This window comes from Microtus oregoni, unplaced genomic scaffold, assembly GCF_018167655.1.
Source record: "Microtus oregoni isolate MIOR12 unplaced genomic scaffold, Mior012 000131F_ref0000151, whole genome shotgun sequence".
NCBI lineage: Eukaryota > Metazoa > Chordata > Mammalia > Rodentia > Cricetidae > Microtus > Microtus oregoni.
In genome coordinates this window covers 120719-192807 of record NW_024544774.1, presented here as the reverse complement: position 1 = coordinate 192807, position 72089 = coordinate 120719, and the positions used below count along the sequence as shown (strand labels likewise).

The 72089-nt window shown below is 38.5% G+C and overlaps 1 protein-coding gene across 1 annotated transcript; it reads right to left on the bottom strand.

The window, feature by feature from the left end:
* Positions 1-28162: 28162 nt before the first annotated feature.
* Positions 28163-68935, bottom strand: LOC121444545 (properdin-like). The gene is made up of 6 exons (XM_041646370.1): positions 68786-68935; positions 68112-68262; positions 65452-65646; positions 59826-59899; positions 56337-56418; positions 28163-28546 (listed from the first exon to the last, which is right to left on the bottom strand). The coding sequence occupies exons 1-4, from the start codon at positions 68832-68834 to the stop codon at positions 59863-59865; spliced, it is 432 nt and encodes a 143-aa protein (XP_041502304.1). The 5' UTR covers positions 68835-68935; the 3' UTR covers positions 28163-28546; positions 56337-56418; positions 59826-59862.
* Between the last annotated feature and the right edge of the window lie 3154 nt (positions 68936-72089).

Here is a 72089-nt window from a genome sequence, read left to right as displayed (position 1 = left end):
TAGGCGCTTTGTCTGCGGGCTGCCCAACCAGCACGGAGGCCTGATCTTTCGGCGCCAGGAGACCCAGCATTGGGGTGAGTTTCTGGCCCACGGCGCCAGCCTGGGACGGGGAGCTCGGGGGTTTCTTGGCCCCCTGTCCTGCTTGGGCTCTCTGCTGCCTCTTTCTTCCTGGCCCACCCAGCTTCCGTCCAGACCCCTCCCCACTTCGCCCCCACTGCCCTCTTTTGGCGCGTAGCATCGCCCAGCGCAGCCTATCTGGGCGCTGGGTCCGAGTACCCGGGGCTCCCGGGCGGGCAGCAGTTCCTTTGTTTCTGTGGCCTGCCTGCACCAAGCGGGGTAGGCGCTTTGTCTGCGGGCTGCCCAACCAGCACGGAGGCCTGATCTTTCGGCGCCAGGAGACCCAGCATTGGGGTGAGTTTCTGGCCCACGGCGCCAGCCTGGGACGGGGAGCTCGGGGGTTTCTTGGCCCCCTGTCCTGCTTGGGCTCTCTGCTGCCTCTTTCTTCCTGGCCCACCCAGCTTCCGTCCAGACCCCTCCCCACTTCGCCCCCACTGCCCTCTTTTGGCGCGTAGCATCGCCCAGCGCAGCCTATCTGGGCGCTGGGTCCGAGTACCCGGGGCTCCCGGGCGGGCAGCAGTTCCTTTGTTTCTGTGGCCTGCCTGCACCAAGCGGGGTAGGCGCTTTGTCTGCGGGCTGCCCAACCAGCACGGAGGCCTGATCTTTCGGCGCCAGGAGACCCAGCATTGGGGTGAGTTTCTGGCCCACGGCGCCAGCCTGGGACGGGGAGCTCGGGGGTTTCTTGGCCCCCTGTCCTGCTTGGGCTCTCTGCTGCCTCTTTCTTCCTGGCCCACCCAGCTTCCGTCCAGACCCCTCCCCACTTCGCCCCCACTGCCCTCTTTTGGCGCGTAGCATCGCCCAGCGCAGCCTATCTGGGCGCTGGGTCCGAGTACCCGGGGCTCCCGGGCGGGCAGCAGTTCCTTTGTTTCTGTGGCCTGCCTGCACCAAGCGGGGTAGGCGCTTTGTCTGCGGGCTGCCCAACCAGCACGGAGGCCTGATCTTTCGGCGCCAGGAGACCCAGCATTGGGGTGAGTTTCTGGCCCACGGCGCCAGCCTGGGACGGGGAGCTCGGGGGTTTCTTGGCCCCCTGTCCTGCTTGGGCTCTCTGCTGCCTCTTTCTTCCTGGCCCACCCAGCTTCCGTCCAGACCCCTCCCCACTTCGCCCCCACTGCCCTCTTTTGGCGCGTAGCATCGCCCAGCGCAGCCTATCTGGGCGCTGGGTCCGAGTACCCGGGGCTCCCGGGCGGGCAGCAGTTCCTTTGTTTCTGTGGCCTGCCTGCACCAAGCGGGGTAGGCGCTTTGTCTGCGGGCTGCCCAACCAGCACGGAGGCCTGATCTTTCGGCGCCAGGAGACCCAGCATTGGGGTGAGTTTCTGGCCCACGGCGCCAGCCTGGGACGGGGAGCTCGGGGGTTTCTTGGCCCCCTGTCCTGCTTGGGCTCTCTGCTGCCTCTTTCTTCCTGGCCCACCCAGCTTCCGTCCAGACCCCTCCCCACTTCGCCCCCACTGCCCTCTTTTGGCGCGTAGCATCGCCCAGCGCAGCCTATCTGGGCGCTGGGTCCGAGTACCCGGGGCTCCCGGGCGGGCAGCAGTTCCTTTGTTTCTGTGGCCTGCCTGCACCAAGCGGGGTAGGCGCTTTGTCTGCGGGCTGCCCAACCAGCACGGAGGCCTGATCTTTCGGCGCCAGGAGACCCAGCATTGGGGTGAGTTTCTGGCCCACGGCGCCAGCCTGGGACGGGGAGCTCGGGGGTTTCTTGGCCCCCTGTCCTGCTTGGGCTCTCTGCTGCCTCTTTCTTCCTGGCCCACCCAGCTTCCGTCCAGACCCCTCCCCACTTCGCCCCCACTGCCCTCTTTTGGCGCGTAGCATCGCCCAGCGCAGCCTATCTGGGCGCTGGGTCCGAGTACCCGGGGCTCCCGGGGGGCAGCAGTTCCTTTGTTTCTGTGGCCTGCCTGCACCAAGCAGGGTAGGCGCTTTGTCTGCAAGCTGCCCAACCAGCACGGAGGCCTGATCTTTCGGCGCCAGGAGACCCAGCATTGGGGAGACCCAGCATTGGGAGAGCCAACATTGGGGAGAGACAGCGTTTGGTAGGCAAGGAGACCTAATCCGGTAAAAGAAGATCCATAGGGAGCATTTGGAAGAAGAGATGGGCCGACGTCAAGGCAAGAATTCGCCCAACAAGCTGAAAAGCAACATGAAGCTACCAGAAACAAGCGACCTCACAACGGGAGGACAAGAACCCCTTAATCAAGAGGAAGGAGAAAAGATTGACTTCATGAAAATGATTGACACCCTTAAACAGCATGTAAAAAACGCCCTTATAGAAATGGATGAGAAATATAACAGAAAGTTTGAAGAATTGAATAAATCAGTGAATGATACCCTAGAAAACCAAGGAAAAACAATCAAACAGATAATGGAAACAGTTCAAGACCTGAAAACTGAAATGGAGGCAAAGAAGAAAACACAAACAGAGGGCCGTCTGGACATGGAAAATCTAGGTAAACGAATAGAGACTACAGAAACAAGCATAACCAGCAGAATACAAGAGATAGAAGAAAGACTCTCGGATTCTGAAGATACCATAGAGAAAATAAACACACTGATCAAAGAAAACAGCAAGTCCAACAAACTCTCATCACAAAACATTCAGGAAATATGGGACACAATAAAAAGACCAAACCTAAGAATAATAGGAGTAGAAGAAGGAGAAGAAGGGCAGCTCAATGGTCCAGAAAATCTATTTAATAAAATTATAGAAGAAAACTTTCCCAACCTAAGGAAAGATTTTCCTATGAAGGTGCAAGAAGCATACAGAACACCGAATAGGCTGGATCAAAAAAAAACATCCCCTCGCCATATAATTATCAAAACACAAAGCATACAAAATAAGGAAAGAATATTAAGAGCTGCAAAGGAAAAAGGCCAAATTACTTATAAAGGTAAACCTATCAGACTTACACCTGACTTCTCCATGGAAACCATGAAAGCCAGAAGGTCCTGGTTAGATGTACTGCAGAAACTGAGAGACCATGGGTGCAAGCCCAGATTACTATACCCAGCCAAGCTTTCATTCACTATAAATGGAGAAAATAAAATTTTCCAGGATAAAAACAAATTTAAACAATACGCAGCCACAAATCCAGCCTTACAGAAAGTAATTGAAGGAAAATCACTAACCAAGGAGTCCAACAATGACCACAATACCTCAGACATCTAGAGACCCTTCACCAACACAAAACAAAGAAGGGAAACTCACAAACTCTACGACTAAAAAAAAAAAATGACCGGAGTTAACAACCACTGGTCAATAATATCACTTAATGTCAATGGACTCAACTCACCTATAAAAAGGCACAGGCTAAGAGATTGGATAAGAAAACAGGATCCAACATTCTGCTGTTTACAAGAAACACACCTCAACCACAAAGACAGGCACCTACTCAGAGTAAAGGGCTGGGAAAAGGCCTATCAAGCAAATGGTCCTAAGAAACAGGCAGGTGTGGCCATACTAATCTCTAACAAAGTTGACTTTAAACTTAAATCAATCAGAAGAGATGGAGAGGGGCATTTTATACTCATATCAGGAACAGTTCATCAGGATGAAGTCTCAATCCTGAACATCTATGCCCCTAATATAAAAGCACCCACGTACATAAAAGAAACATTGCTAAAATTCAAGGCAGCCATCAAACCGCACACACTAATAGTAGGAGACTTCAACACTCCTCTCTCACCAATGGACAGGTCAATCAGACAGGAACCTAACAGAGAAATAAGAGAACTAGTGGAGGTAATGAATCAAATGGACTTAACAGACATCTATAGAACATTCCATCCAAATAGGAAAGAATATACCTTCTTCTCTGCAGCTCATGGAACCTTCTCGAAAATCGACCACATAGTCGGTAACAAAGCAAACATCCACAGTTACAAAAAAATATTAGTAACCACCTGTGTCTTATCAGATCACCATGGATTAAAGTTAGAATTCAACAATAATCCTACCCCCAGAAAGCATACAAAGTCATGGAAACTGAACAGTCAACTATTGAACCATAGCTGGATTAAGGAAGAAATAAAGAAAGAAATTAAAGTCTTCCTGGAATTCAATGAAAATAAAGAAACAACATACTCAAACTTATGGGACACTATGAAAGCAGTCCTAAGAGGAAAGTTCATAGCACTAAGTGCCCACTTAAAGAAAACAGAGAAAGCTCACATTGGAGACTTAACATCCCACCTGAAAGCTCTAGAAAAAAAAGAAGCAGACTCACCTAGGAGGAGTAGAAGACTGGAAATAATCAAAATGAGGGCTGAAATCAACAAAATAGAAACACAGAAAACAATACAAAAAATCAATGAAACAAAAAGCTGGTTCCTGGAGAAAATCAACAAGATTGACAAACCACTATCCAAGCTAATCAAACGGCAGAGAGAGAATTTGCAAATTAATAAGATCAGAAATGAAAAGGGGGACATAACCACAGACACAGAGGAAATTCAGAGAATCATTAGATCTTACTACAAAAGCCTATATGCCACAAAATTGGAAAATGTAAAGGAAATGGATACTTTTTTAGATAAATATCATATACCAAAGTTAAATCAGGACCTGGTGAACAATCTAAATAGACCTGTTAGTCGCGAAGAATTAGAAGAGGTTATCAAAAACCTCCCTACCAAAAAAAGCCCAGGACCAGATGGTTTCAATGCGGAATTCTACCAGATCTTCCAAGAAGATCTAATACCTATACTCCTTAATGTATTCCACAAGATAGAAACAGAAGGGTCATTACCAAACTCCTTTTATGAAGCCACAATTACTCTGATACCAAAACCACTCAAAGACTCAACCAGGAAAGAGAACTACAGGCCAATCTCACTCATGAATATCGACGCAAAAATCCTCAACAAAATACTGGCAAATCGAATCCAAGAACACATCCGAAAAATTATCCATTATGATCAAGTAGGCTTCATTCCTGAGATGCAGGGCTGGTTCAACATACGAAAATCTATCAATGTAATCCAGCATATAAATAAACTGAAAGAAAAAAACCATATGATCATTTCATTAGATGCTGAAAAAGCATTTGACAAAATTCAACATCCATTTATGTTAAAAGTCTTGGAGAGATTAGGGATACAAGGGTCATACCTAAATATAATAAAAGCTATATACAGCAAGCCGACAGCTAACATCAAATTAAACGGAGAGAAACTCAAAGCCATCCCACTTAACTCAGGAACACGACAAGGCTGTCCACTCTCCCCATACCTCTTCAATATAGTGCTTGAAGTTCTAGCAATAGCAATAAGACAACATAATGGAATCAAGGGGATTCGAATTGGAAAGGAAGAAGTTAAACTTTCGTTATTTGCAGATGATATGATAGTGTACATAAGCGACCCCAAAAACTCCACCAAAGAACTCCTACAGCTGATAAACAGCTTTAGTAATGTGGCAGGATACAAGATCAACTCCAAAAAATCAGTCGCCCTCTTATACACAAAGGATATGGAAGCAGAGAGGGAAATCAGAGAAGCTTCACCATTCACAATAGCCAAAAACAGCATAAAATATCTTGGGGTACATCTAACCAAGGAAGTGAAAGATCTATTTGACAAGAACTTTAAGGCATTGAAGAAAGAAATTGAAGAGGATACCAAAAAATGGATGGACCTCCCTTGCTCTTGGATTGGGAGGATCAACATAGTAAAAATGGCAATTCTACCAAAGGCTATTTATAGATTCAATGCAATCCCCATCAAGATCCCATCAAAATTCTTCACAGATCTGGAGAGGACAATAATCAACTTTATATGGAAAAACAAAAAACCCAGGATAGCCAAAACAATCCTATACAATAAAGGATCTTCTGGAGGCATTACCATCCCTGACTTCAAACTCTATTACAGAGCCACAGTAATGAAAACAGTGTGGTACTGGCATAAAAACAGAGAAGTCGACCAATGGAATCGTATAGAAGACCCGAATTTTATCCCACAAACCTATGAACACCTGATTTTCGATAAAGGAGCTAAAAGTATAAAATGGAAGAAAGAAAGCATCTTCAACAAATGGTGCTGGCACAACTGGATGTCATCTTGTAGAAGAATGAAAATAGACCCTTATCTATCACCGTGCACAAAACTCAAGTCCAAATGGATTAAAGACCTCAATATCAGCCCGAACACACTGAACCTGATAGAAGAGAAAGTGGGAAGTACCCTACAGGAGCTGGGCACAGGAGATCGCTTCCTATGTATAACCCCAGAAGCACAGACATTAAGGGCAACATTGAATAAATGGGACCTACTTAAACTGAGAAGCTTCTGTAAAGCAAAGGACATAGTCAATAAGACACAAAGGCAACCTACTGATTGGGAGAAGATCTTCACCAACCCCACAACAGACAAAGGTCTGATCTCCAAAATATATAGAGAACTCAAGAAACTAGACTTTAAAATGCTAATTAACCCAATTAAAAAATGGGGCACTGAACTGAACAGAGAATTCTCAGCAGAGGAAGTTCAAATGGCCAAAAGACACTTAAAGTCGTGCTCAACTTCCTTAGCAATCAGGGAAATGCAAATCAAAACAACTTTGAGATATCATCTTACACCTGTCAGAATGGCTAAAGTCAAAAACACCAAGGATAACCTTTGCTGGAGAGGCTGTGGAGGAACGGGTACCCTCATCCATTGCTGGTGGGAATGCCATCTTGTGCAACCACTGTGGAAGTCAGTGTTTCGGTTTCTCAGGAAATTCGGGATCAACTTACCCCTGGACCCAGCAATACCACTCCTGGGAATATACCCAAGAGATGCTCTATCATATGACAAAAGCATTTGTTCAACTATGTTCATAGCAGTATTATTTGTAATAGCCAGAACCTGGAAACAACCTAGATGCCCTTCAATGGAAGAATGGATGAAGAAAGTATGGAATATATACACGCTAGAGTACTACGCTGCGGTAAAAAACAATGACTTCTCGAATTTTGCAGGCAAATGGATGGAAATAGAAAACACTATCCTGAGTGAGGTGTCCCAGACCCAAAAAGATGAACATGGGATGTACTCGCTCATAATTGGTTTCTAGCCATAAATTAGGGCCACGGAGACTACAATAGGTGAACCTAAAGAAGCTAAGTAAGAAGGTGAACCCAAGGAAAAACATATAGTTATCCTCTTGGCTAAGGGAAGTAGACCCAATTGCCGGGGAGAAAATTAGGATCTTGGGGGTGGGGTGGGATGGGGGAAGGGGAGATGGGGAGAGAAAAGGTAGAAGGGAAGGAGGGGGGACTTGGGGAATCAGGAGAATTGGGATAAAGGAAAGGTGGATAGGGGAGCACGGAACCACAATTCTTAGTTAAGGGAACCACTTTAGGGTGAGCAAGAGATTTGACCCTAGAGGGGCTCCCAAGTGCCCAACATGAGGTTCCCAGTTAGTTCCTTGGGTAGCTGAGGATTGGGAACCTGAAATGACCCTATCCGAGAGCAATACTGACGAATATCTTGCATATCATCATAGAACCTTCATCTGGTGATGGATGGAGACAGAGACAGAGACCCACACTGGAGCACTGGACTGAGCTCCCAAGGTCCCAATGAGGAGCAGAAGGAGGGAGAACATGAGCAAAGAAGTCGGGACCACGAGGCGTGCACCCACCCACTGAGACAGTGGAGCTGATCTACTGGGAGCTCACCAAGGCCAGCTGGACTGTGACTGAAAAAGCATGGGATAAAGCCAGACTCTCTGAACATGGCGAACAATGAGGGCTGATGAGACGCCAAGGACAATGGCACGGGGTTTTGATCCTACTTAATGTGCTGGCTTTGTGGAAGCCTAGCCAGTTTGAATGTTCACCTTCCTAGATATGGACGGAGGGGGGAGGACCTAGGACTTGCCACAGGGCAGGGAACCTGGACTGCTCTGTGGACTGGAGAGGGAGGGGGAGAGGAGTGGGGGGAGGGGTAGAAGGGTGGGAGGAGGGGGAGAAGGGTGGGAGGAGGGGGAGGGAGATGGGAGGCTGGGAGGAGGTGGAAACTTGTTTTTTGTTTATGTTTTTTTTCTTCTTTTCTTAATAAAAAAATTATTAAAAAAAAAAAAAAAAAAAGAAAAAAAAAAAAAAAAAAAAAAAAAAGAAAAAAAAAAAAGAGATACAGTTTCCCTAAGCCTGGAAGAGCAGTGAGGCCAGACAGTGTGTCTGTGCTGTAAGTATCTCCTGGCTTGCTGGCAAAATGCTCCTCTTCTTAAATTACAAGCCTCCTACACTCTCTAAATCATAGCAAATTATGTTAGGCTAAAGATTTGAATTCTAATCATGTTTTTCTATTACTAAGTGGCTTCAAAGAACAAAAGTATATTTTTCTCATCAGTCACATACAATTTTTTTTTTGTGGATGGGAACCAGAATTTCTGTGGCTCTTCCTTTGGTTGTCTGTTTTTTACCTCATACTTCATACTCGTACTCATACTGGAGATTGCTTTCATGAGACTTACATACTATCTAAAAATATTAAGATAAAAAGTGCCCCTGAAATTGGGGCAATGTCAATCATTACACCAAAAAGTATGAATATGGAAATATATAATTTAATGAAGCATCTATCAATGTATGCATTTTAAACATTATTTGGCACAGGTACTTAAAAAATAATTAACAAAAGATGCTATTTATATGAAATAAACCTGGAGGTATCCCCTAATTTTTTAGTCCATTTGATTAGCTTTTTCAAATTTCAGCTTGGTCATGAAATTTCTAAATTCACTACTTTTAAATGAATTGAAGACTGAGAAGTTTTATTTGGCCTATAAATTTCCAGATGTAGTACTAAATTTGATACTAATAAGTCTGTATCATTTGCATAGAATTTCAAGTCAAATAAATTCAAAAAGCAAAGAAATGAGATTCATATATTCAAGACTTTATGAGATTTACATACTTGCTTCAATACAAGATAACTGTTAGATCCACAGCACATAATTTAATGGGAAAAATAAGCTCCAAGATAACAATTTCCAAGTACCATAGGATATGGACTGATCCGTTTTGTGATTGATAAAACACATTGGCTCTCTTTCTAGAAAAAAAGAACACACATACACAAATATATGCACACACTCACATCATATATACACTTAAGTTCAGGAGGATCCTTGTCATCCACAGACCTATGTTTTAAGTTTTTGAGCTTATACCAATTGTCAAACAGGACTTCATGAAATGAAATAAGCTTTTACCTGACAAAGCAAGAAAGACAAGGGATATACTGTAAGTCTGCCTTATCTCTGACCAAACTAGAAAATCAGAACAATGTACATCTGGGTCAGCCACGTGAAGATTAGTGTTGTGCCCAAAGATGTAAAGGGTTCCTAAGCAAGTATCCCCATCATAATTCCATCTTAATCCTGGTACCCAGATGGATCTGAAAAACACCTCAAAGAAGAATTGAAAAGTAATGAGTTAGAACAATTACACACAACAGCTCCAAAAATGGCATTCAAGAAAAATAAAAGAGCTAAATTTACATACTGAGAGGGATATGTGGCAGGGAAAATTGATCCAGGTGAGCAACACGACATTTCCTTGTGAAATTAGAAGAAAATGTAACACGAAAGAAACAGTCAAAGTTCCAAGGAGAAATATCAAATATCTTGTATGAATAAATGTCAACTTGGCTTCACATTTCTTTCCACAACATTTAACATCTTCAAACAGTGAAATGACATAGATACAGAAAAAAAGGAGGAAAAAGTGGGTTGTGCAGAGTATAGATGGGGTGCTGATCCTATTACAAAGGTCACAGTCAAGTAACTTTACACATGCAGTTTTTAGGGGCTTTTTATACTTGAACTATTCTTGAAACTTTCTTAAAGCATACATGCAAGACTATTAAAAATGCTGGGGAAACTATCGCTAAAGGATCTAACATGAGCATTTCGATATGAAAACAGAATTATAAATTGAGATGGTAGATTAAAAAGGTGAAACAGAAAGTGAATGTTATAAATTTTGACAAAACTGATCGGTCAATATTTGATAGGGAGAAATGTTGAGAACTAGGTTTTCAGAATTCATTATTTCTAATAGAAGACTGTTAAACAGAGCAGTGTTGGTTTTCTATGTCAAGCACAGAAGTAATCAGGGGGTTGTTACCACTGCACATGTATTCAACTAGGAAAAAATCTTACTGACAAATATGCACCAATGGAAAAAAAATTGAAGAAAGAGACTGTGGTTGATTCTATCTTTGCAGTATTGAAGAAAAATATGTCCTGTAAATGGAACAATCTTGGAAACACACACTATAAACTTAAACACACTAAAATTCACTAAGACTTTATAAATACAAGAACTAAAATCAGGAACAATGAAACACACTGAAATGAAAAGGATTCATTAAAATACTTCATAATTGAGGGGAGAAAGTGCATTGAGCACCAGATATTCATCTATGCAAAACATATGGGCTCATCTTGGAGAAATTATTTTAATTTTTAAAAGTTGAATTATACTCTTTGTGTTTTTTACATGTGTGTGTGTGTGCATGCCTCTGTGTGTGTGTGTGTGTGTGTGTGTGTGTGTGTGTGTGTGTGTGTGTGTAGGTTAGAAAGTAAGAAGACAGATTCTCTTCTTCCATCATAGGCTCCAGAAATGAACTCAGTTGTGTAGCAAGCACTTTTAGACCTAGTGCCATCACACAGGTACTTAGAGAGGTATCTTGCAGCTGCCTCTGACCTGGGACAATGTCAGCTATCTTTATAGTTCTGTCTTAACTTAGGGGTTACAACTACGGTAATAGCAAGGATTAGTTTTCCATATGATGTTGCTTGTTGTATGTTTTCAAGGCTGGCCACTGGTCCTGAAAACTAAGTAGCATGCTTTCTTGCTGAAGAATATGTCCCCCTCTCAGCACTCCATAGTTGCCGGCAGTTTTGTCTAGGGTGGAGGCCTCCTGAACTTTCTTGTGTCCTCCTTTCAGGTCGTCTTTTGGCTGCCAAGCTGTTGAGAAATAACAGATTCAACGTCTCTGACATTCCTAGAAGAAACAATCTCACAGCAAACTGAGCAGGTTATATTTATATAAGCAGATTATACTTACATATGTATATATTTATTTATGGTTTATTTATATATCAATATATGTGTATGTAGACTATATGCACACACACATGCAAACACGCATGATGCATGTATACATGCACATATAAAATTTAGTAAACTTTAGACACCGTGAATTTGAATGAGAGCAAGGGTCGGGATACAGTTGAGAAGTTGAAAGGAGTAAATTGTAACCTAATCTAAAGAAATAAAACATTACAAAAAGAATTAGTTTTTCTAAGGTGCATTGATATTTTTATAAATAACTTTCCTGGGGTGACTCACAAGCTCTGTATTAACTGAAATAATGATTGCTAACTCATTACAAACCTGTAGGAATTTTAGCCATTCTATCTCATGTAGTGGTTCCATAGATAGAAAAATCTAAGCATTCTAAATGTTCTATCCTCCAGAGTAGAAAGTCCATTTGTACTTTTTAAAATATAAAATAGCTGTACAGTGGTTGGACACGCCTTTAATTCCAGCACTCAGGAAGCAGAGGCAGGTGGATCACTAATACTTCAAGGCCTGCCTGGTCTACAGAGTGAGTTCCGGGACAGCCAGGGCTATTATACAGAGAATCCCTCTCTGGAAAAAACATATAGGTATGTATATATATACATACATATATAATGATTATATATATTTATAAATATATAATTATAAAATAATTATATGTGGTAATGCACCAGAAATTATGATTGACTACTGTATTTTTTCTTTCCCATTTTTCAATCTTTCTTTATTGTATCTTAAGTAAAATGGATCATATCATCCAATAATAAGGCAATATGACACAAATATGTATATATGCATATATTTATGTTATATGTTTTTGTATATATTTATATGTGGTATATTTGTTCATAATTTGTACACATTTATAGATATTTATGTGTGTGTATATATATGATCTGACTTATTGCTTTTGAGACTATGGCAAAGAAACTGATAAATGCAAGAAAAAATTCTACATTTAAGATGCCTGATACATGTCAGAAGTATATGGTTAGTCCTGGAATGACATGGTTTGATGTTTTTCAATAAATACACTTTCAGAAGTAGGAAGAATTTACTCAGATACAATAGGGCCACAGAAAGTTCATAAACTCGTGACGTACTTCTTTATTACCAAGTCGCCATAGTCACATGCTCATTCCATCACAGACGGCAAGGTTGCTATAGGTTACACTCCCACCTGAATCTTCAACTTTCTCTGTCTCCAAAGATTTTCTTTCATTGAAAAAAAATCAATGAGGCATTTCTAACAGAACTGTCTTATATATTTCTTCATTTATCTCCGTGGGGACTCCCAAGTGTCTGAGGGAAAGGTTACAAATGCTAATTCACTCTATTTGCCTATTGCAAAAATCAATGGATCAGTTCTGTAGTCATAGCAACATGTTTTGTGACCTGTTCATGCCCTCCTTCATTAAAAATATAGTTTTACTTTTTATAGACTAAAATGGTTTGAAGCCCCCAGACTAGAGAAAGTTCTTTTATCTCATTGTACTCAGTGCTGTGGTCATAAGACCTTTAATTGTTAACTAGTCATTGCATTATCAGGTAAAGACAGTCATCTTGATGGGGCACTTTGTCAAGGAATATTAAACAGAATATTTAAGGGCCTGCTTTGTTGGGGTTTTTGTTCTTCCCATTTCCCACAGCTGGTAAGTCCCAAAGAAAATCACACAGACGTCTCCATAGGTTATAAACTGATTGGCTCATTAGCTCAGGCTTCATACTAGCTCTTATAACTTATATTAGCCCATTATTCTAGTATATGTTAGCCATATGGCTCAGTACCTTTTTCAGTGGGGCAGGTCACGTCCTGTTTCTTTAGTATCTGGACAGGACTGCTGGAAGAGCTTCCTTCTTACCAGAATACTCCTGTTCTCATTGCCCTGCCTCTGCTTCCTATCTGGTTGTCCTACCTATACTCCCTGTCTGGCTACTGGCCAATTAGTGCTCATTTAAAACATAATTGACAGAATACAGAATTGTCCCACTCCAATACATGACTTTTAAACTTGTATTTCTGTGTTCGGTTTTGTGTAATATACTTTATTTTTATCTATGATGATGTGGGATTTTCCTCTGTATGCTAGTAATGTGTTTTATTACCATTGGTTAATAAACAAGCTGCTTTGGGCCTATGGCAGTGCAGAATAGAGCAAGGTGGGAATTCCTAGTAGCGATAGAGGAGAAAAGGAGATAAAGTCAGGAGATGCAGTATAGCCTCTGCAGGAGACAGATGCCAAGCAGAACCTTACTGGTAGGCCACAACCATGTGGCAATACACAGATTAATAGAAATGGGTTAAGATAAAAGAGTTAGCCAGGAGTATGCCTAAGTTCTTGGATAAACAGTGTTGTAATTAATACAGTTTCTGTTTGATTATTTCAGGTCTGGGCAGCCAGGAATGAACAAGTAGTCTCCACCTACAAAAATGGCATGCCAACTTTGACTGACTACATCCACATAAAACCTGAGAGAGCTTGGGAAGGAATTCAAGACACAAAAACACTAGAGTGAAGCAGAGCTTCATTTTCTCTGGTGGGCTCTGGTTTGCTAGAAGCAAGGAGGGCCATGATTCCTTGAAGAGAAGGCTTCCTGACTCAGCCATAGCAGTGAAAACTGCATGGTTCTTTTAAGAAGGCTTCTTGGTTCATGCTAGCTCCATGAACAGCTCTGGTGTTTTGGGGAGGTTAAATACTTGAATGGAGTTGTTGTGCAACATGAAAGTTTCTTGGTGGTAGCATAGGTCAAATTATTCCTAGGGTTGAGGTGGTGAGGATGACTCCCAAACAGTGGTCCAAGAGCTGGCAGTAAAGATACTTCTGCCATATTGAAAGACTGAGAGAGGCAGAGCCAGTGTCCAGGACCACTGAGATCAAGTTGTTTACCATTTTAAAAGTTCTCTTGGTCAGAAAATGATTACAGATATGCAATAAAGACAGATGATGATAGAAATAAACTTCTGGGTGGGTCACAGGGTATTTAAAAATGTAAATAGGCTTGAGAAAGAGGAAATAAGTGTATAGACAGTTATAGAAAGGAAGAAATAGCTTTAAAAACTAAAGCAAAGTCTTTAAAAAGATGAAGTAAGATAGTCATAGATTAAAGGAGTAAAGATAATAAAATAAATATTAAAAATAATATAGTAAAAAAGAAAAATAAGCCACATAAAGAGTCTGGATTATGTTTATTATCGTGTCTTCTTTGAATTTTTTGACTGTGAATGAGCTAAGTACAAACAGACATTTCATTGTACAGGCTTCTAAGCTAAACCAACATATATGTTTTAAATGCACCTTGATTTCAAAATTTGGATCTAAGAATATGTTGCTTTGGAAAAGAAGTCATGCTTTTGTTTCTACAGAGAATAGAAAGCTGTTAGATTTCTTACCACCTAATATGGTTTGATCAAACAAGATCCCATGAAGCAATGGCCCAGATGGTCCAACATTCATGATAGCTTCATAACTGTTGGCTGAGATGAACCTACCACACAGAATACCCCACGAAAGACCTGATTTACAGCATCCCTAATCAACAAGAAATAGTGTAGAGAACAACACACAAGTTCCCTAAATGATTGTTTTTAATTGTTTGTTTACATTTAAATGGGGGATAGAGATGAACATTTTGCATTGGTATGGATTTTGGTTTATTGATACAAATTTAAGATCATTTTATTATATGTATATTTCTGCTCTTGATTAAGGTATTGTGTTTGTGCAGCTCACTAAAAATGTAATGTATAATTAAGAAATACAGGTTAACAGATAGTCATCTATAATAGTCAAGCTTAAAGTCATGCTAGTTAGGTTGGTTTTCTAGACGTAGAAAGATATGTTTCAGATGGAGAAGTATTCTTCAAACCCTTGAAAGGTGAACAGAATATTGCATTTAACATGTTTTAAGAACTTAGGACTTTTCATGACAATGAGACATATCTCCTCCTGGCAGTACAAATCTACTAATAGAGGATGATGGGCATCTAAGAGGCTCCTTGTATAGTTTTTTAGCCTTTTGGGCAAGAAACTGCTCTTGCCTGAATGGGTTGATGGTATGCTGTATGGCTGGACATGGAAGACCCACAGAAAAATGACTGCTGAACTTGCCTAAAGGTGAGACAGTCCTTTGGGGTTCTTGCTTCGTGAAAGAGTCTGCCAGACATTCTGCAGAACCCAGAAGAAAGTGACTGACAAACTTTCAATCGAGATGAAATAGTCTTTCAAATTTCCTTATTCATGGAAAGTCTGCTGGATACTACTAAGGTTCTGTAGGCTGAATATGGATGCCCCAATATTATAGAAGAACTTTGGGTGATTGTCCAGACAACGAAATGTCTCTGCCAATTGTAGAGTTTTAGAAGTTATTTACAATGTGCTTCCTGTTTACTTAGGTAATATATCCTTCTGGGGACTTTGGTGGAGTTAACAAATAGATAGTTATAGTTTTCCTTAGTTATGATAAAAAATAAATGAGATATAAATCTTTAGACTCATAAAATATGATAGATGATAGAGTATTTTCCTTAATTTGCCAAATGTAAATGCATTAAATATTGTAACTATAATTCTTGTTTGATAACTCTCTTGTTATATGTAATTTTACTATGTTAAAGCTAAAATCTTCTTTTTTTATTTAGTTAGAAAATAGGAGATGATGTGGGATTCCCCCTCTGTATCCTATGAATATGTTTTATTACCATTGGTTAATAAACAATCTGTCTTGGGCCTATGCTAGCACAGAATAGAGCAAGGTGGGAATTCCAAGCAGAGATAGAGGAAAAAAAGGTGGAATAAGCAAGACACCATGTAGCCACTGCAGGAGACAGACACTAGACAGAAGCTTACCGTCACAAGCATGTGATGATACACAGATTAATAGAAATTGGTTAATTTAAGATATAAGTGTTAGCCAGATATATTCCTAAACTATTGGCCAAACATTGTTGTGATTAATACAGTTTCTGTGTGATTAGTTTGGGTCTGGGTGGCTGGGAACAAACAAGCAGTCTCTGTCTACACTATGATACTCTCGATAGGACATTTAAAAAATGCAGTGATTCTTGGTTGATTTTGTGTAGAGAAAAAGAGAAATGAAAAAAGGCATGAGATTAGCACCAGGGATGGGGTGCACAATGAGTTGTCAGGAAGCGATGATGTATTTTACAGCACAAAGCAGACCTTTTTACTTTGTTGAGTTAAAAAAATGTATAACCACTTCAAAACTTTCTACTTAATGATGATCAAACAGGACAGGCTCCGTTGCCCACAAAGGAATTTTCATACCTTCAATCCTCTTGTATCCAGCTCATAAAACTCTGAAGGGAACAGATTGGTGAACAGCAGTCTCCTGGTCTTGGGACCAAGAGCATGCTGTCTAACTTCTCAGCCCTTTGAACTTGAACCACCCCTACTAATCATGACTGATTTGGTAGGCTGAAGAGGCCATTCCTGATGGCTTTGCTGATTAATGCCTTGTGGCATTTGTTCCAATTCCCTGTGACTTTCCATCTGGGTAAATAGCTGTCATCATTAGGTAATGGCTGCTTTGTTAGGATATCAAATTACTAAGCAGTTCCTACAATCTAGTGCTGATTTAACATGACTTGATTTAATAATTAGTTATGACTTTCCCATTTCCACTTCTAGATTATGCCAATTTAAAGTGTTCTTGTTTTGCTTTCTGTTTCCTCATTCTCCTGGCATTTATATTCCATTACAAATATACTATATCATTTCTCAAAGAATGAAATAATAGCACAGTTCATGGCCACTATAATTTAACTGTCATCATTATCTTGCACAGTCAGAATATATGGCCCTTCCATCATAATTTGCATAGTTTCAGGAAGGGTAGCATCTTGAGATGAAGAAGAAGAAATTTTTATATTAATTCTCATAACAAACATTAACTTGTTTATTTAATTATAAACCATAATGTCATGTATTATTTTCACTGGACTAGGAGGAGATTATTATGGCAAGAGATCCCTAAATCTATTTTCAAAAGTTGTCTGACACTGGACAGTGGTAGTACATGCCTTTAATTCCAGCACTTGAGAGGGAGAGGCAGGCAGATCTCAGTAAGTTTGAGGCCAACCTGGTCTACAAAGCAAGTTCCAGGACAGCCAGGATTATTACACAGAGAAAACCTGTCTTGAAACACCAAAAAAAAAAGGAAAAGCTTTCTGATATGAGACTAGACTAGATAGCCCAGGGACCTAGATTAAGAAATTAAAAACTATTATTCAAGAAAGTAGAGGAAGAGGAGATGTAATGAGGAAGAGGCTGCTTGTTAGTTCCTTGCTGCTAAGCCCTGAAATAACCATATAAATACTGTATTAATTAAATCACTGCTTAGGTCATTAGCTCTAGCTTCTTATTGGCTAATTCTTATATCTGAATTTAACCCATTTCTAGTAATCTGTGTATTGTCTCATGGCTGTGGTTTACTGGGTAAAATTCCATCCAGCTCCAGTGGGGCTATATGGCTTCTCTCTGACTCTACCTTCTCTCTTCATTCTGTTTAGTTTTCCCCCACCTAGCTCTGTTCCCCTGTAGCTCTGCTATAGACCCAAAGCACTTCCTTTATTCATTAATGGTAATCACAGCATACAAAGGAAAATCCCACATGAAGGAGAAGGACAAGAAGAAGAAGAAGACGTAGGAGGAGGAAGAAAAAAATAAAATGAATCCTAAAGAAATTCTAGTATACTTATATATTCATGCCTTTGTCAGTCATCATTGGAGATGCTGCCTCCTGCAGTTGATGAGAACAAACACAGAGACTCTTGGCAAGACATTATGTTGAGAGTGGGAGACCTTGAAACACTCATTCCTAAATGGGATGCCATGACCAACTCCCTTACCACAGGGCTCAGGAAATGCTGCTGAAGAAAAGACAGAATGAGTGTAAGAGTTACAGTGATAGAGAACATCCAGAAAACAAGGTTCCTAAATCAACAAGATTGATACACATACGAACTCACAGAAACCGAGGCAGCACGAACAGTGCCTGAATAGGTCTACACAAGAAGGGGTCCTAGACCTGAAAGAAGTGGACACATGCTCTTTTCTGTCTTTTAGTGTTTTTTTTTTCTGTGACAATTCACCATGACCATAAAGCAAGCTGTGGAGCAAAGTGCTCATTCAGCTTACACTTCCACACTGATGTTCGCCACTGAAAGAAGTCAGGACAAGAATTCAAACAGCGAAGGTTCCTGAAGGCAGGAACCATGATGCTCCGTCAACTCTGCATTTGTATAGAACCCAGGACCACCAGCTCAGGGATGGCATCACCCACAATGGGCTGGTCCCTCCCCCCATCATTCACTAAATGAGAAAATGCCTTGCAGCCAGATCTCATGAGGCCTTTCCTCAAATGAGGTTCCTTCCTCTCTGATGACTCTAGATTGTGTCAAGTTGACACACAAAATTGGCCAGTATATCATCTCTAAAACAAAAGCAGTCAGCAATTGATAACCACTTGCAAATGCCAATTCTGTTTCCTCCATGGTAGTTTCACTGAGAAGGAAATTACTCTTTAGAGTAGGCTGACTGCCCAGGAATAAATAGTTGGCCTGCAGAAAATGAACTCAAAGGCAAATTTACAGATTCCTTATCTTAGAGTATTATGTCACAGCTTTCCCTTTTAAACGTATTTTGTCTCAATTTTTATTTTAATGTTACTTACATATATATGTATATACATATTCTCACCTTTTACTCCACAGTTCCTTTGCACATATGTTGCTGTTTCCAATTTAATTTTTATGACATTCCTGTGTGAGGTGACAAATGAGTCTGTTTCGTATGTCTTCTTTTGGGCTCTTTTCCTTCTGTTTGTTTTTGCCTTTTGAAAGTGTGTTGGTTTTGTTTTTTATTATATTAAATCATTATCCCTTATAGGCCTGTTTGTTTTCATTTTTGAATATTTTTTTCTGAATAATAGTGTCTCCATCAATCTTGGTGTAGATACCCAGGATCTGGGTCCAGACCTGGAGCCATGTAGAGGTGTGGGGTTTTAAGGGCCATGCTGCCAATGGATCCATGTTGATCTAAATAATCTACACTGCCAACCAATACTATGGTGATATACAGCCTGGGCTGCTGCCAAGGTCCATGTCTGGGTCCCATGGTTTAATCTGACCAGAGGTCTGTATTGATGTCTGTGGCCATAAAACCACTCAGTGCCACAGGGATCAAGGGCATGGACCACCATCCAGAACCAGATTAATGTCTGAGGGTTGAGCCTGTGCTGGGGCCATGCAGATTTGAGTAGCCTGCATTGCCACCAGGGCCATGGCATTGTGTGAGTCTGGGCTGTTTCCAGGAGCCATACCTGATTTTGTGGCCTTGTCACAGTCACTGTTTGTGTTAATGTCCATGGCTTCTGTCATCCCTGAAAGAAGTGAGGATAGATCTATACAGAGTTGAGCCTATTCCTCACTGGGTACATCACTAGGGAGAACTGGCCCTGCCCCCCTCCCCACCAACTGCACTACTCTGGAGAGTGGGTCCTGCACTTCCCAGAGCAGCACAGTAAAACTATCCCTGCTGGAGAGGATGCAGAATGTGGGGATAGCTAGTTTGTACAAATTAAGCTTGCCTGAAGATCAGAGGACAGAGATAGCCACAGCTAACTATAGAGGTCTGGAGGTCTGTACAGAGAGATAGGAAGTGATATGGCTGGGTAGATAGAGAAAGTGATAAGGTGGGAAGAAAAAGGAACTCATGTCTTTTTGACAGGGAAGTGGAGAGATAAAAGTGTCGTGGTTTTGCTACTTTCTCTTTCTCATATAACAGTATTTCTCTCAATATCTGACTGTGAGCTTTTATTATTAAATCCTGTTAGAACTCATGCTACTTATTGGAGCCCAATTTAAGAGCAGGAATTCACAAAAAGCCACTTGTCTGTGGCTATGTAGCTACCGACACAGGCCAGAGCTGCACACAGGGCTCCTGTCCCACATGGCTAGGCTTTCTTTCCTTGAGTGAGTTTGGGATTTTCCTCTTCTCCCCTTTCTGAAACAATCTCTAGCTGCGACCCAAACTCCAGAAGCCCCTGGATCCCAACACCAGAGGACTTAACAGCCCCAGACCGCTTGCCACCTGCTACACATGCTTTTTCCACAAAATCCCTTGTATATTTTCTAGATCTCTCTCTCTCTCTCTCTCTCTCTCTCTCTCTCTCTCTCTCTCTCTCTCTCTCTCTCTCAGACTTTCCTTATACCCCCTCCCCTCAGTCTGCTACTTGCAACTCATGGCTACATGCTAGCAGCCACAGTGTCCCCAGCTAGGCTGTTCACTGCCTGTGCTCTCCACTCAGACATGATACCCCTCCCAGTTCATTGACATTACAGGCAGATTTGCTAAGACAATTGGGAGTTTCTAAAGAGAGGAAGTAGTTAAAAGACAGAGATTCTTTTTTCTCACATTAGAAACACTATTACTATGGAGGGATTTAGGATTCTGTATGATAATATGCCGAACAGTTTGAAAATGGAACAATTAAATGAGAGGAAAACTAATTTAGATGCAATGTAATGTAATTTAGATGTTATGTAATGTCAATTATAAGCACTATCAATTTTATCATTTTTGCTTTTTCACTAAAAGTTTGTTCAACATGAGTGCTGAGATACAAGTTTTAAAAATTCTTAATAAAACAGATCAGAGAGATACTCAGGATCAGACAGAGAAATTTAATGTAGAACCAAATTCATCATTGCATTATAAGGTTAGACAGAAGCAACCTAAAATTTCCTTTTATTTTTCATTTTTATTTATTTATTTATTAAAGATTTCTGTCTCTTCCCCGCCACCGCCTCCCACATCCCTCCCCCTCCTCCAATCAACTCCCCCTCTTTCATTAGGGGGAAGAGCAGACCTGGTTCCCTGCCCTGTGGGGAGTCCAAGGACCTCCCACGTCCTTCCAGGTCTAGTAAGGTGAACATCCAAGCAGCCTAGGCTCCCACAAAGTCAGTACATGCAGTAGGATCAAAACCCAGTGCCATTGTTCTTGACTTCTCAGCAAATGAACAACTTTAATTTATCCAGAAATTACCAAAGACAGAGATCCCCAAGACTGTGTGAGAGTTAAGTAGACTCCTGTGGGAGAAGTAATAGTTTCATAAAAATACATTCACCTTTTGTGAAATAAATCTTAAAATCATGGTTAATATGTAATGGAATTATCCATAGACACTAGAAAGACTTGATTAAAGTGATCCTAGAATCTGGTCCTTAATTACAGTGGGTAAACTGGTTGGAAAAGAAGAGGCTAAGACCATTTAATAGCAAAGTAGGAATAGAGGTATGGAAATTGTCCAAAACCTACTTCTTAGAGAAGGAGATTATGCTGATGTGCAAAGGCAATCTCTATATGATGACCACATCCTACATTTATGCTGCATAGGAGCTTTGAATGCTTGGGACAGAATTAAAGAAGTAGTAAAGAAAATTGAGTCATTTACTAAAGTTATACAGGGTCCAAAGGAAGCCTTCATAGATTTCTTACATTGACTGACTTTGGCAATGAGTAGAAGGATACCAGATTCAGAAGCTAGACAAATAATAATTAAGTATTTGGCATTTGAAAATACTAATGTAAAATGCAAAGGGGTAATTAAGCTGTTATAGGCAAGATCAGAAGACATGGAGGAATGGATCTGACACACAGCAAGTATTTATCTCATGACCATGATGATGCATAGATAGGAGAGGTAATTTTCAGAAGTTTGAAGAAAAAATTGAAATGTCAAATGTTTCAATTATGGCAAACATGGTCACCTAATAAGAGATTATAAACAGGATGTTCCTAGAAACAATGTTTTTTTCTAAGCATAATTCAAACAGAATCCCTCTCCCTTCTGAATTATACAGATTATTGAGACTTTATCAATTAGCAGGAATAGACCCAGCAAAAAATGTAGTAACATTCATGAAAGATGATACTGACAAATTATGGGCAGAGAGTTAACCCTGGCAAAGAGCTTGTAGCAATTTTGGGGAGATATTAACAGCATGTATCCCAAAAGCAAGAGAATTCTACTTCCACAGAGAACTGACTGAATCCTTCTTCACATTGTTTGGGAAAATATCTGGAGCCTCTACATTCTATAATGATGCAAATAAATCAGAAAATGCAGATCACAAATCATAAGTCCCTTATGATACTGTCCAAAAGTCAAAATTATATGGTATTCTCATAGTACTAATTTTTTTTGTTTGTTTGTTTGTGTTCCCAAGAGAGGGTTTCTCTGTAGCTTTGGAGACTGTCCTGGAACTAGCTCTTATAAACTACACTGGCCTCAAATTCATAGAGTTCTGCTTGCCTCTGCCTCCCAAGTGCTGGAGTTAAATGTGTCTGCCACCGCCATCTGATGGCGTAAGTCACAAACAATCCCACACCAGTTTGGAATTATGACCAATAGAGAGGTTATTTATTTAAAGGGGAAAAACTTACATATCACCGTCCCAGACAATGGCCCTCTGTGCAATCAGGAAGGGAGCCTACTTGCCAGAAGTGGAGCCGGAAGCCAGAGAGCAAGCCAGGGCAGTTGCCGCTTTTTTAAAGAAAGAGAGACCAGGCCCCAATGGGCTGGTATCTCAGCAGCTATTAGCTGAAGAAGCGGAAGGAGCTCCCACAACAACCATCAAGACAGTGCTAGTATATTTTAAGGAAATGCTCAACAAAATTACTGATTCACAATGTACAGAAAGAGTAATTTTGCATATTGAAACTACTGAATTTATACCAGATGATTCAGAATTGACTTTATTATTTATTCAGTTATAAGAAATAATCGAGAATAGGAATCATCTCATATACATAACACACATAAAAATCAATATGGGTTTGCCAGGTCTTCTAGCAAAATGTAATGCAGAAATTGATCAATTATTGATGGGAAATATGTTGGAGGCCTTTTTTCATAAAATACATCATGTCAATAGCAATGGTTTAAAAAAAGACTTTTCCATCGTATGGTATTTTGTTAAGGAAATGTACTATTTGTTCTTTATACAACCAAGTACCACTATGAGAAGTAACCCAACTGGTACTCAAAGGAATGAAATATGGCAGATGGATGGGTTCCATTTTGTCAAATTTGGAAAACTAAAATATGTATGTACACCACACCATTGCAACCAAATCAGGTTTTCAATAAGCAACTGCTTTAAATTTGGAAATGGCTGATTTGGTAATCGCATATTTGTTAGATGTTATGGCCATCATGGGTATACCTGTACAAATAAAGATAGACAATGGACCAGCATATGTCTCTATGAAAATTATATAGTTTTTGCTTATTATAAAATAAAGAATATTACAGGTAAACCACACAATCCTACAGAGCAACCAGTTATAGAAACATCAAACTGAACTCTAAAGGATATGCTAACAATAAAATAAGTGATGATAAAGGCCCCTAGAAATACATTACATAATGTTTTATTAACTTTGAATTTTCTAAATATTAATGTGAAAGGAACAACAGCTGTGGAGAGACATTAGATAGTAGAAAAACTATGGAATTAAATCAGCCATTTATTTTAAAGGTATGCTAAACTCAGAATGGCAGCCAGCACATGTGTTATGTTGGGGAAGGAGTTTTGCTTTTGTTTCTACAGGAGAAGAAAACCTATAGATACCATCAAAATTGATGAATATTTGATTTGAATAAGAGATACTCCTTGATTAGAAGAGGTAATATTTAATCAGACAGTGTGACCATTCAATCTAAACTAACTTTAAAACTAGCAAATGCTTTTCATTTGATCAGATATAACTTGTCATAAGGGAACCCCAAAATTAGGGTTGGGGAGTGTTTTGTTTTGTTTTTTTTCATTTTTATGAGAACAAAGGCATTCAGCTAAGAAATCCAAAAACACTGAATATATAAGACGTCTGAAGGAAAAGGACATATCATCCTGAAAAAATGTCTCAAGAAAAAGAGTCAATTGATCTTTTGGAATATCACATTTCCATCAGTATAAAATTTTATAAATCTTCCCAAATGTTTGTTTCTGCTATTCTTTACAGACATACATAATACAAATGGTCTTTTTGTAGTCCCAGTCAACTTAAACATTAAAGCTGACTTTAGAGTTGGAGTGTGACTCTCCCTTCTCTAAACCCAAGCATGTTCATTAAAGTAAAGGCCAAATCACTGTCTCATGTGAGAAGAGACACATAATTTAGAACAGAAGACAAATAATTTAAAAGACTAATTTATTGCCACTAATCTCATAATCCTTGATTGTATTTTGAGTCTTTGAAGATTTTCCTTAACCTCTTTGAGATCTGATATACATGACATTTTAAATGTCTAAGTTTTCTATAGTGAACCAAGACCATGTCCAACAGTGACATTTGAAGTCTCAAAAAAAAAATGAAGGATGGGACCCCACAAGGACAATTCCACCAGGACTATGATAATACCACTGAGCTGAAAAACAATACCTAAAGATCAGCTTTGGGCTAAAAATTGCTCAGGACAATTTTGAGTTGGCTGAGACAATCCAGCCTTACAGACTATTCTAGTCAAGACATGAGACAAACCATGCATTTCCCTTTACACAGAGACTAGACTAGACAACAAAAGTTATAGTTGCCTCTCCCAGGACTTGACAACTAACCCAAAATTTTCTTTGTAGTTTCCCTAAAGATACCGTTACCCTTAGATAGTAGGAAGTAACTTTAAGAATATGATACCCACATTTCTAAGAGGTGGAGTAGGTGGCTTTTTGTTGTTGTGTAATGGGTTATGGATGTTTGTTATTGTTTAGGGGGGTTGGTTGCATGTTGTTAGGGGTTATAGTCAGAAAGAAAGTTGAACGAAAACAATTAGATTCAGAGTTCTTGCTTTGAAAAAATGAGCAAGTGCATATATGTGATAGGATATCAGCTCTACTGTATAAAGAAATAAGGGGGATATAGAAATTGAATTAAAAGATAGATTATTCAAACTACTTTTAAATAAAAAAGCTACTAGTTTTAAATATTGGCTTGGATTCTTTGTATATTGATACAAAATTGAGATTATTTTTGTTAGAACATAATGTGCTTACATTTGTAATCTTGTTCAAGGTATGGTAACTATGCAATTCATTTAACCTTATAATGCATATATTTAGCCCTTGAATGTTATTACCAAGTATTTAGGATAATAGGAAGTACAGGTTATCAATTAATCATCTATTGCAATAAAACTTGTAGTTATATTAAGTAGGTTTTCAAGGTCATATAAAGATATATTTTAGATAGACAGATCATCTTCAAGTATTTCAGATATGTAAAGAAGATGGCATTTCTTTTCTTTTTATGACAATAAAACATGTCTGCTACTGAGAGAACCAATTTACTTCAGAGAAGATAACAGTCATCGAAGACATTCTTTTTGTGGCAAATATCAGCCACTGGCTAAAAAAGTGCTCTTGCCTTAATGGCTGACAGTATGCTGTACAGACTGGACAAGGAGGACACAAAAGAAATGATTGCCAAACTTTGCCAAGACAAGGGAGGACAACCCTTCAGAATATCCTGCTTCACAGAAATGTCTGTCAGATATGCTAGGCCTATAGACCAAATATGGGTACCCAAACTTTACAGAGGAACCTTGGATGACTGTCCAGGCAGTTTGCTGTTTCCACAATTTCTTATATTTTTTGGATGTTGTTTGCTTGTACTTCCTGTTTACTCATGTAATATTATTTCCTCATTGGATCTCTGATGAAGACTTAATAGTTACAGTTTTCCTTGTTATCAGATTCAGAAGAAGAAAGTCATTAAAGATCTATAAAGGTTGAGAGACATGAAAAGATAGTTAATACAATCTGGAACAGAAAGTGAATTAGGTAGAATTTTTGGACTCACCAAGATAGGAGACATATGGAGTATTTTCTCTGAATTTATCAATTGTTAATGGACTAGACATTGCTAATGAATTTATTACATGCTTATATTGTACATACCTGTTGTATCTATTTATATAATTTTTCCTACGTTAGCAAAAGTATTTTTAAAAAAATTTAGAAAAAAAATAGGAGAAATGTGGTGCTATCTTGTTTTTACAAATAAAGCTTGCCTGAATACCAGAGGGCAGAGGTAGCCACAGCTAACCATATACGTCTACAGGTCTGTACACAGAGAGAGGACGTGATATGATTGGGCAGAGAAAGGAAGTGATAATGTTGGTGGAGAGAGGAACTTAGCTTCCCTTCATCTGGGAAGTGGAGAGGTAAGGTGACCGTGGTTTTGCTCCTTCATCTCTCTGATCTTTCCACATATTCATCAATATCTGACTGAAGATTATATATATATATATATATAATACATATATATCATTAATATATTATTAAGACCTATTAGAACTCCTGCTACAGCAGAAGAACCAGCCTTCACTATTCGAGAGTGGGAGAGTCTACTCCTAACAGCACTCTGTACCTAGTCTGGGCACCATAGTACAGCTGATCATAGATAGAAATCCACATAGTACCACCTTCCTGTGATTGCAAGTCATGTCGGATATCTAGCTACACTCTTCATCCACCATATGGTGGGGTGAACAAGAGTGAAATGACCTCCCTCACCCCTCATCTCCTGTGACAGGTGAGAGAGCTGGCCCTGAGGACATGGCAGTAAGAGAATTTTCATGGTTTCCAACCAACAGCATCACTAAAGACAGCAGGTCCTTCAACTCACCTGGGTAACACATTAGAGTTGCCTCTGATGGTAGGAGTGCAGATGAGATGGCCCAGAGGGCATAACAGAAAGAGAACTGACCCCATTACTCCTTATCTGCCATGATGTTGCAAGGGTGATAAAAAAAATGCTCTCCCTCCTCTTGACCCTTGCCACCTTGACAGCTTGGCCCAGGGCCAGGAGAGTGAAGCAGCTGGCCATGACCCCCACAAGCTGCAGAACATGGGAGAGAGGGCCCTACACCTTGCCTGGGCAAAACAGTAGAGTTGCCCCTATTCTTTCCCTGTTATAGCATTGGATGACAAGTTTAACAGAAATAAGCTCTCTGTCCCAATCCCTTGCTAGCTGGGATGCGGGGAGAGCTGACATCAGGGAGCATGAGAATGGAGGACTTGGCCCTTTTCCTCACCAACTGAGGCAATAGGGTGAGTAGAGCAGGTCCTGTACCCCACCTGGACAAAATAATAGAGCTGGCTCTGGTGGATGGGTGCAGATGAGCTAGACCCAACGGTGTGAGAGCAGGAGAACTTGCCCATTCCCTGCTGTCTGCTACATTGGGCAAGTTAGCTGAGGCAGTGCTGTAGAGTTTGTCTGAGTGGTGATAATGAGGTAAAGCTAGCAGCTGGATCAATCCAGATACCACCCAGGCTCAGAACCAGGACTACAAGGAAACCCATGTTGCCCACCTCATCTATGAACTTCTAGAGCATGGGAAGGGGTCAGACCTTCAGAGTCAAAGCTCCAGGATCTCCAAGACATAAGACAACCATGGGATATCCAAAAGGATTACCAATCACAGCCCAGTATCAACAGTTTTGCAAAAACCAGATTCCTTGAACCAGAACAATGACTCATTGTGATGAACACTTACATGTAAAGACTTTTTATTTGATCTTTGTTTGGTTTGGTTTTTATCTTGTTTTACTTTTAAATTTTGTTTCGTGGGGGAGGTTGCAAGGGTAAAAACCAGAAGCTAGGGGATGGGGACATGAGTGGGATCAGGATGCATGTTGGGAAATCCACAAAGAATTAATTAGCATTTTTTAAAAGAGAAAATAGTGTTTTTTTTCTTATACAATATATCTTGATTACAGTTTTTCCTTCCTCCACTCCTCCATGGTCCTTTCCACATCTCTCTCTTCCCTCCATACCCACTCCCTTTCTGTCTCTCATTAGAAAAGAGCTGGCTTCCAAGAGACAACAATCCCGCATGACAAAATAAAATATAATAAGATGAAGCAAAAACTATCATTTGGATGTTGAACACAGAAACTCAACAGGATGAAAAGTGTCCAAAGAACAGGAACAATAATTAGAGATCCACTTGTTGCCACAGTCAGGAGTCCAATAAAAATACTAATCTAGTAGCTATAATATGTATGGAGAGAACCTGGCACAAACGCATGTACGCCCTGTGCTTGACACTTCAGTCTCTGTCTATGAGACTTGTTTAGTTGATTCAGAGGGTCTTCTAAATGTCCTCCATCCCCTCTTACTCTTACAAATTTTCTGCCCCGTCTTCCATGAGATTCTCTGAGCTCTGAGGGGAGGTATTTGGTGGAATCCTTCCATTTAGACTTTCTCCACATAAAGGTGGCTGTGGGTCTCTGCATCTGTTCCCATCGCTGATAATGGCTGGATAAGGCAGTGATCTATGAGTATAGCAGAATATCATTAGCAGTCATTTTATTGATACTTCAAAAAGGTTTTAGACCAGCTATTGGAGCTCACAAGACTGTACAGTGATGTACAGCTGACAGTATATTTCCATGAATTTTCTGGAAAACAATCTGCTTACAAAATCATTTTAGCAGTAAGGGGATGAAATGGCCATCTGTTGATGGAGGAAGGTCATTGGCCAATAAAGAAACTGCTTGGCCCTGTGGGTGGAGTAAACAGAACAAAATGCTGGGAGGAACAGGAAGTGAGCTCAGAGACTCCACAGCTCTCTCGGGAGCAGACGCCTCAGGGAGAGACGCCATGCTCCTGGCTCCTGGGCAGATGCACGCTATGAAGCTCCGACCCAGGATGGACATAGGCTAGAATCTTCCCGGTAAGACCAGTTCTCACAGATTATTAGAGATGGGTTGATCGGGATAACAGAATTAGCCAGTAAGGGCTAGGGCTAAAGGGCCAAGCAGTGATTAAAAGAATACAGTTTGTGTGTTGTTATTTTGGGGCATAAGCTAGCTGGGCAGGTGGCCGGGGTGTTGGGGACGCAGCCCCGCTGCCCTTACTACTTCAATCTGTGTTTATTAATGTATTTATAGTGCTGACATTCTGAACTGATTCAATTACTGGGCTGGCTAACAAACATTGTGTGTGTGTGTGTGTGTGTGTGTGTGTGTGTGTGTGTGTGTACATTAATGTGTCTGTGTGTGTGTGTGTGTGTCTGTGTGTGGTATGTAAATGAGAGAGTACGGGTGAAAGGAAAATGGAAGAAAAGAAGTTAAAATTGGAAGAAGAAAAACTAAGTCGAAAACAATTGATATAAAAATTGCTTCAGTTAATACTTCTTATACTGTTTTCACATAATTACACTACACAGATTTTGAGAAGAATTCAAATATTGAAAGGGAAAGGGATGGAGTTTGAACATGGTAGTTCTGTCAAAGAACTCATTATAACACAATATGTAATAGTTTATGCAATTTTTAGTACTTTTAGTTATTTGCCCTTCTTAGAGAAGGTCCCACAGAGAAGTCAAGTGCATGGAGGGTTGGTGCTACACAGTTTCACAAAGGCCTACAATTGTCCTGGGAACACAACAATGGCATGCTCCTATACATTTTTTTCCAATTCATTTTCAGAGATAAGAGGTTGATTAAACTAAGTCATGCTGATATATTTAAAACATAGAGGTTGGCAGGTAAATGCAAGAAGACTATTTTTCCCCAAGTAGGTGCTTTTTAATCATTTCAAAAAGTCCTTATTGGTTATTCCACTGCTTGCTTCATAAAGAATGACTGTTATATACTTATTGATAGTAAGTTGATTTTGAATTTGATACACAAAAAATTGGGAAGTTGCCACTATTTTCAATTACATCATACAAATCTTAGTACCTTAGGAATCTCATGTTGCAAGTTCAGTAGCATTGCTTATTTTTGCTCATTAATAGATCAGAAATCAAACAATACAACATTTATATTTCATAACACTTTACTTGCTGTTAAACATTTAATTCTTTAAAGTACTGAAAACATTGAACTTGATTGAAAATAAAAGTTTCAGTTTACTTATTTCATTGGATTACCAGGATTAACACTGTTCAGAGTAAATGACTAAAGAATATTCAGATGTCTGCCATGATAATCTGTATTTGAATTAATAAATCAAGGTGCTCCATTGTAGCACCCTCTCTGCTAATAATCAGCTCTGTGCCTTTAAACAAATTATAAACTTTCCTCCTAATCAAAAAAATGATAGGCTCAAGAGGATAGTACTTTAGTGTCTGCCGGTTTAAACATCCCCAGATAACCTTCCTAGTGCATTCGTTCTCTTAGAAGTAACTAAGTCTCTGTGTAAATTAACTGAGAATTTAAGGTATGTTTTAAACAAACCTTCTTGTCATTTGTGACTTATTAATTTACCTACTCATATTTAATCACATTCACACCCTTGTATTTTGTATATTTATGCATATATTATATGTATCTATATCCACATGTTATCTCAAATATTTGTTATCATAATGTTCCTTTATCTTTCCTTGTTTTCATATCTTTCTTTGCTGCTGTTGTAATTGTTGTTCAAATCCCCCCTTAATCTCCTTATCGCCCAGCTCCCTTGAAAGATCCAGGATATAACTCCCTCAGATATTGAGTGTCATGCCAATTTCTTTATTAATGCCCTGTAGATATTTATGATCTTTTGTATAAAATTGTGGTTATCAAAAAATTCTTTTAGTGTGTTCTTTTAAAAGTAATTACAGTAGGAGACAAACTGTCCACACTTGGCATTTTGTACTTTATTATAAAATTATGCTATTTTAACGTAAACTTGAATTTCTTGGTGTTCCAAACACTAAGCTGTTTCATTATTTTTTTTGTTGGGTATAAAGTGTAGGACAAAGCATTCTTTGATAGGAATTTATTTACACATTTTAGTTGATATTTCACTTATAGCATTTTGTAGATTATCTATTTTCTTTTTATAATTAACTATATGGGTATTCCTAGAGACATTGACCTTTTTCTGCTTTAAGGAAAATGTAAATGGCAAATATCTGTTTCTATGCATATTACACAGAGCTACATAATTTTACTTATATATTTGACATCGAAGTTTTGAAATATCCACAAATGATTTATTTTCTTTTCATCTCCCTTCTAAAATATTTTCTGCTTTATTCACGATTCATGTGGCTTTTATCACAGTCACCAGGGCTTTAGCCACACTTAGACATGATACTCTGTAAGTTTCACAATCCCTTAAGTTTCTGTTTGAAATAATATGATATTTTCTCTGCTATAAAAATAATTAGGAGATTTCTTTCTTTTTCAAAGGATTAAAGTGTGCAGGTATATACATTTGTATACATTCATCATTAACATTGATCCATTAAATAAGACTCTGAGATAAATGTTATTATTGGGTACATTTTTTTGTGTGTATGTGTGTGCGTGTGTGTATATGTTAGTGAGGATAGAGTAAATGACTAGTACTTACACAGGCTAGTAATGGCAGAACTGAGACTTGATTCAGTCCATATAGCTCAAGTTTTCAATTACTATTTTGTTTTGGTTTTGTTTGTCTGTGTGTTTGTTTGTGTGTGTGAGTGAGTGAGTGTGTGTGTGTGTGTGTGTGTGTGTGTGTGTGTGTGTGTGTGTGTGTGTGTGTGTCTTTGTGCAGGATGCGCTGTCCCCCTAGAAATCAATACAATTTTCTGTGAAAAGGGTATTGGAAGTAATGAATATTCCATATTGTTTTGAAATTTTATGTGCTTTGTCCAAGCTTGACTGATCTATTTCTCTTATACAAACTCAAAGCAGAGCTTTCAAAAGCATGAATGCCAGGCACAAGGCTCCTTTGTTAAGAGCAATTTTACCTCTTTACTTTATGAATACCTATCCTTTCCTGTACTGTAGAGTGCACATTTGGAACAGTAAGGAGTCCTATTATAAGATATTTACTGAATTGATTTTTTTGAAACAGCAGAATTATTTCAGGCTTTAGAAGCAGAAGAGATGTTTAGAGAAGGCAATTGTCCTGTAAATAGTAATACAGTGTATTGAATGCAGCCCCAAACAGCTAGTGATAGAGAGAGACAGAATCAGTCACTAAATGACCATCATGGTTAATCAAGATGTTTAAGGTTGAACCTGGAAAGGTAGCTCAGCAGAGAGAGCAAGCTGCTGTTCTCAGTTCCAAGCATCCATATCAAGCAGCTCACAACTGCCTCTAATTCCATTTCCAAGGAATTGGACACCCTTTTCTGGTTTCTACAGACACGTGCGGGCATGTGCACACACGCACATACACACATACACAAAAATAAAACAAAGATAATATCTTAAAAATAAAATGAAATATTAAGACAGTGATTCTTTTTTTTAAAAAATCTTACCTGAAAATTTATAATCAGAAAGGGTTTTTAATGAAGCCATTGAAAAGAAGAGAAACAGTAACCTTAATTTTCTGTCAAATAGTATTCATTGACAAATAGATATATTTAATCTTTTATGTTTTGTCTTTATTCTATCTGTATCATTATTTGTTTGAATAATGACGTATATAATGGATTTGACAATAACACTAAAAAAACTAAAAACTAAGAGCACAGCTTATCCAAATTACGTGTTTTGCAATTAATTGGGATAAAAATGTTAAAAGTATAATGTTAGAAGTGAATTTAGTAATTAGATATATATATTATATATGTATATATATATTATATATATATCAGCATATATGTCAAACCCTTAGAATCCACATGTATTTCAGCATAGTATGACAAAATATAATGGTCAGTCTTTTGTTTCAGTGGTTATCACCTTTCCTCCTACAACCTGAGACATATGCATTTAAGAATGTCAGCCCTCCACAAACATGAATTTATTTGATCATTTAATTTTGAAACAACTATTAGTAATTTTCTACATATCAATAAGTCTCCTAGATTATTGTGTTAAAAGGGGTAGGAACAATGAGGGCTGATGAGAAGCCAAGGACAATGGCACGGGGTTTTGATCCTACTTAATATGCTGGCTTTGTGGGAGCCTAGCCAGTTTGGATGTTCACCTTCCTAGATATGGACGGAGGGGGGAGGACCTAGGACTTACCACAGGGCAGAAAACCCTGACTGCTCTGTGGACTGGAGAGGGAGGGGGAGAGGAGTGGGGGGAGGGGGAGAAGGGTGGGAGGAGGGGGAGAAGGGTGGGAGGAGGGGGAGGGAAATGGGAGGCTGGGAGGAGGTGGAAACTTGTTTTTTGTTTATGTTTTTTTTTCTTCTTTTCACAATAAAAAAAAGGGGGTAGAATTATTTTTTCACTTTGTCTGGAACCCTCAGGCACATAGACAAGGAGTAACAGTGAAATAAATTATTTGTTTATTGTGTTTTAAATTCACTATTCCCCTGTCTCCCAAATTGAGATTATAGTCACTGGTCACTATTCTCTATTTTGTCTAAAATGACCTTCTCATTAGGGACATACATAATGTGTTATAAAATGATTAATTGGAGTAAATCTGAATACATAAAAGTTTAAAGCAGTCTAGGGAAAACACAACTAAGATCAAAATATAAAAATATGGAAATAGCTGGGTGGTGACACATGCTTTTAATCCCAGTACTTGGGAGGCAGAGTCAGGTGGATCTCCTTGAGTTTGAGGCCAGCTTGGTCTACAGAGTGAGTTCCAGGATAGCCAGGACTGTTACACAGAGAAACCCTGTCTCAAGAAAGCAAAGCAAAATGAAAGGACATAACAAAACAAAACAGAACAAAACAAAAATAATATAGGAAGAGAGTGGAAGGACATTTCTGAAAATGTAGATCAGGGAAAGGATTTTGCTAGGGAAACTGGCAAGTTGCTAGGTTACTACCACCTGCATCAGAAGATTCAGAGTGTAGTGTGATGAAGAAGAGAGTTGTCAGCATGGCTGAAGATACAGAATGCATCAGAAATACATTTCTGAAAGAAAAGAAAAAGGAATGGATCAAAGATCTTGGTTATTTTTCTATGAAGAACCTTGAGGTCTACTTTTTTTTTTCACTTCTCTTTAGATGCTGAACCTCCCTTATACATTCCTCGGAGCTCAAGCTATGGGCCTTAATTTTGACATTGCTGCATGGTGGTGAATGATTCTAGAGTATCTGATTAACATCTTGCATCAAGAGTTAAAATCAACTTTAAATACTGGAAGATCCCTATTCCTTCTCATGATATCTTCTGCGTGTCTGTGAAATCACTGTCTTCTCAAAGAATATTTGATTCTTGTGGAAGCCCTAACAATGCAATGTGGTTCCAAGGCTGACAAAGAACTTGATGACTGGCTTTATACTAAACTTATTAATAGGTGTTATTTTTATAATCTTACTTCAGTTGTTGCAAAATCATTTCCCATGACCTGGCACTTTACTTTTCAAGTAAAATCTTCAAAAAGATCCAACTTTAAAAGAGTAAAATGTATTCTTTTAAGCTGTATATGTAAAAATAATAATTAAAAATGGTTTATAGCTATCTGTAAGGGTATAATAGATACAAGGCACTAATGTGAGATAGCACTTAGCATATGAAAATTCCTAGAATAAATCCCCACATAAGTGTTCCATAAATAAAATCTGTAAACCAGAAACAGATGCGGGAAGTTGAACCTTGTATAAATAAAAATAAATATTAAACTGTGCAGTGGTTAAGACCTGATCTTATTACATGTTCATAATGATATTTTTTTATTTTTCTTTCTTAATTATTGTTTCTTTAGTTTTCTGAGATTATAATACAGTTCCATCAAGTCTTCCTTCCCTATTTTCTCTTCAAATCTCGTCATATTTTATCTTCCCTTGTTCTCTTTCAAGTTAATGGCTTCTTTTCAGCCATTGTTTTACATGCGTATTTGTATACTCTTCCCTTGCAGAGAATAGTTCTCTCACCCTCAACACTCCTTAGTTGCTTGTAGTTCTTTGCATAGTGGTGAGTTCTAGTTGGTTTTTACCAGACAACTTTTGGATGTCTTTTGTTGTCCTTATTCAACTCATGTTTAGGTAGTCATGATGAAAAGATTTTATAAGTATAGCATCTGACATTACTAGGAGACATAGTCTCACAGCAAATTCTCTGATCCTCTGGCTCTTACAATCTTCTTGGCTCCTCTCCCCCCAATATTAGAGTACTACTCAGTAGTAAAAAAAAATAATGACATCTTGAATTTTGCATGCAAATGGACGGAATTAGAAAACATTATCCTGCGTGAGGTAACCCAGACCCCAATAAACGAATATGGTATGTACTCACTCACAAGTGGATATTAGTCATAAACAAAAGGCAACTAGCCTATACTTCAGAATCCTAGAGAAACTAAGTAATAAGGTGAACCCATGGAAAAACATATATAGACCTACCTGGAAATTAGAATCAGACAAAAATTTGGGAGCAGAGGAAAGGGAGTAGAAGGAAGGGGATAAGAGTAGTTGAGGAGAACTTGAGGGTATAGGATAGTTGCAATGGAGGAAGGACAGATATGAGAGAGAGCCTAGGAAAGAGATATCTTAATTGAGGGAGCCATTATGGAGTTAGCAAGAAACCTGGCTCTAGAAAATGCCCAAGAACCCACAGGGATGACTCCAGCTAAGACCCTAAGCAATAGAGGAGAGGGTATCTGAACTGACCTTACTCTGTAGTCAGACTGATGATTATCTTAAATATCACCATAGAACATTCATCCAACAACAGATGGGAACAGAGGCAATCACCCACATTGGAGCCCTGGACTGAGCTCCCAAGATCCAGTTGAAGAGTGGAAGGAGTGAGAGTATGAGTAAGGAATTCAAGATCATGAGGGGATCATCCACTGAGACAGTTTGCCTGAGCTAATGGGAGCTCACCAACTCCAACTGGACTGGGAGTGAATGAGTATGGGAAGAAACAAGCTGCTTTTACGGGGGTTGACTGCTGGAGCAGACTGAGGGGCCACTGATAGTGACACTGGGATGTGTCTCTACTGCATATACCGGCTTCATGGGATCCTATTCTCTTTGGATGCAAACCTTACTCAACCTAGAAGTAGTAGCAAGGGCCTTCAACTTTCCACAGGGTGTGGTACATGACATTCCCTTAGGGTTGGAGGGGTGGGGGCAGTGGGGGCAAGGGTCTGTGGAGGGAGAGGGAGGGGATGGAAAGAAGGAGAGGAAGTGCGAATTTGGATTGTTTTTTTAAAGTAATATTAAAAAAAGAAAGAAAGAAAAAAAGAAAGTAAGTCAGGAGAGGAAGTCAAGCAGGGCACGATGCTGGAGGGAGAAGATAATGCAGAAACCATGGATAGGTGCTGCTAACTGGCATTTCTTCCCTGGCTGTCTCAATCTGCTTTCTTATATAAGCCACGACTACCAGCTCGGTGCTGGAATCACTCACTGTGGCTGGGCTCTTCCCCAATGATCACTGAGAAAATGTCTTACAGCTAAATCTCATAGATGACTTTTCTCAAGGAGGTACCTTTATATCTGATGATTCTAGCTTGTGTCACACAAAAGCAGTCAATAAAATAGTTTACAAGAGAGTTAAAAGAGAGTTGTACACAATTGGAACTACAAACACATCTCTGATAACACTATAGCAAAATAAATGAGGAAAATGGTGTCACATCGTTAAACTTTGTCATTTCCAATAAACTTGTGTTTTCTAATTGAAAAAAAAAAGAATATCTGAGAAGACAGAACCTCAACTGAGAAAATGTTTCTATTCGATTAGCTTATAGGTAATTTTGCTGGAAATTTTCTTGATTAATGATTGACTGTCAGAAGGTTTTGTCCAATGGGAGTAGTGTCACCCCCAAGCATAGCATTTTATCGCAGTAATAGAATCCCTAATTAAGACAATGAAAAATCTCCTTGAATCTACACTGTGATCGTGATACTTTGTGAAGTCTCTGTCTGGTTAGAGGGCTTACAGTGCATACTCTAGTGTGTTGAGATCAGAGTGCAGAGAAAGAGAAGCTTAGTATTATTCTGTGAGTGAGATCTTCTACCAAGTGCCTAAGAATTCACAAAAGCTGATATTCTCTAGTCTGGCCTCCATTTAAAACAGTGCAGCAGACACCTCAGTGGCAAATCTTTTGAGACACTAGATACAACAGACAGGAAACCTAAGATTGTTGAAATAGGAGCGGCAGGGCTGCATCCCCGGCACCTGGCCGCCCGCACAGCTAGCTTTACCCAAAATAATTACATGGAAACTGTATTCTTTTAAACACTGCTTGGCCCATTTCTATCTAGCCTCTTCTAGGCTAATTCTCGCACCTGGACTAGCCCATTTCTAATAATCTGCTGTAGCCCACGAGCTGGCTTACCAGGAATGATCTTAACCTGCGTCTGCCTGGAGTGGGAGAATCATCTCGACTCCTCGACTCAGCTTCTTTCTCCCAGAATTCTGTTCTGTTTACTCCGCCTACCTATGTTTTAACCTATGAGGGCCAGCCAAGCAGTTTCTTTATTTTTTTAACCAATGAGCTTCCTCCATCATAAGATTGTACTTTTTACTCTTAAAAATATTAGATAAGTAAATATATTTTTAAATTTTACGAAAAATTTGTTATATAATAATAGTCTATTGATATGTACACATGTCTATCAGGTTTAAGAAATACTTCTGAACCAAATTTGATAGCAGGGTTTTAAGCAATTTTATTTGTTACCAGTTATACTTCTTCAAATAAATAAAAAGTGTGCATCTCCTTTGAGAACATGTTGCAAAATGATCATCCCATCCTCATGAATAGACAATGAGGCTGGATGGGATTTTAATGCTACATGCGTCCCTAAAGTGTATTTTTTGCTGCTAGGAATTCTTGTATCTCCCAATGCAATATACTGCTCTAGGGGTTTAAGATCACATTCAAACTGAGAGGGATGAAGGAGAATAAAAATGAGGAATGAACTTGGCCTGGAAAGACTAACTTAGTATAAAAATTTATAAATTTCTATGTAAGATTCATACTTTCTCAACTGGATCAACTTTCTCCCGAAGAAGAAACAAAACCTAATATCTATTTATATGGTCATTACTTCAAAGGTTAGTTTTTCTGGCAATGAAGAATATTATTCTCAAAGGAATACTATAAAATACATGGGAAATAAGCAAGTTTGATAAGGAGTAGAGTTGCCACAAGTTTTATTCTTCATTGGAAGTAACTTTTGATATGAACAACTAATATGCGGGAGGCATCAGATTGTTCTCAAGCCAGTAATAAATATTCATGGAAGTAATCTAGACAGATAAAAAAATAACTGGTCTGTGCATGTAAGCTTTGATCCCTTGATTTTAGGAGGGATTATTTTAGTAATGTGTTTTGAATTTAAAAAAGTTTTGAATCAGAGTTGAACAAATAGAGTGGGGAGTTGATCAGTCGGAGAAGTCTGAATCTGCTGGAACCCTGATAGCGCAGCCTCTCTGAAATCCTCCCACCTTGGGACTCCTGGTGTACTGTCATTAACCTCTTTGTTTCAGGATTGGACACAGGCACAGCTTTAAAATTATTATAACTCAATTATCTAGCTGCATTCTTTCCTTTTTGCTGTTTTTACTTTGATATGAGACTTTAAACTTTACCTACATGTTTAGTTTGTGATTGAGACTTGACAATTGCAAAATTTATACTTATGTAATAACTTATGACTATAAAAAGCTGTGTTACTTGGTTTTATTCTGATTTCTCATATTAAATACTGTTCTTACAGGTCAGGAGACAGTTTGTCATGATGGGGAGAACGTGAGTTGCTTTCTTACTTCTGGGTGGGTCAAGAAGCAGACAAAGTCATAATGGCACTTGGCTCCACCTGCCCCCTCTTTTTTAATCTGACCTAGATCCTAGCACAGTAAATGGTCCTGTTCTCATTCAATGTGGGTCTTATCCCTCAGTGAATCATTTCGGGAAATACCTTCACAAGCACATCTAATACATAAGAGTTTCTTTTTTATGTATTTATTTATTTATTATGTATACAATATTCTGTCTGTGTGTATGCCTGCAGGCCAGAAGAGGGCGCCAGATCTCATTACAGATGGTTGTGAGCCACCATGTGGTTGCTGGGAATTGAACTCAGGACCTTTGGAAGAGCAGGCAATGCTCTTAACCTCTGAGCCATCTCTCCAGCCCCCATAAGAGTTTCTTAATTTACTCAAGTCACAATCCCAATTACCCTTAGCAAATGCAAAACTGCTTTTGCTGCACTGTTGTGGACTCTAGGCCACCATTACTGACTACTCAGGACAGAACCCTGGCTTTGATTACTGATTGAATCTTGGGGAGTATCTTTACCCCTGTAGTCTACATTTTCTTTCTCTAAACAATGATGCTTCCAAATTCACAGTAATTCTTTGAGGATTAAGTTATCTAAGAATGAGTATACACTACATGCTCTAGAAACAATATTGATAGCATTATCTTCTTGCTAGGTTTATTTATAATATTTAATCTTTTTATTGTTAACAATGATCAATGATTTTTTTGAAGCACTGGCAGTTGAACAAAAAGACAACATACAGTAGTTACATACTCTATTTCTCAGCCACATAGATGGTTTTGGGCTAAATCCAAGACTTGGCCTTGTTTCTATGCTTTGCTCTGTGACTTCATTTTCATTTAGGAGAAAGCTCAGGCCTGAAAACAGCTCCAATATTCCTCTGTGCTTTGCTCTCCTAAGAGTTGAGAAAAATCTCTTTTCTTGGTCCTGCAATTGTTTAAATTGTGAATTTCTCTACATGTTTAGTTCATCCACAACATTGTCCTTTGGTGTGCAAAGTCCTTCTGTATGTGTATTGCTTTTATTGTTAATGAACAAAGCTGCTTTTAGCCAATGACTTGACAGTGTAAAACCAGCCAGGAAATACAAACTGAGATGTATAGAGTGAGTAGGCAGAGTCAGTGAGAAGCCATGTAGCCACCCGAGGTACACGCCAAGCCAAGGTTCCACACTGGAACCTTGCTGGTAAGCCACAGCCACAGCCACGTGGTAATACACAGAGTAATATAAATGGGTCAATTTAATATATAAGAGTAAGTCAGAACTACACTTAAGCTATTGGCCAAACATTATTATAATTAGTACAGATTTCTGTGTGATTATTTTGGCTATGGGCAGCTGGGAATGAATGAACAGCCTCCGCCAACAGATTGGCACACCAGTGTGGTCTGAAATATTCGGGGCTAATGTCCACCACTCACTTTGGGTCTGGATGCTTTTGTGCCCATTTGGGGTCAGGAGCAAAATAGCTGAGACCATGCCCACAGCTCAGCAAATTCTTGCTGTCATGCCCAGAGATATTTCCAAGCTGTGCAGTGTGCTGCATAAGAGATTTAGCTTTTACTCAGATAAAAAGGTTTGTATTTTGCTCGGTGCTACCAAGAGTTGAGGTGGTGAGGACTGCTCTCACCAGGCAATCTCAGAGGCAGTGAACAGACCTCCACCATGTTGGATTGGGTGGAGCCACAAGACAAAGCAGCCTTGCAGTCTTAGTCCTTGCTATACCTGATTAGCATTTAAAAAAAGCACCTGGTCAGAAAATAATTATAGATATGCACTAAAAACAGACTCAGGCAGAAATAAACCTCTGAATGGGTCACAGTCTGTCTTATAAAGTACATAGGCTTGAGATACAAGAAAAAAAGTATAGACGATTATAAATGGAAATAATTTTTTAAAAAACAAAACAGAGCCTTTAAACAGACACAGTGCAGACAGTCGTAGATTAGAGGAGAAAAGAAAAATAAGCCACATAGAGATGGAATATACACAGAGAGTCTGGGTAATGTATACTATTGTGTTTTCTTTGAATTATTTGACTGTGAAGGAGCTAAGTACAGAGAGACATTTCATTGTATGGCTGCTAAGCTAAACCAGCATGTGTATTATAAAGGTAACTTGACTTCAAAATTTGGGTCTAAGAAAATGTTGCTTTGAATACTAATACTAAAATAAAATGGTTGACATGATAAAACATCCATTACTTAAAAACTGAGCTATGGGTGTCAGAACATGGTCCAAACATGGTGTCACATGAGGGGAACTTTGAATGTGTGTGAAAAAAATAAGAGTCATGTGACCTCCGTTTATTGAAAACATGAAATTGTTTTTGTAATGTATTTTTGCATTCCCCTCAGATTTAGGAAATAGGAGTGAGTTTACTTCAAATTATTCCAATTAAATGTTTAAAAGATTCTTTATATGTCCCCAAGGCAAAACCTGTTTTTGCCATGAGTGGCTTGTCTTGTGATTGTACACTTAGGTGATTCTTATTAATCCTCAGGGTATAAACTGGCAGATGCTCTGAGTAAAGTTGGCTATTGCAAGAGACTCTCATCCATCTCATTTTTAGGCCACCTGTCACAGATTCACACTAACAACCAGAGTGGCATAAACATAGGGGGACTGAAGAGATGCCTCAGTGATTAAGAGTATATCCTGCTCTTGTATAGAACCCAGCTTGGTTCCCAGCATTCACACTGTGCCATTTACAATCACTGGTAACTCCAGTTCCAGGGGATTCTATAAGCTCTTCTGGACTTCATGAACACATACCCACAATCGTAATTATTATTATTATTATTCATTAAAAACAAAACCCAACCAAATAGTGCTGCTAAGATGGGTCAGTAGGAAAAATACTTACAGTGTATCATATAACTTATCACTTCTCATATTAATATTTAATTTGTTCCTATTTGACCAACTGAAGCTTCTTAAAGTCAATTTTGTGATTTCTTTTTCTGTTTGCTTTTTTCAAGACAGGGTTTCTCTGTGTAGCTTTGGCTGCCCTGGAACTCACTTTGTAGACCAGACTGGCCTCAAACTCACAGAGATCCACTTGCCTCTGCCTTACAAATGCTTGGCTTAAAGGTGTGAACCACGACCGCTAAGCATGTTTTACTTTTTCCTTTTCTTTATATCCAGGAAGTTTTTAATTTCTTTCTTAACTTCTTTCATTCTTTTGTCATTAAGTAATGAGTTATTTAATCTCCATGAGTGTGTTATTGACTAGAGATTTGTTTATAATCTGTTTTAAGTTTTGTTGACTTATGGTCCAATAGACTATATAGAGTTATTTCTGTCATTATGAATTTGTAAAAATTTGCTGTATATCCCAGGGTATAACCTGTGTTAGAGAAGTTTCCTGAGCTGCTGAATAAAATTTTTATTCTTCAATGTTTGGGTAAAGTATTTTTATAAATATTTGTTAAGTCCAAAAAACAAACAAAAAGAATATGTTGCTTTGAAAAAGAGGTTCTACTTTTGTTTCCACAGAGGATGAGAACCTGTGGATTCCTTCCAGACTAATGTGGTTTGATCAAACAAAACCCTCTGAAAAATTGGCCCAGATGGTCCAACATCCATAATGGTTTCAGGACTGCTATCTGAGATGGATCTACCACATGAGATACCCCATTACAGACCTAATTAACAGCACCCCCAATAAGCAGGAAGTAGTCTAGACAACAACATACAAATTCCCTAGATGATTGTTTATAAATGCTTATTTACATTTAAAGGGGCATATCCTATAAATATGAGTAGTTTGCATTGGTATGGATCTTGGTGTATTGATCCAAATTTAAGGTCAATTTTGCCATATGTATATTTTTGCTCTTGAATAGGGTATTGTGTTTATGCAACTCATTTAAAAATGTAATGTATAATTAAGAAATACAGGTTAATAGATAGTCATCTATAATAGTCAAGCTTGTAGTCATGTTAGTTAGGTTTTCATGATATATAGAGATATGTTTCAGTTAGATAGATAATCATCAAACCTTTCAAAGACTATGGAATATGGCATTTAAAATGTTTTTAAAACATTTGGACATTTCATGACAATGAGACACACCTGTTCCTGGCAGCAACAATCTACTTCAAGAGGATAATGGGCTTTGAAGAGGCTGCTCCTCATGGAGTTTGTTAGCCATTTGGGCAAGAAATTTCTCTTGCCTTGACTGCTTGACTGGACTTGCAAGCCCCACAGAAAAATTACTGCTGAAACTACCTAAAGAAGGTGAGACATGAGACAGTCCTTCAGGGCTCCTGCTTCACTTAAGAGTCTGCCAGACATTCTGCAGGACCCAGAAGAAAGTGACTGACAAACTGTCAATATAGGTGAAACAGTTTTTGAAATTTCCTTCTTCATAGAAAAGTCTGTCAGATGTTATGGGTCAGTAGGATGAAGATGGATATTCCAAAGTTACATAACAGCTTTGGGTGACTGTCCAGGCAGCAAGATGTCTCTGTTAATTCTAGAGTTTTGGAAGTTATGTACAATGCACTTTATGTTTACATAGGTAATTTTATATGCTTCTGGAGTCTTTCATGGACTTGAAGAAAAATATTTATGATTATAAAGAATAGATTACATATAAAACTTTAGACTCACAAAATAAGATAGATGATAGAGTATTTTCCTTAATTAGCCAAATGTAAATGGACTAAATGTTGTAACTATAATTCTTGTTTGATAACTATTTTGTTGTATATAACTTTGCTTTGTTAAGCTGGGCGGTGGTGGCGCACGCCTTTAATCCCAGCACTCGGGAGGCAGAGGCAAGAGGATCTCTGGGAGTTCGAGGCCAGCCTGGTCTACAGAGCTAGTTCCAGGACAGGCACCATAGCTACAGAGAAACCCTGTCTCGAAAAAAAAATTGCTTTGTTAAAGTTACAACTTTTTTTTATTTACATAGAGTGGGAAGTCCTTCTGTATGTGTGCGGTTATTATTGGTTAATGAATAAAGCTAGTTCAGCCAGTGGCTTAGCAGAATAGTACTAGATAGGAAAACTAAACTGAATGCTGGGAGACACCATGTAGCCACCTTCAGGAGATAGGTGCACTGGAACATTGAGGGTAAGCCACAGTCATATGGTGATGCATAATTAATAGAAATGGGTTATTTTAAGATATAAGAGTTAGCCAGAAATACACTTAAGTAATTGGCTAAGCACTGATTTAAATAATATAGTTTCTGGGTGTCTATTTCATGGTCTGGGCAGCCAGAAGCAAACAAGCAGCCTCTGTCAACAGTTCTTCCTGACATAATGTAGCACTATGTAATTTAAAGGCAAACACCTTTGGCTTTAAAATCTTATGCCTTGCAAATAGCATTTATTTGAACAAAACTATTGACAAATCCTGCCTCCCTGATAGTTTGCTTGGTTTTGGTCAATGATTTTCATTCTTGAATATACCTTAATGTCACCCAATTAAAATTTTGAAAGTATTAAGCCAGTCTGTTTAGTACTCTGGAATGTTCCCAGATTTATGAGTGTCCAAATTTTTTATTTGACTTACAGGAAGCAGTGAGCTACAGACAGCTCAAAACCATTTTATGATTTATTCATAGTTTGTTCAAAACATTTAAAATCTTAACCTATCCACTGAGTATAGAATACCTAATACTTCCACAAACTGTTGGCTTTTATTCCATTTCTATGGATCTGAGCTTGGTCTCTGTTAGTTTTTCAGTAAAGTATTTGGTTTTTCATTAAGTAATTCTCATCAGTAGGGTATAGTTGACTTTAATAGTCATAAAATAATTTTAGATGGCATATCTCCACACAAGCTCCAGAAATATTTATCAGTATTTAAGATAGAGGAGTTAGACAATGAAAATCACATTGAGATTTTTTTTTTCTTTCTCCTGGCTCCTTACTCAAACTAGCCTTTCATACTTTTTCCAAGGAGATGCTGAATTCCCAAGAAGCCTGGTGGGAGGAACACAATTAAGAAGGAGAGAAAGAGAGAGAGAGAGAGAGAGAGAGAGAGAGAGAGAGAGACAGAGACAGAGACAGAGACAGAGACAGACAGAGAGAGAGAAGAGAAAGGGGGCACAGACAGATCAAACGTGGCCTTGCTCATTTAAAATGGCACTGCATGCTGGAAGTCTTAACAGGTGAAATTTGAGTAGCAGTGACAAGAACATTGTTACTTTCTCTCTCTGTGTGGCAGAAAGCTGTATGGACTCCACAGCACAGTGGGCTCAGTCACATTACACAAGCTACAAGGACCCACTTGTTAAAATTGGGCATTTAATGGCCAAACAGGTTCTGAAAAGCCATTGATGAACGTTCCTTTCATTACCATAATACCTGCATTTTGTCACTTCTCTATGGTTTGAAAATCCCATTTCTATGGGGAAACAGTGGCTATTCTTTAGAGTGAAGCTCTTCAGTCACATTTATGTTGACTCTTAACAGAGTCAATTTTCTCTCCACCAACCACAAAGTTCTGGGTCCTCAAAAAGCCTTCGGGCAGCTGACACCTGTGTTTTGCTTTATTCTGAATATGACAAAAGTAGGTATTATGTAAGAGACTCATTTCAGAAATGCACAAAATTAATAATTCTCTGGCCTTTATTTCTAAGCTTTGTTATTTGGGAACTGAAGAAGAAAAGCAGGCAAGCTGAGGCCCTGATTCAGAAGAGAAATTTGAGTCTCAGACTGTTGGGTTATAGCAACTGTGGAGTTACTTCAACTATGGAAAACTCTACGTCTTTTTCTACTCTGAATTATAAAACTTTAAGCTTCCCTTGCTTCATAGACTAATTTCAACACAAATGCATCTAATTTCTTTTCAATATAAACTTGAGTTCCTTAAACTGTTCCTGCTTACAGCTCATGTGTCACCAACTGCTATTTCATTATCTCCTGACGTGTGTGTGTGCATGTGTGTATGTGTGTGTGTGCATGTGTGCACGTGGGTGTACACATGCATGATACGTGTGAATATGTGTGTGGTGGCTAGAATGCCCTGTCTTGAGACCCACCCATTGTATCAGTTTGTTTGTTTGAGGCAAGGTCTCTAACTGGGTTCTAGAGCTCTGCTTAGGCTAGCCAGGTTGCTCATCGAGCTGTGGAGATCTTCCTGTATCCATTGCCCTTTGCTGGGATTACAAGTACACCGCAGCATCAGGCCTGGTTATGGGGATCTAGCTCAGGTTCTCATGCTTGTAAGACAAGCACTGTGTTCACTGAGCCAACTCTTCAGCTCTTTCCAAACCATTGACAAGGACATTTCCCTTGCTAAAACAGCAGAAGGAATAAAATTCCCAGTGATTTAATTTATCCTCTTCTACTCGGACTGCTAAAACAACCAAACAACATGGCTTTGTTTTCTATTAACAGAATATATAATGAGTGCTTGAGACAATCCTATGTCTTTATTCCTTCTAATCTTCTTGCCTCTTCTAATATTGGCAAGCTATAACTGATTAGGTAAACTATATGTCCAAATTTAACTTATATGTCTAGTTTGGATATACTTGACAGGTAATGGTAGTCTTATTCTCAAGTGCCTTTAAAGGTCTGAGAGTATGGCATTAAGCAAAAGAGCTCCTATGACAGAGAGACATGCCAGCTCCTGCAACATCCTTCAGTTCCTCCAAGGAGATGCATGGTTGCAAAAGAACTTCCTTCTGGAGGCTTGCCTTTGTATATGGCAAAGTCACCCACACAGCAAAAAGTTGCCTTTCACCTTATCAGCTGCTTGGACCCTGCCTGGAGTGGATGACACTGGAGATTGATTGTCTCATCCTACTAAGAAAGGCAGATTGAACCTTATCCACAAAAACAAATCTGTCAGGCCTCCAGGGCTTAACAGCTAAAGACAAGTACTGCTTCTAGACTGGTATTTGCCAAAGATGATGGAAAGACTTGGGATTGCCTGGGTAGCTGGAAAAGCTGTCTCTCTTCTGCTCAATTCTTTATCCCTCTAAGAGCTGTCTGATGGAATTTGATGACTTAGAGTACTCATAGTTTATTAATACATTAGTTAAATTTCCTGTTAAAAGTACAGGCAGGTGTTCCTCTTTCACAGCCTTTTTTTCAGATGTAACTTCGGAGGTTCAAAAACTTAAATTTCCTCTAATTGTCTTCTAAAATGTTCATGAATTTTGACCTAAAGTCATACACAGCCTTTTGCTATGACACCAAGATGTAAATCTTTTCCAGCTGTCTTACGAATAGATACTTTCAAGTTCCTGGGAGAAGTTCTGCTGTTCTAACAAGAACTCTGGTATGGTAAAAACTAATAGTAACCAGAGCCTATTTCAACCCCACCCATTGTTGCGATTTAAAGTAGTTCCACACTAGCTCAGAGCGGAGTATATAAAAGGTTTATTTATGAGAGAATAAATTCACAGAACAGTGATCCACAATCCTCCACATGCTCTAGGAACTGGTACTGAATCCAGCAGTCAAAGGACTTGTGCTCACTCCTACATCTGCATACATAGTCCCCGAGACCATGCCCAAAGTGGACCAACATCCCAAAGGCCATTGACTGAAGGAGATCTCACAGCAACCCACTTTTGAGCATATTTTACAGGTCACTCTTTCTGCCTGGGCCAAGGCCAACCTGAATAGGGTTCTCCAGACATGCCAGCCCCTGCACCAGCTCCTGGGACTTCTCCATTCTTTTCCCCTCTCCAGGTTCAACAACATGCCTTCTCAACTTACTCAAGAAACAGATGCCTAAGGTCTCCAAGATGGCAGTTAACCTGATGCTTCTCCACCCACATCTCCCACTGAGCATTAGCCCACCAACCCCAACTCTCCCATGCCAACAGAAAGCAGTCAGATATGAACCGTTCTCCATATATCCAAAGGGTCTGGAATGTTTGTATGGAAGCCTTACCCCAGCCCCTAGCATGCTTGTGCCCAAAGAATCTGGATTGTATGGGTGGAGACATCACCCAAAGCTTTCTTCTATGGAGTTGCCTCAGTCCAGATTCTGCCCCCAAAGAAAGTCTACCAAATTATGACCCCTTCCCCAGAGATGCTCAAGACCACTTCTGCAGGGTATTTAGATTGCCCCTTAGAGAACAAACACTTGATTTTCTAGTCTTCCTTTCTCGTCTCCTCTCTGGAGGGCTGGAAAGCCATCTGGGAACATTTTATCTATTAAACCTGGACTTCGGTAGGATTTGGTTTAGTGTAGATTATTGCATTGGTAGAAAGGCTTATTTGGGGTGCAGAAACTTTTCACTGGACAGAACTCAGTATGTCTGCAGACATGCATGGTAATAGATTATCGTTCACTACACATAAGCAAAAAAATATTGGCAAAGAAACAATTGTGATTAAGAGAGAAAAGCACTAATTTATAACAATTTTCTTAAATTTAAGCAACATTATTTAAGGAATTATACATAATTAAAGAAAATGTTGCTGTGTTATCCACTCAACACATACTTCCAGTGCAATATCTTTTCTGAGAGAAGAGGCTGTTTCCTTTTTACTTCAGGAAACAGAGGGGAGAACTTCAAATGCTGGTGACTCCCGAATCGAGTTTGTAGAATTCTAATCTTTTTTCCTTTAAAGGCTTTTTCCTTTCATTAAGGGTAAGAAAGCACAATTCTTCTTAACTACTTTAGAAGCACAAGAATGAGTCTAACATGGCAATGTGAAAAGGTATATTGAGTATCTATCTAACAGTTGCCTTTAAATACAAATTTATCTTATTAGCACGCCGCACCTTCCTGTGCAGTGCTATGGTGTAGGTATTATAACATGTGGGAGTCAGGAGCTCAGAGGCCCAGGACACAATATATTAAAAAAAAAAAGTGCTGAACAAAGTCATTCCAATGGCCTGTTAGGTAACTACTTAATCTTTTGTACACAAATGCACACAGGCACACACACTCCCAAGAATGTACACATGCACATATAAACACATACACGTGCAGAGCCTTTAGGAAACCTTAACCTTTATTTTTGTCAAGATCAGATTCCTGTAGTTGACTTTAGGAATTTAGGGCAATCTAACTTGTTTATTAGCACTGATAAATTTATTCACTGGTATTTGCAAAATATTGTCAAAGCCTTTTTGAAAGCTCTCCAGATTTTCTAACTCTTCTCCCTATCTGCCTGTTTATTCATTCCACACTGTAAACTTTTTTTCTGTCAGAGGAACTTGTGCTGACAACACAGGCTATGATATGTTGTATTTGTTTCTGTATATCTTTCCTTTATGTTTACTTTCTGTGACATAGATTTAACTTAATTAAAATATGTAAGAGTTTTCAAATTGCAGTCAAGTACTCAGGGAGAATCTATCCACAGCTGGCTTCTGAACAAGAAAGCGATTTCTTTAAACATGTTTAAAGGTGAAAATTTCATAGTCAGGGAGGAGGCTGGTATGACTCTTTTGTAGGCACAATGAATTCATGGGTTGCTCAGAGGCCTCAGAGTCATTATGAGTCACCATGAAATTCACAGGGTGATCCTTCTTCTTTAATATTTAGAGATATATGAGTGTGTTCCTCTCTTTAACCACCACAATAATCATAGGGTATTTGCCTATTTTTAAAATGAAGAGTATGTATGTGTTCATTACTTTTCTATTGTTGTGATAAAGCACTATGGCAAAGAAAACTTTACAGAGATGGAGTCTATGTGAGCTGTGGTTCCACAGGATTAGAGTTCGTGATGGTGAAGTGGAGGCAAGAGTCAGCACACATGGAGGCTGAAGCAGGAGCTGAGTCATGAACCACCTAGATCTAGAAAGCAGAGAGAACTATCTAGAAATGTCACAGTGGCAAGTCTTTACACCTTCAAAGCTTCCTGCATCAGTATCTTTCCATCTATGAGGTCAGATCTACACCAACTCAAGCAGCACCACCAATTGAACAACATATACAAATTGCCTGAGAGTATTAGGAACATTTTCATTAAAACTACTGCCATGTATTAATTAACACAACTTTTGACTGAGTGTAAGTGCTTTCAGTACCTGTGGGCATCTGCACACCATTTTGTTACTTTTTTTTTCTTTTTGAATTCTTTTAATCTTTTATGTATTCTAACCTTAACGTTTTGACACAGGTTCTGGATTTGCCCCATTATGTTGAGTTTTGTCTTTATCCTGTTGGTTTTTTTCCCATAAGTTCTCAGTGACATATTTATAGTTAGAGGCAATCTCTTGTGTCCTTTCTTTTTTTTTTTTTTGTAGATTCTTACAGGGTGAGCTTTAAAGAAGATTTTAAAAATTTGAAATTTACAAAACGAGAAGAAGAAAGTTTAGTTGGAATGCATTAGTCCCAATATGGAGTAAGCCATACTGTCTCATGTGCCTTAAACGGCAGCATCTAGATATGAAAAACTATGAGAACAAAAATTAATATAGCCATTAAAAACTGAAAAATAGCTGCTGGAGTGGAACTCCTTTTAATTCTCTCTCTCTTTGAAATCCTCATTTTAAATTGAATGTTAATAAGTAAAATAGAAGCTGTGTCATTTGAACACCTGATTTGGATCTTTCCTCTAGACAAAATTCATCTCCACAAGATGTATGAATCATCAGCACTCTCCCATTTCCTTTAGGTCTTTGTGGACTGTCATCTCAAAGAAACTTTCTTTCTTTGTATTTACCACCCTCAATGTGTGCTACACCTCAGACTCTTGTTTGCTTTATGTGTCCTCTGCACTCATTCTAAATAGTTCACTTCTCTATTTTGTAAATTGCCCATTTCTAAACTATAGAATTAGCCACTGAGGGATTATGTTTTTAATACAGTTACTTCTATGTCCCAAGGATGAAGAACAGTGCTTTGATTTAACACTTCAAAACTATGATGCAACTCTAAGTCAGAGGCAATTTCGTTTCACCATTGGAAGTTCTCAGTGCAGCCATGACAGAGCCTCAGAAACCAAGCCAGGTACTGCATCAATTCTTATCCTCTAGCATCAGAAGAAAAGTTTTACCAACACTAGGATATTGTAGGTGACTACAGAACGTGTGTCATCAAAATCTGTAAATGGTAATATTGAAACATGAAGAGGAAATAGTCTCCATTCTATTGACAGTCATTTATCTCAAGCCCTCTCAGAATACTCTTCCATCCTTTCATTTTGTGGTTGGATTTCCTCATCTTATTCATTATCTCCAGAATGGAGAGCTCTGTTTCACCCCATTCAAAATGTGATGCTTAATACTGTAAAACCGAGAATCTCACACTCTCAATAAAGACTGGGGTAACAATTCAGTGTTTCATCCATTAACATAGACATTATGTCTGCAAAGCATTTAAGTGTTTTTTCTCAAAGTCACTTATAAACAGTCGGTATTTTCCTTGAGAACTCTCTATTCACTCTCCGTCTCTTCTCCCTAGCTGAATGACCTTAATAGTTACTTCACAGAGAATATTTTTAATGATTTACTGCCATTTTACCCTGTTCAGAAACATTTAATGGAACACAGATTTTTCAACCTGAATCTTAACTTGCTATCAGCCAATTTGTGTTCCAGTAAATGTTTCTGAAGAGGATAAAATTGTCCTAAATCACTTAAAAACATAAGAACCTAGAGCTAATGGCCAAGGAGCAGTTTTATTACTACATGTTCTGTGTGATTATTTCAGGGCTAAGTGGCCGGGAACCAACAAGCAGTCTGCTGCTACAAATGGTGCCCGATGTGAGACACGAACTCATGACCCTGAGATTAAGAGTTTCACGCTTTGTTGACTGAAACAAATAAGCCACATAAAGATGGAGAATACACATAGAGTCTGAATTATGAACATTATTATGTTTTCTTTTCGTTTTTTGACTGTGCAGAAGCTAAGTACAGAGAGACATTTCATTGTATAAGTTGCTAATCTAAACCAACATATATACCTTGAAGGTATCTTGATTACAAAATATGGATCTAAGGATATGTCGCTTTGGAAAGTAGGTTCTTCTTTTGTTTCCACAGAGGATGAGAACCTGTGGAATCCTTCCAGTCTAGTGTGGTTTGATGGTCCACGATCCTTTCATAGGTTGCCTTGAACACCCCTCAAAAATTACTTTGCCCAATAAAGAGTAGGAAGCAGTTTGGAGGAAAACTATGCCCATATTACCAAATATTGTTTGTAAATATTTCTTTACATTTAAAGGGACACATGCTATAGAGATTTGCATTGGTATAGGTTTTTGTTTATTGATACAAATTTAAGGTCAATTTTGTTATACTGTGTATATAGTTTTGCTCTTGACTAAAGTATTGTGTTTGTGTACCTCACTTTAAAATGTATAATTAAATAGTCATTTATAATAGTCAAGCTTGTAGTCATGTTAGTTAGATTTTCTAGATATACAGAGATGTATTTCAGATGGATAGGGATTCTTCAAATCTTTTAGATACCTTCAGAATATGGCATTGAACGTGTTTAAAAAATTAGGATGTTTCATAGCAGTCAGGCACATCTGTTCCTGGCAGCAGCCAGCTACTTCAAGAGGAAGATGGGCATTGAAGAGGCTCCTTATGGAGTTTGTTAGCCATTTGGGCAAGAAACTACTCTTGCCTAGATTGCTTTATGGCATGCTACGTGAACTGGACATGCAGGATCCACAGAGAAATAACTGCTGGACTTGCCTAAAAGTGAGAAGATCCTTTGAAGTTCCTGCTTCATGAAAGAGTCTACTCGACATTTTGCTGGACACAGAAGAAAGTGACTGACAAACTGCCAATATAAGCAGAATTGTCTTTGATATTTCTTTCTTCATGTAAAGTCTGCTGAATCCTATGGGCCTGTGGGCTGAAGATGGATGCCCTAATGGTACAGAAGAACTTTGGGTGACTGTTTAGGCAGTGAGATGTCTCTCTCAATTCTAGAGCTTTGGGAGTTGCTTACAATGAACAAATTGTTTACTTAGGTAATATTATATCCTTCTGGAGCCTTTGATGGAGTTGAAAAATTTATAGTTATAGTTTTTCTTAGTTATAATAAAAGATAAAGTAGATGTAAATATTGTAACTGTAATTCTTGCTTGATATATATTTTGTTATATGTAATTTTACTACGTTAAAGTTAAAACTTTTCTTTTTGTTTAAACAGAAAAGGGGGGGGTGTGATGTTGGATTTCTCTCTGTATGCTGCAATTACCATTAATGAATAAAGAAAATACTTTGGGCCTCTAGCAGAACTATAAGGGAACGGAGCTAGGTGGGGAAAACTAAGCTGAATGCTGGGAAAAAGGAGGTGGGGTCAGGGAGAAGCCATGAAGCTGCCACTTGAAACAGACATACTGAAACTTTGCTGATAATCCAAGACCTCAGGGTGAGTACAGATTAATGGAGATGGCTTAAATTAATATGTAAGAGCAAATAAGAAGCTAGAGCTAATGGGCTAAGTAGTGTTTAATTAATGCAGTTTCTGTGTGATTATTTTGGGGCTAAGTGGCTGGGAACCAACAAGCCGCCTGCTGCTACATTCTAAAGTTCTGAAAGTCATTTTGGGAGAGATATCTTTTCATTCTTTCTTCACATCTGGGAATCAGGAATCTCTCCATTTACTGAAAATAGAAACACAAAGTGCTCTGTGGGACATGTTTAATGTAAATATCTCATACAAATGTTACTATATTTTTTAAATGTATATCCAGATTTAACAGTTAAATTCAGTTATTGCTTTCAGAACAAATAGCTTTGACACATTTTCCCAGGTTGTTCAATCAGATTTTCCTTTCCCTAAGGCAACTTTTGGAATAGAGAAAGAAGTTCAGCCTGTCTTCATTTATCCTATTAGAATGTCAAGGTCTCTAACCACATTGGTGTAGGGCATATTGTTTTGGAACTCTGCAATACTGCAGTTTTTCTTCCTGCTCATAATTCTTATAATGTGTTTATGTTGCCCCTAGATAATAATTTCTCATCATTTTCTATTTTAGTAAGTGCATTTTGGTGTTTTTTTAATATACCACAGGGTTAGATCTCCCAATTACCAGTGACTGTTTTGATATCACACATCATATCCTAAGTGTATAAAGTTTTTCAGAATCTATTTCAGCCTAAAAGACCCAATAGGCTCATATTAAATTATGATTCTTCTACAACATTCCTGCTATATATGAACCTCTCTCTCTCTCTCTCTCTCTCTCTCTCACTTGCTCTGTGTGTGTATGTGTGTGTGTGTGTGTGTGTATAAAATTTCACCTATACCTGTCCCATCTCTCTGTCCTATAATCTCTCTCTCCCTCTCTCTGTATGTACACTCTCTTTCTTTCTTTGCTCCCTCTTTTCCTACTCCCTACTATTATTTCTTTTCCAAAAATAGTAAATGAAAGTATAACAGAAGCTAAATTTTACTAAATGTGGCATCAAGAATGCAGAGGCCAAGAAAGGAACTCTCAGAAGTACGGTGGAGGCTGGGAGATAGCTTATCACTTAAGAGTGATTGGTAATCTTCCGGAAGTCCTGAGTTTAATACCACTACCCACAATGGGTGACTCATACTGACTGCAATCCACTTCCAAGGGATTCAATATCAGTTTCGGGATTCTGTGAGTCCATACACACATGTGGCAGATATACAGACATGCATCTACACTCATAAATAAAACTTAAATAAATCTTTAAAAAACAGAAAATCACAGAAGTATGAATGAATGCTTTTTTTGTAGATTTTCCTTTGATGCCACAACAATCTAGCCATCTACTTTCCAACTTTAATTATTAGTGGTTTATTTCTCTGTATAAATGAGATAATGAGATTGAGTATTGAAGGAGATAAATTTAATTGACATTGCAATAAACATCCACCTAAAGTAAGCTTTTACAAAACGACACTACTGTTAGAAATTTTAACTACATTGAAAGTGAATATAAATTGTTACCTTTCGTAACATTTTGTTAGACTTAGCTCCTTTGAGGATCCCCCTTCAATCAGTATTAAGCCAAAGATTCTTTGAAAAGACAAGAAGATTAACAATTATATTTTGTGATTTCCCAATGTCCTTTAACATTTCTCCTGTGGACTAGTTGATGTCAGTGAACACTTCAGGGTAAATTCACAAATGTGTTATGAGTATAGAGCATAGCAGATATTTTTCAGGTAAAATAGTTTCAGTTTAGCAGATGGATTCTTTTGTGTTAGGATATACATCTTATCACTGATAGTCCAACACATTCGCAGGCACTATGATTATATACTTCCCAGTTGTTTATTATTGTCTCAAATAATATTTAAAAACCTGAGAAATTCACATCAGTATGCTATAAATCACAAAACAACAACAACTTTGTGCCCACATGAAAGATTTTGTCACACAAAATGTGTACTATAAACAGTGGAATGTTCCAAGATAGAATATTTGTGACACAAACTTCTGTTGTGCCATATACTTGACCATTTCTCTCTTTTTTTAATTGATTTTTGTGAGCTCTACTTTTTCTCTGCTCCCTTCCCTGCTTCTACACTCCCCTTCAACTCTTCCCCAATGTTCCCATGCTCCTAATTTACTCAGGAGATCTTGTCTTTTTCTATTTCCCATGTAGATTAGATCCTCTTAGGGTCCTCATTGTTGTCTATATTCTCTGGCATTTTGATTTATGGGCTGGTTTTCCTTGCTTTATGTTTAAACACCACTTATGAGTGAGTACATGTGATAATCGTCTTTCTGGGTCTGGGTAATGTCACTCAAAATGATGTTTTCCAGCTCCATCCATTTTCCTGCAAAATTCAAGATGTTGTTTTTTTCTGCTGTGTTGTACTCCATTGTGTAAATGTGCCACATTTTTCTTATCCATTCTTCAGTCAAGAGTCATTTAGGTTGTTTCCAGGTTCTGGCTATGACAAACAATGCTGCTATGAACATAGTTGAGCACATGTCCTTGTGGCACGATTGAGCATCCTTTGGATATATACCCAAATGTAGTATTACTGGGTCCTGAGGAAGGTTGTTTCCTAATTTTCTGAGAAATTGCCACACTGTCATTCAAAGGGGCTGTACCAGCTTGCATTCCCACCAGCAATGCAGAAGTGTTCCCTTTACCCTACCACCTCTCCAGCTTGATCATCTCTTGATGAGGAGCTCAGCTACTGAGCAGCAGGACAAATTTGCTCATTTCTATGTATTTTTATTTGATCTAAATATGTTAGCATTATTTCCTTTAGTGTTACTATCTCACTAGATTAGACACCGTAATATTTAGCTATGTATAGATGCATACCAAATAAAAAATATTTTTATTAATTATTATATCAATTACATTATTATATTAAAACTACATTAAAATTTATTATGCATCTTATTTAAATAAGCCTTAGGATATTAAGGATTTATATAGAATGTCTAATTATATTTTCTTTATAATTATTTAATTATAGTCATCATTTAACTTTTATTATCTACATAGTATTTTTTTTTCTGTTTCCCACTTTAGTAGCCAGATGACAACTGACTGCTTTTTAAATAATCAAATGTTATATTTCATTGTGTCATCACATGGCAATTTTTTACATACATCTGATCTGTAAAAATGAATTACCTGTGAATTTAGTTTGCCTGGATCAACTGAACTCCATACACAGTAGGTCCAAGAACTTTGTTCCAGCTGCAGTTGTTAGAATCTAAAAAACATGACTGAATTGATTATGTATGTTTTATTCATATTAGTATGATACTATTTCTTTTAAGTCATCCTCATCAACTTGTTGGGGACCCTTCCCCAACCTCCTCGGTTATGGATGACCCTGGGTAGTGCTGCAGAAATCAGGACACAGGGGATGCAGATTAGGAGATACAACTGCATCCTTTATTGCAAAGCCAGTGTTCTTTTTATAATACTCAGATCACTATTCAAACTAGGTTCCCATAATACATGAAAATAGTTTCATAGACTAGTCTCTTGGTTGCGACTAATTTCAAGGGTTTCATGCCCTAACTAATCTAAACAAAAAGCGTGGTGTTGTGGAAAAAAACTCTTGTTGTAATATAATATGTAAAAACACCTCATCAGAAGACAAACCACAACCTAATCAGAGCCTTTGAACTACAGGGCACATCTGTGTTCTCAAGGCCTGACCATTGTCAAGGCACTCTACTAATGGGAGAGGTTTGCCTCCTCCCAACTTGCTTTGCCATGCCTGTCACCAAGAATGCTACTTCAAGTCTCCCTTACACAGAGTTTCTATGCAGTTCAAACCAGCCCTCTACATCAACTTAGATCATAAAACCCTATATGGACAAATTCAACAGAACTGCCATATATGCCCATGCATGCTTCAACATTGCCGGGGCATAAATTTCAAATTCGTTTAGTATGATACTTATATCATTAAATTACATCATAGTTGTCCTTGGTTGTTTTAGACCTTAGTTTAATCGTCTTTGCACATGGATTGTGGTTTGGGAAGTGAATATTTACTCTTCAAGGAAAAGAAAAGAGACAAAATTCATGCTTTATCAGTCTCAATATTTTAGATATGAATAGTACTCTAGAGAAAGTAACTTTATGATATTTTATTATAATTGTGTTAATTTGAAAATTTAAATTAACGAGCAAGAATTGAATCAATTCAACATAAATAACATGACTTTTCTCTCTCCTTTCAACAGCTTTCTACTAAGAATTCAGGAAAGATAGACTTTTACTTGGGCAAAAAATTTCCTTCCTCAGAATGAAGCTGAAATGACAATTATAGTGGGAATTCAACTACTTTTGGTTATATTACAGAAAACTTGCCTTATGCACACTAAGTTGATATTTATCTGGTCACTTTTCTCCATTGGATATGCTATGCTAAAAAAAAAGTTCATTTTATGAGTGGAACTGGTTCTGCAGCATTTGTATTTATCAGATTTGCTAAAACACTGCTTATTTTTGTTCTGATGTTTCATCTAATGCATGTGAAATATTGTTGGCTTGAGAAACAATGAAAAGCCCACATCGCACTGTAGAATCTTGCTGCCTGGAGAGTGGCTAACAATGGATAAAACATACATTCTTGGCATCCTTTGAGAAGAAGCTTGGAGAATTATGGCAGCATTACTTATGCCAAGCTTCAATGAAACTACAGAGTAAACTGTGATTCTTTTTTTCACAGACTTTTTGTGTCTAAGAGCATTGTTTTTTATTAAGGCAGCAATGCTTTCTATGCTGGTATTTGCTTGATGCTTGACAATGAGACAATAGAGTATGGAAAAGCCAGTACAGTTTCATAGGAGCCATAGAGCCTGCTTGACAAACAAAGAAAAATACACCCAATCCAGAAAATTGTTAACTGGAAGTGAAGCCTCCTAAAGAAATCAAAACATTCTTGCATAGCATGCTTTTCTCATTTTTTTTCCCATTGCATATCTTTAAACCTTCTCAGCATGTGCTTTATGTTGAAGAGTCAGCTAAACACATCTTTCAGTTGTGACACAGTTTTACTGTTTACTATCAGAACAGCATTTATTCTGGTCAGCAGCCTTCCTTGCCTTGGGTATAGAAGGAAATTAGGAGATATAGCACAGATCAACAAGATAGGAGGGAATAAAAATACTTATTTCTTTTTGTTTTCCAAGAAGAATATCATGATTATGTATGTATATGAATAAAATCTTTGTGGAGAAGATATTATGTGGGAAATAAAAACAGAAATTTTTGTGGTAAGGGGCAATTTTTACTATTAAAGTTTAGAAAACTGATAGTTGGTCCTGAAAAATAAATTATATTTAATGTTATAGTATGGGCAGTTTGCCAAGGATAGCCAAAACAATCCTGTACAATAAAAAAACTTATGGAGGCATCTCAATCCCTGACTTCAAACTCTATTACAGAGCTACAGTACTGAAAAAAGCCTGTTATTGGCATAAAAACAGAGAGAAGGACCAGTGGAACTGAATCAACACCTGATTTGTGACAAAGAAGCAAAAAATATCAAATGGAAAAGAGAAATCATATTTAACAAATGGTTGTAGCTTAACTGGATATCAAAATGTAGAAGAATGAAAATAGATCCACATCTATCACCATGGAAAAAAAAAAACCTCAAGTTCAAATGGATCAAAGACCTCCACATAAAGCCAGCCACACTGAACCTCATAGAAGAGAAAGTGGGAAGTACACTTGGACAAATCGACACAGGGAACCACTTCCTAAATATAACCCCAGCAGCACAGACACCAAGAGAAACAATTAATAAATTGGACCTCCTGCAACGGAAAAGCTTCTGTAAAGCAAAGGACATGGCCAACAAGACAAAACGACAGCTTACAGAATGGGAAAAGATCTTCACTAACCCCACATCAGACAGAGGTCTGATCTCCAAAATACACAAAGAACTCAGAAATTGGTCATCAAAAGAACAAATAATTCAATACAAAAAAAAATGGAGTACAGACCTAAACAGCAAACTCTCAACAGAGGAATCTAAAATGGCTGAAAAACATTTAAGGAAATGCTCAACACCAATTGTCATCAGAGAAATGAAAATCAAAACAACTCTGAGATTCCATCTTACCCAAGATCAAAAACACTGATGACAACTTATGCTGGAAAGGTTGTGGGGAAAGGGAAATACTCCTGCACTGCTGGTGGGAGTGCAAGCTGGTACAACCCCTTTGGATGTGAGTGTGGTAATTTCTCAGAAAATTAGGAAACAACCTTCCTCAAGATCCAGCAATACCACTTTTGGGTATATATCCAAAGGATGCTCAATCATGCCACAAGGACATGTGCTCAACTATGTTCATAGCAGCATTGTTTGTCAGAGCCAGAACCTGGAAACAACCTAAAAGCCCTTCAACCAAATAATAAATAGGGAAAATGTGGTGCATTTGTACAATGGAGCACAACACAGCAGAAAAAAATAATATCTTGAATTTTGCAGGCAAATGAATGGGGCTAGAAAACATCACTTTGAGTGAGGTAACCTAGATACAGAAAGACAATTATCACATGTACTTACTTCTAAGTGGTTTTTAAAAATAACAAACTAAGAATAAAAGTGTTTTAGAACCCTTAATGTCTTTAGGAGGGACCCAAACGGACCATCAAACGGGGAGAATCGTCATCCAGGCCAGCACCACTATAAAAAGCAGTCAAACATAGAGTCATAGCTTCGTCTGTTGAAGATAATAAAAAAAAATTATATAACAGATGTTATAATAAAAATTTTATACAATTTTTAAAAACCAGGATTGATTTGTGATCATCTTAATTACATAATCATAATAAATCTCATCATAACCTCAGTTAATACGTTTTTAAACATCAAAAGGGGCCGATTTCAAGGTGGAAAAGCTCTGAACCCAGCATTATATTGAATTCTAAGTGCCAATTCTACCAATTTTTATTGATTTTTACAAGTAGAGAAGGAAAATTGGAAGGTTCGTATTAAACCCACAAAACAAGTCCAAATGTTGAAAATAACATTGTCAAAGAAAAACAAAGCTGGAAGCAAGCAAAAAAATAAAAATTAAAAAAAAATAATAATAATAAAAATAAAAAATAAGAAAAATTAAAAAAATAAAAATAAAAAAATAAGAAAAATTAAAAATAAAACTAAATAAAAATTTTTAAAAAAACAAGTTAAAAAAATTAAGAAAAATAATAAAAATTAAAAAAATAAAAATATATAAAAAATTAAAAAAAAAACAAACCAGTCTGCTTCCTGTTTATCTTCAGAATGGATCGAGGCTATATTTTTTTTGGAGAACGATGATCGAATGGCATAAAATCAGTATATCCTGGGCTGGGGAGGCGGCTCAGCGATTGATAAATATAAAAATTAGAATATTGTGTACATAATAGATAAATATAAAATTAGAATATTATATACATAATAGATAAATATAAAAATTAGAGTATTGTATGCATAATAAATAAATATAAAAATTAGAATATTGTGTACATAATAGATAAATATAAAATTAGAATATTGTATACATAATAAATAAATATAAAATTAGAATATGCTACACATAATAAATATAAAAATTAGAATACTGTACACATAGTAAATAAATATAAAAATTGGAATATTGTACACATAATAAATAAATGTGAAATTAGAATATGGTGTACATAATAAATAAATAGATGTAAAAATTAGAATATTGTATACATAATAAAGGTGAAATTAGAATATGGTATACATAATAAATAAAAAATAAATAAATATTTAAGAACCGGTAACCCTGTACTCCTAGCATTTGAAAGGCTACGGCAGGAGGACCGCCATGAGTTCAAGGCCGACCTGAGATTCATATTCAGAATGGGAGCTGGTCAACTGTTTGAATTTGAGTTAAAATAAAAAAATGAAATGTGTAATCATCGTCCTAATTAAGTCCATGGTTAAAACAGAAATCACCAAAATAAAATAATTATAATTAATAATAAAAAATAATTGTTATTAAAATTTAATTTATAATAATAGAAGGCAAAAAATTATAATTAATAAAAAATAATTGTTATTTAAATTAAATTTATAATAATGATAATGATAATAATGGCACTATTGCATAAAAATGAAATGTGTAATCATCGTCCTAATTAAGTCCATAGTTAAAACAGAAATCACCAAAATAAAATAATTATAATAAATAAAAAAATGTTATTTAAATTTATAATAATAATAATAATAGAAGGCACTTTTGCATAAAATGAAATGTGTAATCATCGTCCTAATTAAGTCCATAGTAAAAACAGAAATCACCAAAATAAAATAATTATAATTAATAATAAAAAAATAATTGTTATAAAATTTAAATTTATAATAATAATAATAATAGAAGGCACTTTTGCATAAAAATGAAATGTGTAATCATCGTCCTAATAAAGTCCATAGTAAAAACAGAAATCACCCAATTAAAATAATTATAATTAATAATAAAAATAATTATGTTATTAAAATTAATTTAATAATAATAATAATAGAAGGCACTATTGCATGAAAATGAAATGTGTAATCATCATCCTAATTAAGTCCATAGTTAACATGGAAATCACCAAAATAAAATAATTATTATTAATTATAAAAAATAATAATTATGTTATTAAAATTTAATTTATAGTAATAATAGAAGGCACTATTGCATAAAAATGAAATGTGTAATCATCATCCTAATTAAGTCCGTAGTTAAAGCCGAAATCACCAAAATAAAATAATTATGATTAATAATAAAAAATAATTATGTTATAAAAATTAAATTTATAATAATAATAATAGAAGGCACTTTTGCATAAAAATGAAATGTGTAATCATCGTCCTAATGAAGTCCATAGTAAAAACAGAAATCACCAAAATAAAATAATTATAATTAATAATAAAAAAATAATTGTTATAAAAATTAAATTTATAATAATAATAATAATAATAATAATAGAAGGCACTTTTGCATAAAAATGAAATGTGTAATCATCGTCCTAATGAAGTCCATAGTAAAAACAGAAATCACCAAAATGAAATAATTATAATTAATAATAAAAAAATAATAATGTTATAAAAATTAAATTTATAATAATAATAATAGAAGGCATTTTTAAGTCCATAGTTAAAACAGAAATCACCAAAATAAAATAATTATAATTAATAATAAAAAATAATTATGTTATAAAACAGAAATCACCAATAGGCTCTGGGGTTCTGGGTTCCATTTCCTGGCAAGGGAAAACACAAGGGGGGGGGAGCTTCCAACCGGATCAGACCGGTTTCAAACCGGATCAAACCCGTGTAGACAGGTTCAAAACCGGATCCAACTGGATCAGACTGGTTCAAAACTTAATCAAACTGGATCAAACCAGTGTACACAGGTTCTAAACCGGATCCAACTGGATCAGACAAGATCAAACTGGATCAAACCAGTGTAGACAGGTTCTAAACCGGATCCAACTGGATCAGACCAGAACAGACCAGATGAAACTGGATCAAACCAGGGCAGACAGTTCTAAACCGCATCCAACCGGATCAGACCAGATCAAACTGGTTCAAACCGGATCAAACCAGTGTAGACAGGTTCAAAAACCGGATCCAACTGGATGAAAACGGTTCAGGCTGGACCTAACCAGTGTAGACAGTTTCTACACCGGATCCAACCGGATCAGAGCAGTTCAAACTGGATCAGACCGGATCAGACCAGATGAAACTGGACCAAACCAGGGTAGACAGGTTCTAAACCGGATCCAACCGGATCAGACCGGGTCAAACTGGTTCAAACTGGATCAAACCAGAGTAGACAGGTTCAAAAACTGGATCAAACTGGATGAAAACTGGTTCATACTGGATCTAACCAGGGTAGACAGGTTCTAAACCGGGTCCAACTGGATCAGAGAAGATCAAACTGGATCAGACTGGATGATACTGGATCAGACCAGGGTACACAGGTTCTAAACCGGATCCAACTGGATCAGACCTGATGAAACTGGACCAAACCAGGGTAGACAGGTTCTGAACCAATAATCAATAAACATGAGCCGATTGGAATATCGTGTGTGCATGATTAATAAACATGAGCGCATTAGCATATCGCGTGTGCATAATGAATAAACATGAGCGCGTTAGGATATCGTGTGTGCATGATGAATAAACATGAGCAAATTAGGATAGCGTGTGTGCATCATTAATAAACATGAGCAAATTAGGATATCGCGTGAATGATTAATAAACATGAGCACATTAGGATATCGCACGTGCATCATTAATAAACATGAGCGCATTAGAAGATAGTGTGTGTGATTAATAAACATGAGTGCATTCGAATATAGTGTGTGTGATTAATAAACATGAATAAATTAGAATGTCGCGTGCGCATGATTAATAACCATGAGCAAATGAGAGTATCGTGTGCATAATGAATAAACATGAGCACGTTAGAATATCGTGTGTGCATGATGAATAAACATGAGTCGATTAGGATATCGCGTGTGCATAATGAATAAACATGAGCGCGTTAGAGTACCCTGTGTGCATAATTAATGAACACGAGCACATTAGAATATCGCGTGCATGACTAATAAACATGAATAAATTCGGATACTGCAGACATAATTAATAAACTTGAATAAATTAGAATATCATGTGTGCGTGATGAATAAGCATGAATAAATTAGAATATTGCGCTGCATAATTAATAAATGTTAAATCACAATAGTGTGTGCATAACAAATAAGCATGAATAAATTAGGTAATCACGTGCATAATCATTAAATGCAAATGAATAAATATATTATATTATTGTGTGCATAATTAATGGGCGTAATATCAGAATGTAGTTCGCATGATTAGTAAATGAATATAAAATTAGAATATTGTGTCCATGATAAGTAAATTTAAAATTACAATTTTGTGGGCATGTTTAATGAATACAAAAATTACCATACTGCATACATAATAAAAAACATAAAACTAGACGACTGCATGCATAATTAATACACATGAGTAAATTAGAATATCGCGTGTGCATAATTAATAAACGTGAGTTGGAATATCGCGTGCATAATTAATAAATGTGAAATCGGAATACGGCACGCATAATAAATAAACATGAATAAATTAGGACATCGTGTGTACATAATTAATAAACACGAATCAATTAGGATATTGTCTGCATAATTAATAAACATGAATAAATTAGGACATCATGTCTGCATAATTAATAAACACGAATAAATTAGGACATCGTGTGCATGATAAAATATAAAATTCGAATGCGTGCGTGATGAATATGAAATTTGAATATTACATGCATAATTAATGAATATAAAAATGAGGATATTGCGTGCATGATAAATAGATGTAAAATCAGAATACTGCATAATAATAAATAGATATAAAATCAGAATATTGTGTGCATAAAAAATAAAAATGAAATTAGAATATTGTGTGCATAATGATAAATATAAAAATCAGAGTATTGCATACATAATAAATAAATATAAAATTAGAATAGTGCATGCATGATAAATATAAAATTAGAATATTGCACCCATAATAAATAAACATAAAAATTAGAATGCTGCATGCTTAATTAATAAATATAAAATTTGAATGTCGCATGAATAACAAATAAGCATAAAATAAGAAGGTTGCATGCATGATAAATAGATGTAAAATTAGAATATTGCGTGCATGATAAATGAATATAAAATTAGAATACTGCACACATAATAAATAAATATAAAAATTGGAACATTGCATGCATAATAAATAAATGTCAAAATTAGAATATTGCGCACATAATAAAAATAAAATTAGAATATTGTACACATAATGAATATAAAATTAGTATACCGCATGCATAATTAATGTATATAATATCAGAATGCTGCACGCATAATGAATATAAAATTAGAATATTGCATGCATAATTAATGAATATAGTGTTAGAATGCTGCATGCATAATGAATATAAAATTAGACTATCGCACGTATAGCGAATATAACATTAGAATGCCGCATGCGTAATTAATGAATATAACATTAGAATGCCGCATGCATAATTAATCCGTACAGCAGTGTGTGTTGACCGACCCCCCGACCCCCAACCCCCCCGACCCCCCCGACCCCCGACCCCTGACCCCCCGACCCTCCCCGACTCCCCGACCCCACCGACCCCCCGACCCCACCGACCCACCGACCCTCCCGACCCCCGACCCCCGGACCCCCCGACCCCCTCACCTGGGCAGCACGGCCGCTCCTCGCAGGCCTCCCGCTGCCAGTCCCGGGTTCGAGGCTCCGCGCCATCCTCGCCGTCCCCACAGCGCCCGCCCCCCGCCCGCCCCACGCAGCGCCGGCCGGTGCCGCAGCCGCGAACCCTCGGAGCAGGAGACGGAGCAGGGGGACCACGGCGACCACGGCGACCAGCGCGGGGACCTGCGGGGACAACGGGGACGGCGGGGGAAATGAATAAAAAATACATAAAATATAAAATATAAATCAACTAAAACATGAATTAAAAATAAATTAATTAATAAATGAAAATAAATTAAAAATAAAACGAATAAAATAATCGACTAATGAAAATGAATTAAAAATAAAACGAATAAATGAAAATAAATTAAAAATAAAACGAATAAAATAATCGACTAATGAAAATAAATTAAAAATAAAACGAATGAAATAATGGACTCATGAAAATGAATTAAAAATAAAACGAATAAATTAATCGACTCATGAAAATAAATTAAAAATAAAACGAATAAATTAATTAATGAATGAAATTGAATTAAAAATAAAACGAATAAATTAATCGACTCATGAAAATAAATTAAAAATAAAACGAATAAATTAATTAATGAATGAAATTGAATTAAAAATAAAACGAATGAAATAATCGACTCATGAAAATAAATTAAAAATAAAACGAATAAATGAAAATGAATTAAAAATAAAACGAATGAATTAATTGATTCATGAAAATGAATTAAAAATAAAACGAATAAATTAATTAATGAAAATGAATTAAAAATAAAACGAAAAAAATAATCGACTCATGAAAATAAATTAAAAATAAAACGAATAAATGAAAATGAATTAAAAATAAAACAAATAAATTAATCGACTAATGAAAATGAATTAAAAATAAAACGAATAAATTAATTAATGAAAATGAATTAAAAATCAAACGAATAAAATAATCGACTCATGAAAATAAATTAAAAATAAAAGGAACAAATGAATTAGTTAATTAATTAAGAATACATTAATAAATAAAAAATAAATGAATAAATGGCAAACAAAAATAAAGAATAAATCAATTAAACATGAATTGAAAATTAATTAAAAATAAAAATGAAATAAAAAAGAAGCAAAGCTCTCGGGAGGCGGCGGCGGGGGGAGGAGACGGAAAAAAACGTTCATAACTAAACGAAAAGTAAATAAATTAAGACATAAAGAAAGGAAGAATAAATTAATTAATAAATTAAAATAAATTTAAAAATAGAATAAATAAATTAAAATGAATAAAAATTAACTAAAAATAAATTAGTTAATAAACTAAAATAAATTTTAAAATAGAATAAATAAATAAATTAAAAATAAATAAAAAATAAATTAAAAAATAAAAATAAGAAGAGCGAAGCCTTCGGGAAGAGGCAGAAATCTTCCATAAATAAATAAAAAATAAATGAATTAAAAATAAAGAAATAAAAGATAAATTCATAAATACATTAAAATAAATTTAAAAACAAAATAAATTAATTAATGAAAAATAAATATTAAAATAAATTCATTAATAAATTAAAATAAATTTAAAAACAAAATAAATTGATTAATTAAAAATAAATATTAAAAATAAATTCATTAATTAATTAAAATAAAAAATAAACTAAAACACAAAAATGAAAATAAAATCTGAATTTCATTTCCCCCTCTGACCGGGAACCGCGAGGTCGCGACCCTGACAGCTGCGGGCCGGGAAGTGCTGAGTCCGCGGGAGCTCAGTACCCCCTAGAGCACGGGGGGGGGGGGGGGGGGGGGGGGGGGGGGGGGGACTCAGCGCAGCACCCGGGAGGACTCAGCCCAGCACCCGGGGGACTCAGCGCCCAGCACCCGGGGAGAACTCAGCTCCCAGCACCCAGGGGGACTCAGCTCCCAGCACCCAGGGAGGACTCAGCTCCCAGCACCCGGGAAGGACTCAGCACCCAGCACCCGGGGAGAACTCAGCACAGCACCCGGGAGGACTCAGCTCCCAGCACCCAGGGGGACTCAGCTCCCAGCACCCAGGGAGGACTCAGCCCAGCACCCGGGAGTACTCAGCCCACCACCTGCGGACTCAGCACAGCACCCGGGAAGACTCAGCGCAGTACCCGGGAGGACTCAGCACAGCACCCGGGGAGGACTCAGCCCAGCACCCGGGGAGAACTCAGCCCAGCACCCGGGGAGGACTCGGCGCCCAGCACCCAGGGAGAAATCAGCCGAGCACCCGGGGAGGACTCAGCGCAGCACCCGGGGAGGACTCAGTTCCCAGCACCCGGGAGGACTCAGCACCCAGCACCCAGGGAGGACTCAGCCCAGCACCCGGGGAGGACTCAGCACAGCACCCAGGGAGAACCCAGCTCCCAGCACCCAGGGAGGACTCAGCCCAGCACCCAGGGAGGACTCAGCACAGCACCCGGGGGTAACTCAGCTCCCAGCACCCAGGGAGGACTCAGCACCCAGCACCCAGGGAGTACTCAGCACCCAGCACCCAGGGAGTACTCAGTCCAGCACCCAGGGAGGACTCAGCACCCAGCACCCAGGGAGTACTCAGCGCCCAGCACCCAAGGAGTACTCAGTCCAGCACCCAGGGAGGACTCAGTGCCCAGCACCCAACGGGGAGTACTCAGCCCAGCACCTACCCGCAGGCCAGGCAGGGGCCCCCCTCGCGCTCCCGGAAGCCGTAGGTGGCATTGAGGCAGCAGGCGTCCTCGCTGACCCCGCCCCCGATCAGCCCCGCGCAGGCGCCCGTCGCCTCCTCGTAGCGGGCGAAGCAGAGCACGGGGTCCGCACCTGTGGAACGGGGGGTGGGGGGTCAGTCAGGGTGCTGTGCTGAGTCCTACCGGGGGCCGGGGGCTGCGCTGAGTCCTCCTGGGTGCTGTGCTGAGTGCTACGGTGTGCTGGGTGCTGTGCTCAGTCCCCCCTGGGTGCTGTGGTAAGTCCCCCTGGGTGCTGTGCTGAGTCCCCCTGGGTGCTGTGCTCAGTCCCCCTGGGTGCTGTGCTCAGTCCCCCCCCTCCCCTGGGTGCTGTGCTGAGTCCCCCTGGGTGCTGTGCTCAGTCCCCCCCTCCCCTGGGTGCTGTGCTGAGTCCCCCTGGGTGCTGTGCTGAGTCCCCCTGGGTGCTGTGCTGAGTCCCCCCTCCCCTGGGTGCTGTGCTGAGTCCCCTGGGTGCTGTGCTGAGTCCCCCTTGGTGCTGTGCTCAGTCCCCCTGGGTGCTGTGCTCAGTCCCCCTTGGTGCTGTGCTCAGTCCCCTGGGTGCTGTGCTGAGTCCCCCCCTCCCCTGGGTGCTGTGCTCAGTCCTCCCCTCCCCCGCTTACCCGCGGCCGGCAGCAGCAGCAGCAGGAGCAGCGACCCCGGGGTCGGCATCGCGGCGGGTGGGTGCTGTGCTGAGTCCTCCTCCTCCGTGCCGCCGGGGTGCTGTGCCGAGTCCTCCTCCGTGCCGCCGGGGTGCTGTGCTGAGTCCTCCCGAGTGCTTTGTCCGCGGGAAAGAGGAACCCGCGGCGGGCGGAAGTGGGCGCGGCCCGGGGAGGGGGCGACTTCCGGTGTGACCCCCGGTGACCCCGCTGTGACCCCCGGTGACCCCGCTGTGACCCCCGCGCGGAGTTTTGGATTTATTTATTTATTATATTTATTGTATTTATTTATTATGATTTATTTATCAATTATATATTATTTCTATTTATTCTATGTATTTATCGTGCTTACACGTTGAAAGACCCCAGTGCTGGGCAGTCTTTCAGGCTGAGGAGACCCTCCCAAGGAACAGCGAGTCACTCTTCGGATGCAAATAGCAAGAGGCTTTATTTAATACACAGGTACCTGGGGCGGCTTAGTCTCTCGGAAGACAAGCGCGCGCCTGCAGACTGGGGGAAGGTCTTTTTATAGGAAAGAGGGCAGCGGAAGCAGATTACAGAAGCAAATGCATCGTTAGTGGTCAGTTGGAATGGGGCAAGGGGCACAGGTGGTTTTTCCTCTCCCAGCACAGATGTATGGGAACAGACATCCTGTTAATTGATGTCCTGTCCTAATCTATGGATATAAAGATCCTGTTTTGCAGCCAGGGACCCTGACCTTACTCTGCACTTACAGTCGTTCGTCAAAAGCTTTGTGAAATGACGTTACAGCAGATAAGCTGGGATCTTTCATAGGGGGAGTTGTCTTCTTCTGTGAATTACTGACATTCTAAGTTGGGCACATGTGCTGACTATGCAAACGGGAGGTTCTCATTAGAGCAGGCCAGCTGCGGGTTCCTTATCGCTTGGGGCCAGGTGGCTGACCGGCTGACCGCAGATATCTCGCCTGGCTTCTCCGCCCTTGTTTTCAAGTCGAACTTCCCTGCTCTAATTACTTGCGTTGCTCCAAAGTTTAAGCCTTGCAAAATGGCATTACTGCTGCTTAGTGAGTGGGGGTCTTTCATTCCCCCCTTTTTTTTTTTTGGATTTAATCATAAATTTATGTGTTCAAAGACCTTTACGTCATTCTGCTTTAATATCTGATATTGCTGGGAGAGTACCATGGTTTGGATAACTGAAAGTCTGTTTGCAGAATAGCTCTTAGCAAAACTATCTGAATGAGGCTTGAAAGTAACTACATGGTAGACATTGTGAACCACTGTAGACCCGAGAATAGCACCCAACATTGTGGCAATAATAGTCTATTGACTACAAAGAGCTTAACTCAGCCCTAAGAAACACATGGATGCCTTCTCCTAAGAGGCAAGTTTAGTATTATGAAGACAAATCTCTTTTGCTGTAGACACCGGGAGTGTTGTTCCTCAGCTCCAGAGAATGTGCCGGAGAAGTCAGTTTCGGTCCAGCTGGCACCACATGGCATTTACGAGTTTCCATTGCATCCCGTAGCATCAGCTTTATCCAAATGTACAGGGTTGTGTCCATTGTGAGAACTTTAACAAACAATGAGAGAAAATGCAATACAGGATGACAAATGTTTAAAACAAAACAGAAAGCCCTAAAGCCAGAGGACAGCCAATGAGGACATAAATATCTTTCAGTATTTGCAGGTATGAGAAACCAAAGCAAATACAGTTCGCACCCCCTCTGGCCTTCTATAACTTCCTACACACCCTCAGGTCAGACTTTTCCTGTCACCCTCTGCTCCTCTGGCCCAGCCAGACATTTACTTTAGACGACTCCTCTTTCCCTTCCCTTCTCTTTATTATTCCAGTCTCCTGCCTTCTCCTGCTTTCCACACAACACGAAAACTTTACCCAGGCTTCACATTTGTAGTCAAATTTCCAACACATAAGTACAGCATTAAAAAGTTTTAACATCCCATTGATATCTATTTTATCATTAAAACAAGATTTTCCTGTAGAAAAACAAAACCTGTCAAGAGGTAAGGAGGCTTTAGGTGTGTTTGCTTCTCTCTGCAGTTATCTGCACAAAACGGTCTGATCTGGAAAAGTCTCAAACTGTACTAAATAATTCCTGTCAATAGGTCCCAGACACACAAAGGAGGAACAGAACAGAATTGTCTTTTGCTTCTGCTGTCTGATATTATGCTTCAAAAGACATTAAAAATGAGCAGAGCCCTGTGGGTTTCTGACTTTAGGAAAGAAGAGCCTTAAAGGTGATGTAAGCCCATCTTACAGCAGATGTGCCTGCCCTGTGCAAGCCTTGAGCTCAGGATTCCATCATCAAGGTCAACCATTGTCAGCAGATACATGAGCAGCAGCTAACTAGCCAGGCAACAGAGCTAGTGGCAACGATGCCGGGGTGTTTTGAACCCAGAACAGGACAGGAGGGAGGGAGGTCTGTCCAGTCATTTTTGCTGGTCTCCAGGGCCAATTATATCAATTTGTTTTTTTAGAATCTTACTTATCCTATTTATCTGACCTGAGCTTTGAGGTTGGTAAGCTTAAGTTCCAATTGATCCCCAATGTCTTGGCCACACCCTAACTTGCCTGGGCAACAAAGGCAGGCCTATTATGGGACATGATTATCTTGGCCATCCCAAACCTTAGGATGATTTTTTTTTTTCTGATCTTCTTAGCCATTACATTGGGTGTCTCAATCTTGGTCAATGTATGATGGCTATCTTCTTTGGCAAATGCGTGGCCTCCTGGAGGCTCAAAATTTCTGCAGATGTCAACAGTCCTTTTTGTCTGTATATTGCTTTATATATATATATATATATATATATATAGGTGAGGGCAAAAGCATACCTGCTGTTAGTATAGACGTTTCCTCTGCCATCTGTAGAGCTTGTATCAAAGCCACAAGTTCAGCGTTCTGGTCGGGCCACCATCCCTGAAGGGAGGCTACTGGCCCAGATCATTTGCTTCCTGTCCACCAATGTTGCCCCCGCCTTCCGCTTACCTTCGGTCTTCTGTACCTGCTTAGCTCGGACCGCCAGCCTTGTACCCCTGGCAAGCTTCACCCTCATTTTCGGCTCTGCCTGGCACAGCTTAGCCTGCCATTTTGCCATTCGCCTGTCCTTTAGGCAGATGCTGGTAGGATCCATAGTCCATCGACGTCAGCCCAGCACAGGAGCAGTAGTCTGGCACAGGAGGGCACCTGTGGTAGCATGGTGACTGCTGTATCGCAGTCTGACATGGGTGAGGGGAGCAAGACTGTAGAGTGAGCAGTCAGGGCTCATGCA

Bases quoted from the DNA above. Each gene is read 5' to 3' on its own strand.
- LOC121444545 (XM_041646370.1), bottom strand. From the start codon at position 68,834: ATGCCGACCCCGGGGTCGCTGCTCCTGCTGCTGCTGCTGCCGGCCGCG. The intron at 68,263-68,785 runs GTAAGCGGGGGA...CCCGTTCCACAG, and splicing joins GCTGCTGCTGCCGGCCGCGG to GTGCGGACCCCGTGCTCTGC. The intron at 59,900-65,451 runs GTGAGGGGGTCG...TATCTTCAACAG, and splicing joins GGAGCGGCCGTGCTGCCCAG to ACGAAGCTATGACTCTATGT.